At 37.5% G+C, this 72,089-nt stretch overlaps 1 pseudogene; it reads right to left on the bottom strand.

Moving 5' to 3' along the window:
* Positions 1–14,025: 14,025 nt before the first annotated feature.
* On the bottom strand, positions 14,026–50,141 carry LOC114702311 (annotated as a pseudogene).
* Positions 50,142–72,089: the final 21,948 nt, after the last annotated feature.

The raw sequence follows: 72,089 nt of genomic DNA, 5'->3' as shown, positions 1-72,089 counted from the left end.
TATTTCATTCTCTTTTTGACATACTTTATTTTTCTGCCTTCTTAAATACATATTTGGTTTATTGTGAAGGTATATTTTTATACATCAATCTCGAAGGTATTTGGGGATGAGATTAACATCTAAATCACTGAATTTAGAGTAAAACAACTTCTTTCCATACTCAGTGGGTCTTCTTCATACAGCTTCAGGCCTGAATAGAATCAGTCTTCCTTGCACATAGCCTGTAGACCTCATCTATTCTAGAAACTTTTCTGAATCTCCTGATGCATGCCCATACTACAGATTCTGGGATTTCTATATTCCATAATTATAGAAGCCAGTTCCTTGTAATAAATACCTTTCTATGTATGCTTACTCTGTTTCTATGGAGGATCCTGATCAAAACAATCTCTCTGTTGACTGACTCACATTTCCAAAATGCCCACTCTCCCTTAGGAATTCCAAATCATTGCTGCTACTTTCTAAATCTTAATGTCTGAATTCTCTACTTACTATGATTTTCTATTCAACATGGTAGAATGCACAACTGAATATTTACAACCATTTTTTGTGGGGTCATGGTGTCATTGTATGACCATCATAGTGTAGTTACTCAAGCCAAGGTGACCATAGTCACTGGGAGACACAATCTTACAGTTCCTCCTCCAGTCTGTTATTGACTTAAACATTATTATGTAGAAGATGGTTTTATTTAGACATAGCATTTTTTCTAGTTCCCATGGTGCTAAAATCACTCTATACTGTTTTATTGCCCCTCCTGTGGAAATTTAACTTTGGTGTAGAAACAAGATAATGGAATTATGAAAAGGAATTTTGAAATCAGACCCTCATTCCCATCTCAGCATTCTATGCCCTGGGACACATTTCTGGGATCCCTCCATCCTTACTGGTAAGTTCTCTTATAAATTTTCTCCTTGTGGTCCAGATTTTTGCTCAACACAAAAAGAAATTGCACTTTCAGCAAACACAAAGGCTAAATCCAACAAGTTTCACAATGGTCATGGGATTTTCCTCCATTTCCAGGAACACGGAAATTAAATGAGCTTCAGTTTTAAACTTCTGAGTGCTTGTATTTGCTGCTGTGTCTGGTTCTGAGTGCTCACAGCCATAGTGCACTCTCAAAAGCTGGCTTCACTGGGGGCAGTTTTTTTTTTTTTTTAAATGTAGGAACCCTCATTCCATAAACAACTGAATTAATTCAAATTAACCACCATCTACAGCAAAAGTACACAAAACATAAAGAAATCACCTAAAATAATGTGTCTGAACCAGCTGCTAAATTAAGTAATGTATTTGTTTTATTGCACATTTGCATAATAGGGCAAACTAGAAATTCTCTGTACCAGATGTGCTGGTGGCAGGGAGCTCTGATTACTGGCTTCTGTTATTAATCACTGCACAAACCTTAAATGATTTGTTTCCACAGTTTGATCAATTTACATCTCACAATGAACATTTATGCACACAATGTGGAGACAAAGCAGCTGTTTGCACCTTTCACAAGGCCTCAGTATATTTATGGAGATTGAAGTGAGTGCTGTTCACCAAGACACAGGGGAGTTTGGCCAAAGACTTGATGACTTTTCGGAAGATCCCATTGTTCCCCATCAAAATAGTTAATAAAATATAAACCATTTACCATTCCCAGAACAATTATGTTCTGACCTCTCTTGTTTTGCCTATCTTCTGAAAACAAATGAAAGATACAGTGTATGAAATTCACATTTGAGCCATGGACAGTCACCCTCCTTTCAAATTACTTCAGATTTTGAAGAGCTAGAGCATGTCTTAGTCTCTCTGAGAGGTGACTGGATGATTTTACAGCCATCCTCCCCTTTGATTTTACATTTGACATTTCATAATCCTGTATCTATGATTTCTATCAGCATTTTAAACAGGTGTAATATATCTAAAGATGGCATGCCCGATAAAAAAGTAAAAGCATAAGCAATATAAATACTGTTTCATTAATTTCCAATTAAAAATGATAAATGCTTTGGCTCCACGAGTAAATGTTTCTCCAATAAGTCATAACACTAGATAATGTGATTTTTTTCAATTGTGAGCATTGTAGTTATTTTGTATGCAAAAAAAGTCATAAAGCCCATAAAATAAAGTTACCATTTATTTTCGCCTATCGATTCCAAGAGCTTATTTGCATTATGAGGATTGTATAAAATCATTTCTTACTGCAGTGACTTACCATTTGAGTCCTAATGTTTTTGTTAGGATTTTACACATGTGTATGCATATACATTGTATCTGATTAATTCTGATGCCTTGCAAAAGCACAGTAACCAATCACCAGAAAAGAGAAAGCATTAGGGTTTTGTTATTTCTCAGGTTATCTTCATTTTTGTATTTGGCCTTGTGTTTCTTCATTATAGAGAGAGAAGAAAAGAAAGCAGAAATTTGTCTGAAATTAAATGCATCATTTTTGAAACTGGTTGAAATTTCTAATAGAGGCTTTGTTTTTAATGCCTAAGATAGAATTAAAATGTGTATATTTTTTCCCAGTCTGAGCAAGCTGCAAGCCTGCCTTTCCCCAGCTCATCCTGAGAGCTAATGAAGCGCTACATATTGGTTTCAAATTCAAAGCATATGTAGTCACTGGGGCATTTTTTCTTTATATAGTGTGATTTCAGAAGGCGCCTCAAATGTGGTCATCTTAGAAAATGTAATTTGGTCCAGCACTAAAGAACTTTTCTTAGACAACAAAACTGTCACCTATCCGAACACAAAGTGGCTGTGAAGTTCCTTCAACTGTGTGTGAAAAATGTCCAGGAGCTGATGAAAATATATTAAAGGACTGGTGTGTCAAGGCCATGAAGGGCATGGGACAAATTTGGATAAATGTGTCCAGATTTCATAGAAGCTGAATCAGAAGTGAGTTAGAAGATGATGCAAGAAGATGCTGAGGAGGATATTGCAATCGCAACAACAAACTTAACTACATTACACATCGAGAGCCATCTCTGAAGTCATTAACACTGTTGCCGGGGGTGCCTGCCAAAGAGCCAGATGTCACTCTGCCACAACTTGGCATCTGATGGTTGTCATTTATAGGAGTGAATCAAGTGAGGACTGCAATTAGGTTTGTGCTGAATGAACCCTTCCTCCTGATTCCATTGGGTTGCTACCCATATGCAGAACAGAATTTTGGACTGATACAACCTTGAGACTCCTAAGAGCTTATGTATTTTATTCTCTGAAGAAAATACTGGTCTTACAAGTTTGTTTGATTTGTTTTTAGCACATTGGGCATATTTAAAAATCTTTAAGAATGACAGACACCTCCCAAGACCCCCTAGAAACATATGATCTAAGGAAAAAAAATCCAGATATGTAAACATATATGGCACAAACAGACCCTCCTAGTGCTGTGTGAGGGATATAAGTTTAGAAATGGTGTGTGGGAGTGCAAAGAAGAGCTAGGCTTCCCTTTGGAGACTGGAGACAGGCCACACAGAGGAGGAGATATTAAAGAAGCAAGCATTTGGCATGTGGGTGAAGAAGTAAGAGGGTGGGCACCTCCACAGAAGGAATCTCACGGTGACAAGTGGTTATGTAATCTCCCTTGAAAAGGTCTGTTGTGATGCAGAAATGGTGGAGATGTTTTCCATGGCAAGAGCCTAAAGCTGCAAGCATTTTAGGGACAGATAAAGCTGAGCAAAGATGAAGACAAAGGCTGTTTAGGTCTTCATTCTGTGCTTTTGAAGAGCAGAAGTGGGAAGTCATGGCAGCGGTCCTGAGCCCAAGCCACTACAACACTTGCTGTTTATACACTGTTCAAATTAACTTAACACATCTAGTTCTTACCACATTCCTGTGGCAAATTTACAAATTATGAAAAGGAGATTTATAGGTGTTATACAGCAGGTCTCACCTTACACATTAGACAACAAAGGGGGTCTCATGAATTTGGCTAGCCTGTCTGACTAGCAAGTCCCCAGGGTTGTTCTGTCTCTACCCCCTCAGTGCTGAGACAAGAGGTGATGCCGTGTGGGTGCTGGAGATCTGAACTCAGGTTCTCATGCTTGGATGACAAGCATTTCTACACAGTGAACTTTTTCCCAGCCCCCAACTGCTAAATACTTAACATGGTGACTATGAATCAGCAGTGCCTATCCAACATATCCCATCAAGATAAGGAAAAAATTCTCTGAATGCTGAAATTGTGACATGTAAAAAATTTTGCATTTATCTTCCATCAGAAAGTAGAATTTGCAGAGTTAGAAAGCACAGGACACTGGCAAGGGAACAGTGTGAGTCAGAGAACACATTGCCAAGTCAGCAGACCTAGCTCTCACCTTGGGGTGTCAAGACCTCATAGGTATCAGCAAGTAGGGAAGGATCATCTGGTCTCAAGATGCATTAATCTCACAGGGATCTTCCCTCAACTGGTTAATTCTAATGTATTTTAAAACTTCTCGGGCTATTCTGTTAGTCCCTAGGAACCCAAAGCCTTCCAAAACATCCAAGAATCTTCCTTTACCGGTGCCACCAGGTAGCCAACCTACTGCAGAGGAAAGAGAAACCACCTGTACTGCCTTCCACGATAAGGATAATTTCTAACACATGAATAGGCTGAGACCACAGTAGCTACTAGACAGACTCAAAGGCAGCCAGGCCCCTGCTTTGAACTCCCATCTGCTCAGCCACAGCTGGCTCCTCTCAATGAAGAAGCTTCTGGGACTTTCCCAGCATCTGGTTTAGGCAGTGCCAGAGTCAGGGGACTGGGGAAATAGACTAACCTCTTTCTCCTGACCTTACGGATGATCAGGCCACCCACCATGCATAGTGGCTCATGCCTTTAATCCTAGCACTTGGGAGGCAAAAACAAGAAGATCTCTGTGAGTTTGAGGCCAGTCTGGTCTACAAAGAAAGTTCCAGGAGAGCCAGAGCTACATAGAGAAGCCCTGTCTCGAAGCATTGCCCCTGAAAAAGGATGATCAGACCTTTCCTAGAGGACCCTGTAGCTACCATCTCATGAGTCATTTTATCCATCCATGATCCATGACTCTGAAATGGACTGGGTGGTTTTTATTAAAGCCCAGCTTTTACTTGCCTTCCAATGGCTCCCACATTTCATTTTAGGCCTACAGGGAGCCCCATTTGGTACTACCTGCATTCACAACAATTTGCCCAGCATGTTAGAAATAAACAAAAGAGAGCAGAGATTCTCTGATCGATACATAGTGACTGATGTAGTAAAAGCTGAGTGGCTGGTTTTTTCTCTGTGGATTATACCCAGGACTAGTTAGTGATAAGGATGGAATCAACTAACCTCCTCCAGAGAGTTTTATTGGGGTGATTGACTCTTTAGTGTTAAAACATCTGCACACATTGGGGGAGAGTTAACACAAGCTTCTGTTTTAGTAGCATTCATAAGAGGCAATCTGCTGACCTTCTAGCATCAGAAGACTGATAAAACCACAACCCAGACACCAGTGACATAGAATGCATGGCACTTTACAAGCAGTACAGATAGCAGCAGATGAGGAGAAAACTGGGCTCAGCCCTGCCGGTGTTGTTTCCAAGGCAACCTGGGAATATTAGTCTTAATTTCATCTTGAAGAAAAGAGAAAGATAACTTGAATGTGAACCCTTTACCAGTGGGTCAAAATAATTCTAGTTGCAGGGCCTCAGAAAGTATATAGTTTTCTTGCCTCTATTAACTTGTTTTGTGTTATTATAATGGAATATTTGAGTCTAAATAACTTTATAAAGGAAAGAGGTTTGTGTATCTCACAGCTCAGGGAGTTCAAATTTGTACCTTGTGATTATAGTCTTGATGGCTGAAACAGCACAGACATTCTATAGCAAGACAGAAAGTGAGTGTACCTCTTCTAGTGCCTCTCAATCTTATAAATTTCAATCACAAGGGTTTTTCTATGGCATTATTCCATCCTAATCTCCTCCCCAAGGACCTGTCTCTAAACAACACAATCAAGTTAATTTTTTATTCTTTTGAGTCTGCCTTGTGACAAAACTTCAACAGACAGATAGATGAGGGACATGCAAACCACACCAAAACAAAAGCACTATACGTTCAGAATTTTTTCTAGTTAAATACCAACATTATGTTGGGGATAGGGACAATTTTTACAAGCACAGAAACCCTTTTGAATAGTTCTGCATAGATCTATACTTCCCTGCAGCTGAACATGAGGATTCACCACCAAAATTGGCCAAATTTTGAACCTTTGATAACATAGGGGTCTGGACAGCTCTTAATAAAATGGGCATCACCCCAAATTCAATTCTCTAGCAGCTACAATGCCTTGATATTACCAACAGATGGGCCAATTGCCAAGAGAGTAGCAGGAAGCTGTATTAGGAGAGGTATTAGAATGCTACCATTTGTGGAAACTCAGAGCATGTTCAGCATCAACTCTTCTCCAAACCACTATCCATAAACAATATCTAAATATAAGCACATAACAAAAGCTCAAAAGTCTCATTCCTTGGCAAACCTCCTTCATCCTTTGACACAGATTTGAGCCTACAATTGTAAAATTCAGATACTCTCAAAGCTCACAAGACTGTAAACAGGAGGTCGATCAGATTGCAAAATGCAAGACTGTTAGCATCTCCTAAATTCTCAAACCTTGCTCTTCTTTGGTATCAACATTTTTGTGCAGTGCCAGAGGAGGCCCAAAAGAGCATTGTACCCTCTGGAACTAGAGTCACAGATGGTTGTGAACTACAATGTGAGTTCTGGGAACCGAATGTGGGTCCTCTGGAAGAGCAGCAAATGCTCTTAACCAATGAACTATCACTCCATCCCTCATGGAGAAGTGAAGCCTGTGAGCTGGAGAAGCTTACAGTAGTGGGTGGGATGAGAAGAGCTATCTCTTCTCATGATACTGAGAAAGCCTGCAGGCCAGCATGCACTTTATTGGACATCAAATATCTAGGCAATTCCTGCTATATATGATGTGATTCATCATATAGATACATACAAATATGAATACACACATATACACACATAAAGTACACACTTTTTTGTAGGATTCTTCAAAGATCTTTATCTTTGTCCTGCTTTTTACCCACAATTTGAATTGTATTATCTGTATCATACATCTTTAAAAAAACCTTATTTTTGTTTTCACTAAACAGAACTTTCAATTATAGGTCTGGGCCTTATGCTGTTCAATTTTTGATTCTTGGAACTTTTGATGATCCAAATTGTAAAGCACTCTGGTCACCCTTTCACTGTTTCTTCTGCCTGACAATGGTGCTGTTTGTGACATGACTAATAAAAGATTTACTAACATCTTAATAGACTTTTCCAAAATATTTTTGAGACAAATTGTTTCAATAACAAATAGTTTTATGGTAGCAATTCTTAAGTTGCTTTCTCAACTTTCACCACTAATCCTTGTTAAGTCCTATGGACTTAAACAGAACACAGAATTAATCCTTTCCAATCCTTTACACATTCGAAGATAGAATTATTTTTGCTTTTGTCTATTATTCTTTTGTCTAAATATCCATAGTTTTACTAAATATTTCTCACAGTTATTAATACCCATATTAAAATACACATGATTTTTTCAAATCGGTGAATAAGTTTTGTTATAATGTTAGCCTTTCTTGTTTCAGCTACTCTATTGCGAGTGTTTAACAGATAATAAAATACTGATAAATAAATTAATGAATAATTAAGTATAGATACTTTTGCTAATCAGTAAAGCTGTGGAATGACAAAGAAAGAAAGAAATTGTAAAATAATATTTATACACAATATAAAAGAATATTTACTCACTGTGTCAGGAATGTATTGAGTGTCTAAAATGTGCTACAACTACTCAGTGTGTAGGGCTGTTGTATGAGACCAACTATAGAATAAAGTTGTACTAGCAACAAAAATAAGAAATTAAAACTAAAGATGACATTACTAATAACATACAAAGATAAGAGAAATTTAGCCATAAATTTAACTAAAGATTTATAAACTTATAAACTAAAGTTTATGAAAATGTTGCTTAAAAATTAAAGAAAATTTAAATGAAAATATTATATTTATGAGTTAAGAGGCTCACTAATGCTCATTTTTCTTCAAGTGATCTGTAGATTTGCATATCTACCACACAAAGATTTCTCTCTCTCTCTCTCTCTAACTTATTCTTACTCTTACACTCTATTTCTTTAAACTAATGAAGTGATTCTAAAAAGCCTCATAAAACTGTGAATAGGGCTGGAGCAATGGCTCAATAGTTCAAAGCACTGGCTCTTCCTGCAGAGGACAAGGGCTTGATTCCCAGCATTCACAAGACTGCCCCCGACTAGTTCTAAGAGATCTAAGGCCCTCTTTTGGCCTCTTAGGTGTCAGGCACACAATTGGTGCACAGATACATATGCAAGAAAAATACTCAAACACATAAATTAATTTCTTCCCTTAATTTAAAATGTGAAGAGTTAGAGTAACTCAAACAGCTTTGAAGAATTGAAGTTGTGGGGTTAGCTGTAGGAGTTTAAGACTTACATAAAAATACAGCACAAAGGTAGTTGTGATGCCAACATGGAAATGGCCCACATACAGACGAGTGGGTACAAAAGGATAAAACAGAGATTCTAACAGGACCCACACATATGTGAAGAGCAGCCAAGACTCATTCAGTCCAGTGGGTAGTCTTTTCTAATGAGTTGTGTAATGAATACATTTAATTATAAACAAAGATTATTCTCAATGAATTATAAACCTAACATCAAACCTAAACTTGGCAACTAGAATTAAGAGGGAAGCGACCTTTTTTTCAACTTCAGGTGAGACTTATTTGGTGCTTCTATGCCAAAAGCAGGACCCACAGGACAACAAACACAAGTACTAACAAGATAAATTTCATCCTAAATGAAGTATTTTGAAAGATGCTTCTCCAGCCAGATGTGGTGACATATATGTACCAGCACTTTGGAGGCTAAGGCAGGTGGATCATAAGTTCAAAGCCAGCCTTGGCTACAGAGCAAGTTTGAGGCCACCCTGAGGCTACAAGGGACTTTGTCTCAAATAACTAAAATACAAAAGTTAGAAAAACAATAAAAGTTCAAAAATCCTTCTTGGAGACATAATACGGCTCATGGCCTTGATTGTGATGATTATTTCATAAGACTATATATCAAAGCATCACAATGTACATATTAAATGCATATAGTTTATAGCTCAATTCTAGATTTATTTCGCCATGTCCATTGATGTACTACGTAAATTTGCTGTTTTATTTTATTTTTAAATTGTTGTCTTAGGATTTCTCTTGCTGTGAAGAGACACCACGACAACAGAAACTCTTATAAAGAAAAAAACATTTGAGTCCAGCTTACAATTTCAGAGGTTTAGTCCATTGTCAACAAGGTGGAACATAGTGGCATGCAAGCAGACATGTTGTTGGGGAGGAAGCTGAGAGTTCATCATCTTGATCTGCAGGCAGCAGAAAAAGAATGAACCACATTGGGGGAACATGAGTATATGAGACCTCAAATCCTAACCCCAAATGACACACTTCCTCCAACAAGGCCACACCTTCTCCAACAGGGCCACATTTCCTAGTAGTGCCACTTCCTCTGGGCCAAGCATTCAAATACATGAGTATCTGTGGGGGTCATTCCTATCTAAACCACCACAATTATATTAATATCAGTTCAAACGTCATCCAACTAATAAGTACAGTGGAACAAGATATCTTTGAATCACTGATGGCTACAGGATAGAGCTTCCTTTGTGGTCAAGTTGTGCAGTCTATGTCCTCTCCACTGCAGAGGGATTTAAGAACTTTCGCTATAAGGATGGACATCAGGGAAGGATGTAATCTTCTGTGAACTTCAGCTTGGTCATTGCATGTGCCATGAGAGCAAGAAAGAAATGGGTTTTTTTTTTTTTTTTCGAAGAAAATGTGAATCCCCTGAGGTAGGACTATCTCCTAAAGGAAGGTAGTCTAGATGGTAGTACATGAAGGTGTACTGTCTGCTAGCTATGACAACAGAATGTGATGTTGAATCATCTTGATTGGACTCAAACAGCCTTAGAGATTTGTAAAGCACACCTGTGGGATGTCTGTTGTCTGTGAATGTCTTTCCAGAGTGTATTAAGTCACTAATATTTGACCATGAATGGTTTGATCCACCAGTGAATTAAAATTTGAGGGTGTGATGATTTGGCAGGTGATGGTGCTTCCCACCCAATCTGGCTGCCTAAATTCAATCTCTGGAACTCACACGGGGGAAAAGAGAACACTGATTCTTTCAAGGTGTTCTCCGATGTCCATAATGCACTATCACACACACACACACACACACACACACACACACACACACAAACACAAACACACAAACACTTGAGGGGGAGACAGAGACAGACAGAGAGACAGAGATACCAACAAATTTTAATATTAGGAGGTGGTAGCAGTGTGTGGGAACCTGGTGGGAGGGACCTGTCTTTGGGGCTATATTTTCTCCCAGACCCTGCCATTATTCCCTCTTCCGTGTTTTGCATCTGCCAGGAGGCAGGTCAGCCGCCATGTGGTGCCGCTAACTTCCCCATGTTCAGTCAGCTTTATTGTTGCATGTCTCCATCTTTACACATTGGGGCTTGATGACTATTTTTCTTCACAAATGTGTTGCTGCAGTAGCGCTCAGGTCTTCAGGGCTACACTGCAGTTATGCTTCACTGTATCATCATGGTAGATTTGTTTTATCCCTCTCATAGCAGGGAATACCAGTCCTGATTTATAAAGCCCGATGTGCAGCATCCCAAGTAGAAATAAGTTACAACCCTGGGTATAACACTTAACTCCCTTAGTCCATCAGTCCAAAGACCATATGAAATAAGAAAGGAGTTCATTGCATTTAGATTATCCTCAGTGACTCCATCTGTTTCTTATAGCTTCTTAAAACCTCCTCTTTCAAGTCATAGAAATAACTACAGATTTAAGAGCAGTTCTAAAAATTTTTTAGAGAATCAGTGTTTTGATACACTTAAGTATATGGCCTCTTACTTCTTTTATTTTTTCTTTTTATTTTTCTCCTATTTACTATGTCCCTGAAACACTTAGGAATTTTACTTATTTGTACCGTTTTCACAAATTGTGAGTATGTAAAGCCACTTATGTTGGGTTTTGGACTGCGGTATGCTTTTGAAATATTTTCATTCCTCTTTATTACTGCATTTGTAGCTTTGATAAACCTGACCATCCAGGCCTGCAATTTCACTCCCAAAGGTAGTATTACCTTTAGTCAGTGTGGTCACCTGGGAGTGAACCAGGATAAATGGGATTAAACTGAACCAATAGGCAGTTCAGGTTTAACACTAAGAGAAACATGTTCAGAAAAGATCACTTAAATAGGAATGGTTTCCCTTGAGGATGCAGAGATATCTTCATGTAAGTTTCTGAGCACAGCCTGGAGTTCAACAGGGTGACCATTTTACAGTAGATAACCCAGCTCTGCACCCACTCAGCTTAAGGAAGACTTGAAGTCATTGCCACTTGGGCATAAGGTGTAACATGTCACACACAAAAAATATTTTGGGGGCCTTCTCGCATAGAATCTCCCGTGTATATAAGGATCGACATTTGAGTCTGGAGAATAAGGCTGAAGAACCAAAATTAAATTAATTATCAAACTCATATTTTTTTTTTAAATTTTCTGTTAAGTGTTTGTTTTGAAGGAATGAGTTTAATGCTATTAGTCCATGACTATTCTATGGATCCTACTGGAGTCGTTTGCATATCATTAGAAATTAAGTTCTATAGGTAATACTGTTAGCTAGAGCTAGTTGTCTGATGAGTTTAACAACAACAAAGTCAAATCATTTTCACCCACCCCAGGAGGCAAAGGCATGTGTGGAGGTTTCTATTAGTAATCCGAGAGAGAATCACATATATAAGGAGACATAGCTCTAAAGTATTTGTAGAAGGCTAAGAAGTAAGTGGGAAACACAAGTTTATACAGCATTCATGCTCACATACTTCTATTTGTGTGTGTCTGTGTGTGTGTGTGCTAGTCAGATCAATTGACTGAATCCTAAATTTTGTGTGTGTGTGTGTGTGTGTGTGTGTGTGTGTGCATGTGTTGTAAGTCATCAATTCTTAACATCTATTCTATTGACACATGTCACTATTTTTGAGGGCTAATCGTGTTAGCTTTAAGTACTGGTTGCGTCACTCTAACACAAACTAATTAACATGTGTAATGGAATTTAAAACAAGTGGAAATCCTTAGCCTTCTCTGAATCTACCTGTAGAATTGAAATGAAATGTATTGGTGGGGGTAGAATTTTCACATATTTTATGCATGTTGATGTCTCTGAAGTCAAAGTTACAAACTGGTTGCCTGTGAGCAGGACTCGTTCTGCAGATGTACTTTGTGTGGTCTCCATCATACTACCATGGAATTCTGTTGAGAGCTGTTGCTAACAGCTCCTGAGAATATTGAGACAATCTGATAATATCTCTCTAAAAATAGACACTTTAGGGTAGAGGAGAGCTAGAGAGATGGCTTGGCGGTTAAAAGCACTGCCTGCTGTCCCAGAGGACCTTGTTTAAATTCTAAGCACCCACATGACATCTCACAATTGTCTGTGACTATAGTCTTAGGGAACCCAAAATCCCTAGGCCTCCATGGACACCAGGCAGGCACATGGCACACAAATTTCAAGCAAACACCCATACACATAAAAATAAATTAAATTAAGTTAAAATTAGAGGCTGGACTTTACAAAACCTAAATTACAAAATAGTATTATAGATGTTGAGCTGGTTATGCAAAGCACTACCTTGTGTTTTCTGCCACCATCTAATGTTTCTCTCTTTTCAATTACATAGTATACTTCCATCAATTTTTTTTATAATAGTCTCATCTCTCTCTCTTAAAATGTTAATTATAACCCTGAAATTTAGCTATTGGCCTGTCTCCTTTCTTTACTGAGAATGGTGGTGTCCTTAGTGAGTTATGCAACTTTCTTCTCCTCTGCTTAAGATCTGACTCATTTTGTTTTAACTTACATCTATATCCATTCTGCAGTTTTTCTATCAGTTTTGTCATTTTATCTTATCATATCATATTAATTAATGAATTAAATAATTACAAATTGAGTAAATTATATATAAGTATGTTTCATCAGTTTGTGACTAAGAATCAAGGTCTTATTGATAACCAATTCTTAAAGTCATTAATCGATATTCAAAAAGTATTATTTTTTGTTTTTTCTGAAGAACCTTAAACTTTATTAAATAAAATCTGCATAAACACAACTGTAAGATAATGAACAGAAAAGTTAAATACAATTTATCACATGTAAAATGGATTATTGTATAATTAGCAGATCAACCCTAAACCCCCACTTCCACAGGCATGGATGCAGCAATATTAATTTAATGAATTAAGTAAAAAACACAACTTTAAATTCAATCAAACTTTTCAAATAATTCAATATAGCTCTAGTAAATCTGAGGTTTGCATTCAATGAGACCTGTACAAAAATGGATATTTACCATTATAGTTACTTCTAATGAACTTCCAAAATTTAAGGCATGTCTCCTTAATTCTGGGGAAGAATATGTCTTTAAATAAGCATGATGCTTTTCTCAACATTTCTGCATCCTATGCAAGTTTGGTAGAGTGTGATGGGTCAGAATACCATCAGTCTGTGCAATTCATTGTCCTTTTTTTATACTATTTTCAAGCTTTAAAAAATACATTTAAAAAATCACCTCCAGCTTCAATTTCACAGATACAACTCCAGCATTAGAGATGCTAGTCAACACTTCCTGCCTCTTCTTGCTGATGTCCTTCCTGATCTTCATCAGGGAATGACATTGTGATAGTCATTCCTTTCAGGAATAAACAGTTCAAACAAGGAATAGAGTTGGTAATTACAGAATATGGGAAAATGACAACTGCCAAGGTTTGCAAATGAGTTAGTGAAAACATAAACAATCATTGGTGGGGGAAGAAGACAAAAAATTAATTTGTAAATGAAATCCAACATCAAAACAATTCATAAACTAAATCCAACATTAAATCAATTCATAAACTAAATCCAACATTAGAACAATATTTTTTGAGCATGTGTTCTTGTGTGGGTTGAACAGCGGTTTCTAAGCTTGCAGTAGTTACATGCAGCCTATAGATTACATTGGGCAGGACTTCCCAGGTTAGGACTACATTGAAGAGAGTGGGCTTCATCCATGTCAGGCAGCTCAGTATCTGTTTTAAATCTTTCAACCTGTCTTGCTTGAGGTATATAGAAACATTGATGGAAAAGTAGAGAGGTACCATAGCAACCAGGTGGATGTTGTTATACTGACTATGCAGGATTTATCATATCATCCTCTTCCTAAAAATGGGCATGTATTGCTGAGAAAAGGTTACTGGTTGGTCTCTAGAAATGAAATCTGCATATTTACAAGTAAATGTTCCACAGTAATTCCCATTCAGTTGTTGAGGACTCTGCTTTGATGTCATACTGTATCACTTCCACTCCAAAGGGTCCAGCTCAATGTTCTTTTGAGTTTTGCTATTTGAAAATGGTCTCACAAATTATCTGCCCTGTCTGTTGCATTGAATGGAAGTATATGATACTCTGTTTTCTTAGGTAGATTACCATCAGGATCCAATGTATCTTCTGGTGAACAGGCACAAGAATAATTTCTTTTTCAAACAGTTTCATTCCTCAAGTCCATTGTTTAACAGAACTGTATCCACCATGCTTTAGTTTGGGATAAAAGAAAGTGCTGAACACGTGAAGAGCTGTGTAGCCTTTTTTGTTATTTCTCTCATCAGAAAATTCATGTAAAAGTTGATGACCTCATCATTGAGCCATTCACCATTCTCTAGTGTCTAGATATCTTCTCAAGTAATTTTCAATTTGAATGTGTTACTTAGATCTTGTGCATTTTTTTTATTTCCTTTCTCATGTCCTCTGTAACATCAAGGACTTCATCTATTGTAGACAAATTTCTAAATGGTCTTATTAAATAAAAAGCATGGAGCCAAATCTAGGGGTGAAAGCCTTAGAGAGATCAGGGAAATAAAAAAAAAAATATCAGCCAACCTTACCTCACCAACTTTGAAGCTTCCAAATGCCACAACTTCCTGTCTACCGACGCCAATATGCCTTGCTGTTCTGCCCTCTGATTTGCTCTCTCTGCCCAGTTATATCACTTCCTCTTTCTGCTCAGCTTTTTCACTTTCTGTCTATCTATACAGACCTCCAGACTTCCGTGGTTAACTAGTGATGGAAATTAAGGTGTGTGCCACCACCACACCTGGCTCTGTTTCCAGTGTGGCCTTGAACACACAAAGATCCTGCCTGCCAAGTGATAGGATTAAAGGCATGTGCTAACATTGCATGACTTCTGTGTTGTGGCTGGCTTTTTTCTCTAATCTCCAGGCAAGCTTTATTTATTAAAGCACAAATAAAATATCACATTTCCTTTTTTGTCTAATGAAAAATAAAACAGTTGTAAGAAAAATTATATACAATAAATACAATAACTATAAACAATATATACAAGCAAAAATTACATCAACAATGTCTATTCCATTTGCATTTGACAAATTCAGTGAAAATATTCCATTAACTATCCTATTTTGGTGAGTCCAAAATGTACCTAATACACTTTCTATCCTATCTTCTATTACTAACAAAAAACTATCTTGATGTCTTTCAAACTTATACACCTAAGACCTCTTGGTGAATTTATTTTCCAAATTTCTTAACAACGAAAACTGTAATTATCTAATCTTCAACTCCCTCAGAGACCCGAGTAAAATAGGAAGTGTAAACAAGTGACTTTCAAAAAATGTGAGTTATAACAGCTTCCTGGAAAGTCACCTGAGGTTTCTCTGCACGTTGAGGCACCATCTTTGGCCTATAGGCTTAGTGTATTTGACAGATTCATTTGTGAAGTAGGATGTACACAAGGCATACAGCTCAACTTCATATTTGGTGCGAGTATTCCATGTACCAGATAAACTTGAATTTCACCAGTGTCCTATCATGATTCAGGATATCAAATTCTGGAAATTGCTGGTGTTTTTGGAATTCAGCTTCCCATTCTTCTCAGCTTATGGGTTGCTGTGGATATCGCTCTATATAAATAAAACACTGATGGCCAGTGACCAGATAGGAAGTATAGGCAGGACAAGGAGAGAGGAGAATTGGGGAAACAGGAAGAAGGAAGGGAGACACTGAAAGCCACTGCCAGGACAAGCAGCATGTAAAGACGCCGGTAAGCCACAAGCGACATGGCAAGGTATAGATTTATAGAAATGGGTTAATTTAAGATATAAGAACAGTTAGCAAGAAGCTTGCCACGGCTATACAGATTATAAGCAATATAAGCGTCTGAGTGATTATTTTATACTTGGATTGTGGGACTGTGGGGCTTGGGGAACCTGGAGAGAAGCCCTCCAGCAACAATGGGTGGCTTCATCTCCTTTATTAAATGCCAGTCTACTATTGAGAGACCAGACTCTGTCAGCCTAGTTACTCCTTCAAGAATAACTGTTCCAGTTATTGTTCCCTGCACACCAGGAGTCATCAGCCTACTGCTGCCTGCTCAGCTGCCTTAGAAGGAAGGGATACTGTACCTTTTCTGGATTTCAAAGCCACTTAAGCAATGGTGCCATATTGTCCTGGCCTCAGGGATGCCTGTTGCCAAAGCTGCAACCACACTTTTCTTGGCAAGGATTGGTGGTCCTTTGTTTTGTGTCCTGCTTGTCCATTTTGGACAGCATATTATCAGCAGTCAATGCTAGGGCACTTTCTCGTTCAGTGGCTAACTTTTGCCACAGTGAAAATTATCTTCAATGCCCATATCTTTTCTGAAGTAGATTGGTGCTACCAGGAGCATATATGTCTCATAGTTATAAAAATGAAAAAAAACCTGTTATTAAAATATCTCAGATGCCATTTCTGTAGATCTCTGAAGGGTTTAAAGATGACCTATCTGTCTAAAATATATCTCTGCCTGACCTTGAAAATGTATCTACTATGACTACAAGTTTGATTGTAATGTCTAACTACTAACTTTCATGTCTTTGTATCCTAATTAGTTGGTAATAATAACTTTCAAGGAAGAGCAAATTGCATTACATTGTTAAATGAACTGTATAGGTATAATATCTGTAACAAGATTAGAAATATACATACAGTATTTTCTATCAAAATCAATATATCACAATCAAATTTGTATCAATGTACTTAATTTGCATACAATATACATAAATCAAATCCAATGTAAAATATTTAAAACTAGTAGTTGCCTTTTAAAAGTAGATTCAATAATCTACATTTTTATCTATACATATCTATATCCTTTCTTTTTTCTTTTCAGAGTAAATTTAATAATCTACCCTTTATTCTATCATTTCTATATTTTTCCAGAGTAGATTCAATAATCTACTTCTTATCTATATCCTCTTTTTTCTTTTTCTCTTTTCTTTTTCAAACAAGATCCTTAAATCTAATCTCCTTTGTTTTACCTTTTCCTGGCCATTAAGAATAATAATTTGTAAGCAACCATCCTAAACAATGACAGTTATCCCAAACCCTAAGCCCATGAAAAGACCATAAATCACCTGTCCCACCTCTTGGGAATGTAGGCATCATGTTCTTAAAATTGCTTCCTGCTGTTTGTGGGCAAAGGCATCTTTAGGGGATCCTGAAAAGAAAAAAAAAAATTTAATAGTCAAGTCCTGGGAGAGGTAACTTTATCATTTGTGGTTCAATCTCTACATACTGTGAAAGTGCAGTACTTATCTCAAGTCTTAGCTCAAATAGTCTGTGAAGCTGGATATTCTCAGCTAGCCATCTTGAAATTGTCCTGAGCAGTTTGTAGTCCAAAGCTGATCTTCAGATGGTGTTTGTCAGCTTAGTGTTATTATTATTATCCATGTGGAATCATCATTGTGGAGCCACATCATCTTTCTGGAGATTTCAAATTTGCTGTTAGGCTTGGTCATGATTCCCTGCAGAAAACTCATAGAGACTCCAACACAAAAACATGTATAGGTAGCTAAATGAAGCCTTTTTTTTCTAGAATTAGTTAGTCCTCTATATGGCCATTAATATCATAATTAAAGTTTAATATATATATAGAGATAGATAGATAGATATATATATAGAGATAGATAGATAGATAGATAGATTTTATAAATTTTGATATAAAATTCATACCTTAAAAAAAGTTTAAAGAATCAAAATAGAACCAAAGAATTGACACTAGTGGCAATAGAATAGTCCCTTAATTTTGGTTTTCTTCTGTCCCATATCAGATGGCTCTTCTGATATGATACAGAGATTTTGCATTTTCCTTTTAACAAGCATGTTTGGATTTAGAGAAGGAGAGAGCCATTCTCCAACTCCAAAGCCAGCTTTAATTTTTAATTGAACTGGGATTACAAAAAGACCATTTTTGTTAATTGTCCATAGAGAATAGCAGAAAAAAATTGTATATGTGATAATAAACATTTAGGAAGACTTATGAAATTTTATATGTGATATGCCAGTAGGCCAATTTACTCTTTTTCTTGGGAATTTTTTTTCTGGATTATTTGTCCTTTTACTTCAGATGTCCCATATGGGATTGGATGTGAGTTATATATAAAGGATGCTTCTGATTCCTTTTGTCTTGTAACTAAATAAAAAACAGAGTTAATTCTGCCTCATCTTGGATAAATTCTGCAGTCTCAATATGTAAGGCTACACTTTCAGCATACTGAGAGTCAATAATAATATTGAGGAGTTCAGAAAAATACATAAATATCAACAGAATAGCATACAATTCCAATTTTTGAACTAAATTATAAGGACTTTTAACAACTTTGCTTAAATTTTCTTATTTGTAACCTGCCTTTCCTTGTTTGTTTGCATCTGTATAAAATGTACAGGCTTCAGATATGGGTGCTTCTGAAACAATTCAGGGCAGAATCCAATCAGTCCTCTTTATAAGTTAAATTCTATCACTTTTGGGATATTTGCTGTTAATCTCTCCCAAAAAATTACTTCAAGCTCTTTTCCAAGGTTCACTTTCTGCCCATAATTTGTCAATGTCTTCCTGAGTTAAAGGTACTACAATTTCTCCTGGATCTATTTCTACTAATTGATGAAGTCTCAGTTTTCTTTTTAAAATCAAGTCAGAGGCTTTTTCCTCATAAATTTTTAATTTTTTACTCTATTTATTTGGTAGAAATAACCATTCAATATAATATATTCCCTCTGCATTAAAATTCCTGTAGGAGAATGCTTAGAGGAAAAAAATAACCAAAATGCAATCAAGCTTTGGATCCACATGATCCACATGTCCTTCCTGTACTTTTTTTTCCCCCACCAAGGCCAATTCTCTCTCAGCTTCAGATGATAATTCTCTGGGACTATTTAAGTCCTTTTCACCTTCTAAGGTTGTAGATGAATTTCTAAACAGTCTTATTAAATAAGAAACGACCAAATACAGAGTTAAAAGCCCAAGAGAGTTTCTTCCTGTCTGACATGTCTTTTTATTGCATTTCTGTTCTGCCTTCTCATTGGCTCTAAACCCAACCACATGACTTCCTTGCCACTGCCTGTCTATACAGACCTCCAGGTCTCTATGGCTGGTACTGAGATTAAAGGTTTTTGTCACCACACTTGGCTGTGTCCTTGACCACACAGAGAATCTGCCTGCCATGTTATCAGATTAAGGGCATGGGCTACCATCACCTGTCTTCTTCTGTTCCTGGCTTGCTAATGACCTCTTGTCTTCAGGCAAACTTTATTTATTAACATACAAATAAAATTATATTTAGCACAATTAAAATATCCCCACATAAGGTTTTGAACAAATTACTCAGTTCATCACTTTTTACCCCAACAATAGTTTGCAGTTGGGAAATGTCTCCAAATAATCTTTAAAAGTCATCAAGAGTCTGTAATCTATCTCTACTAATTTGCACTTTTTTGGAGTCTAACTTTTTATAGACCTATTTATACCCTAAATAATTAATAGAATCTCCTCTTTGAATCTTTTCAGGAGCAATTTATAATCCACAGCAAGGCAAAATTTCCTTTACTTCTTCAAACATTCTTTCTAAGGTATCTGGATTTGAATCAGCTAGTAAAATATAGTCCATGTAATGATAAATTATAGATTTAGGAAATTGTTTACATATTTTTTCCAATGATTGTCATACAAAATATTGGCACAGGGTTGGGCTAATTAACATTCCCTGTGGGAGAATCCTCCATTGATATCTCTTAACTGGCTGAGAATTATTATAAGTAGATACTGTGAAGGCAAATCTTTCTCTGTCTTTTTCTTCTGAAGGTATTGAGAAGAAAGGTTTTTAAGTTGACAATTATAAGAGGCCATCCTTTATGTAATCAAGTAGGCAAAGGACTGCCAGATTATAGAGAGCCCATTGGCTGAATTACCTTTTTAATTGCTCTTATGTCTGTTACCATTCTCCATTTACCAGATTTCTTTTTAATAACAAATACAGGAGAATTCCAAGGGCTGGTTGATTCTTCAGTTTGCTGAGCATTTAAGCCTGCAGTTTCTCTATTGTTAAAGGTCATTGCTGAACCCATACAGGCTTGTCTGTTAATTATTTTAAAGGTAGAGCTGTTGGTGTCTTTGAAAGATTAGCAGTTGTTGTGCTCTGTTCTTGTACAATCTGGATGGCCAGTGACTGTTCCTTATAATAATACCTCCTAATATTTCTCTCAGAAACAATAGTTAGTTAGTGTTGGTTTATGGTTTGTTTCTGAAGTTGGAAGATTGTTAATCGGAGTATTCTATTGTTGTTATAGATCATGGCCCCATAAATTCATAGTTATATTAGCCACATATGGCTTTAATTTTCCTCTCTGTCCTTCTGTCCCTATACATTCGAGCCATCTTGTGCTCTGTTTCACTTGAGATAATGTTCCAGTCCCTAACAGCTGAACACTAACCTCCTAAAGAGGTCAATTTGGATGCCAAAATTCTGGTGCAATTATTGTAACATCTGCACCTGTGTCTACAAAATCTTCCAAGAGAAATGTCATTTATTCATATTTTTAATTTTGGTCTTTCTTCATTTATAGAAGTTTGCCAGAAACTTTGCTTTATGATTTCTCCTGAATTTCCTGCTCTCTCTGCCACGGCTGTTCTATCACCCTGAGCAGCCTGGTTAATTCCAATAGGCACTTGATTATTTAATTGCTCTGAGAAGGGGTTTCTTCTCTGATGACAGGAAATGTTGGAACTGAATTTGCCATGGAAGCCTGTGTGAGGCCCTTCGGGGAGTTTCCCGAGGGAGAGGCAAAGGATTACCTTGTCTGTACCTTCTTTTGTCCAATGTTTACCCTTACCACACCTTCTGCATAATCCAGAGGGGAGGGTCATTCTTTTGGCATTGTTCCTTGAATAAACATTGTTTCTAGGAATACTCTGTTTATACTCCCTTTCCAAATGACCTTGTTTACAGCAATTAAAACATCTGACATTATTTTTCATCAAAACTTTTGATATCACCTCTCCTATCCACATATCATCATGGCCATGAAACTCAATATTAATTGTGTCCCCAATTCAATCCTCCAAAGGTGCTGATCTTGCCTTTAACAGCCTGATTAATCCTTTGCATGCTGCATTCACTTTCTCAAAAGCCAAAGATTCATTTTTTATCTGTTTAGCTTCTGAATTTGGTATCATACTATTTACTGCTAAAGACAGTCTTTGTAAGAAATCTGTGAAGGATTCTCTGGCACCATGTATAACTTTTTTTAAATGACTCAAATTTTTCCCCTGCTTCCTCAATTTTGTCCCACACATTCATGGCTGCCATGTGGCCTAGAACTAGGATTTGGTTATCATATAAACATTATCTTTGTATATCAGCATAATTGCCCCCTCCAAGAAGCTGAATCCTGGGAAATCACCACACCTCTAGTCCTACATTGTTGTTCTATCATTTTAGCCTCCTCTTTAAACCAGGCTCTCCATTGAAACTGTGGAGTGGCCTCTAGGACAGCTGTAATTAATTTTTTCTAGTTCTGAGGGATAATTCTACTACAAGTTGACCATGAGTTTAATATCTCCTTTACAAATGGAGAATGCATGCCATATAATGCTATAGCTTCTTTAAATCTCCTTAAATCTAACATTTACACTGGAGTCCAATTAGCTTGTACATTCCCTTGAGCAGGTAGTTCCTGTAAGGTTACCAGATGGATTAAGTTTGGTTGTTTGAAAACAAGCTGTCTCTCTGTAACCATATAATTCAATCCTGATATAATTTCACCTTTAAATTCTCCTGTCTGGGTCTGAATTTCTCTATAATTCATTTTATCAGGTTTTTCTAAAGCTTTTATCTTGGCACTCAAATTGACCAACCTTTTAAATGCTAAAATAAGAATGATCAAGCAAATAATATTTATAATTGATGTTATAGATATCCCATGAATATTAATTATCCTCTCATTTAATTGTTCCATTTTCAGACTGCCTAATGTGTTATCAAACAGAGACCAAATTCCTTCTATTATAAAAATATTTCCTATTTTTTAATGTGGGAAAAAATTCTCTTTCAACGTATTTTGCCCTTTAAGATATCTTAATTGACTTACCAAGTCTGTCAACTGCATAGAACAGTAGAAGTCTGAGGGAATTTCAAAGCAACTACCTAGTGTGGTGGCAGTCTGAGATGGAAATCCAGAGAGAGAGAGAGAGAGAGACCACCACCCATCAGGAGAAAGAAAAAGAGTCAGGTCATGTGCTCCAGCCTGAGCCATGCCATTCAGCCTCTGCCAGAGACCCTGTAAGTCCATAAATGGCTTTTTAATGAATTCTTGCCACATTTATTGAGCACCAATTGTAGATGAATTTCTAAATGGTCTTATTAAATAAAAATCATGGAGCCAAATATAGGGGTGAAAGCCTTAGAGAGATCAGGAAAAAAAAAAAAAAAAAAAAAAAAAACAAAACAAAACAAAAAAAAAATCCAGCCAACCTTACCTCACCAGCTCTGAAGCTTCCAAATGCCACAATTTCCTGTCTACCCACACCAATATGCCTTCTTGTTCTGCCCTCTGATTTGCTCTCTCTGCCCAGTTATATCACTTCCTCTTTCTGCTCAGCTTTTTCACTTTCTGTCTATCTATACAGACCTCCAGACTTCCATGGTTAACTAGTGATGGAAATTAAGGTGTGTGCCACCACCACACCTGGCTCTGTTTCCAGTGTGGCCTTGAACACACAAAGATCCTGCCTGCCAAGTGATAGGATTAAAGGCATGTGCTAACACTGCATGACTTCTGTGTTGTGGCTGGCTTTTTTTTCTAATCTCCAGGCAAGCTTTATTTATTAAAGCACAAATAAAACATCACCACATTTCAGCACAAAATGTTGCCACAATACATTCCTTTGCCCTTTTCTTGTTTTGCAACAGGCTTTTTCTCTACTATAACTACTGACATCTTGTTGGGGAGTGACCTACTGCTACCACAGTGCAGGAAGACTTGAGTCTCTGCTCCTAGCAAGTCAGGCTCCAAGTGGTGTCTGCTTCTTTTTAAAGGTTTACTGTATCTTTCTTCTGTGTATCAATCAGAAGATTTCTCTGTACATGTCTTCATTCTTTTGTCTGGTGCGTGACATTTTCTTGTGGCAACAACAGTAGATTGTTTAGGATCACACTGAATTGTTTTGAATCCATAACTGTAGTTGAAAAGTGACTGAGAGACTCTAGGCCTGTGGGCTAAAGTCAGATGCCCCAACTTTACAGAGAAACTTTGAATGACTGTCCAGGCTGCCAGCTGTCTCTGTCTACTCTTACAAGACTCTCAAAAGTTGCTTATGTCCTTCTCCCATTTCTCAGGTAATATTATATCCTTCTGAGGTCTTTGATGTAGCTAAAGACTAGATAATTATAATTTCCCTAGTTACAATAAAAGATAAATTATATACAAAACCTTAGACTCACAAATATAGAATAAATAGGATATCTTCTTTAAATTTTACCAAATACAAATAAACTAGATATTATAAGTAGACTAAATATTATAACTGTAATTCTTGCTTGATAATTGTTTTGTTATATGTAATTTTACTATGTAAGAGTTAAAACCTTCCTTTTTAAAAAAAAGTACTTGGACATCACTCTATATAAATAAAATGCTGATAGACCAGTAGCCAGACAAAAAGTATAGGCAGGACAAACAAACAAAAGATCTAAAAACAAAAAGACTGAGTCAAAAAAAACACTACCAGCTGCCACCATGAGTACCAACATGTAAGATACTGATAAGCCACGAGCCATGTGATAAGGTATAGATTTATAAAAATCAGTTAATTTAAGATATAAAAACAAATAACAAAAACCCTGCCATGGCCATACAGTTTATAAGTAATATAAATCTCTATGTGTTTACTTGGTTGTTTCTGAGCAGCTGCAGGACTGCCAGGTGAGAGACATTTGTCTTAACTGTGGGCAAGAATGAACTTAAAAAAAAAAAAAAAAAAAATCCCAGCTACCCCATGACTGTGCCTTTCCACACAGCCCTTGATCTTCAGGATACCCACAAGGGTTGTGTGAGCCCTGTGTGGGTCAGAGTTTATATGATCACTGGGTGGAAGGTGCTGCAGTAACCTTTGTTACTTTTTCCTTTGGTGGTCTTTGGCATAGTTCTCCATGATGCAACAGGGGTGCTTGTGACCCTTGCCACCATCTCCAGACTTTCTCTCAGTTACAGCCTGCTCCTGTGGTCCTTTGGCCCACTCTACGGGCTTTAGTTGTCTTAAACTTTCTTTCTGGGTTTCCCATCCCACAGCTGATCCTTGCCTAGTTGTTGGCTTTGAAGTTCTAGGTTTTTCTGTTCCTGAGGTATCCTCTTCTGACTTTTGCTGGACTTTTCAAACTCCAAATGCATTCCACCCTCATCCTGGCATTTTTGTTTTTGACCTTGTCCCAAAGCTTCAGACTCTATCTCCCTCCCACCTTCATCCTGGTATTTCTGTTTTTGACCTTGTCCAGAAGCTTCAGGCTTCATCTCCATTCCACACTGTTTCCATATAGACTTCTTGATTTGCCTTTGCTGGGTGCTGGCTTGCCAGTATGGTATAGCCTTCCTATTTCCAAATGAATGCAACCATCTGCCTGACTCTGGCTGGGTATTCTTGGGCTACTGTCACCCTGATATCCAAAGAATTACTTATTCCAGTAAATGTATAATCCACAAATTGGTTCAACGTTGGAAACCTCTCAGGCCACAGGACGAAGAGCTCAGAATAGCTTTTCTTTATAAACAGAGGTGAGTTTGGGCATCAGGGTCAGTCAGAGTATGAAGACATTTGAGCTAGCAAAGGGAACCAAATGGTGAATTATCATATGTTGGCAGTTCACCGGGTTCCACTGTGGGAAACCCATTCTAGGATTTCTTCCTCAGAAGAGTCCCACAAGGGCTCAGTAACTGGCTAAAGACTCAGACTTCAAAACAGAATGGATTGTCCTAGCCACTGTAAGACACCATGCCTTAACCATGCAGCTAACACATTGGAGGCAAAGCCTCACAAGTGATGCCTGACTCAGAGGTTGCCCTACCCACAGCTTTCAAGGTTCAATAGCTGATTGTAATGTGATCTCTTGAAAGAATGTAAATCAACATTCTTTGGAGGGTGGCTGCCCTGCTCACCCCCAATTGGGTCCTGGAGTTGGAAGACAGGGTTAGAGTGTTGCGAACTAATCATACACATCTCAGTTCCCTTCTGTAGAGCACAAGGTTAACTAGATCATGTCAACATGATCTAGCTTGTCCTGCTTAGTATATTTGTCTTTTAAGAAATTGCCCATTATGGTCAATAATAAAAAACAAACTATAATTGCCATTCAAAATGGCTCCTCAGGGGTTAGGGATTTAGCTTAGTGGTAGAGTGCTTGCACAAGGCCCTGGGTTCGGTCCTCAGCTCCAACAAAAAAAAAAATAGCTCCTTAAGATATGCTTACTAATTACAAAGAAAAAAAAAACAATTTTATAGTTATAAAACCCAGTAGGTACTGTTGTGTGACAAAACTGTTCATGGGGAAATAAAACACACATGTCTACTCTTCCCAGATAGAGAACCCAGGATAGATCAAAGTATAGATACCATCAAAGTTCAACTTGGTGATCTAGTAAGTTTTATTGGAGTTACTTATATTAATATGGGTGAGGGGTTATTTACAGTAACAGAAATGACTCAAAGATAGGTGCATCATCATAGCCCACCCTCAGCATGAGTGACAGCTCACAAACTCTGGGAACCTGGAAACACTGTACACCCTGGAGGTAACTCAACAGACCAGAGAGTGTCCTTTCCAAGTGACTCAGTTGATCTAAACCTCTTTTAAGCAGCTGGCTGGTTTCTGCTTCTTCCAGGTAGCTGGTCTGAGGACAGCTCTTCTGAGAATCTACCTTCCTGCTCAGCTTCCTTCCACCTGAGAGGGACTCTCAGCTTTTATTTCTCATTCTGGCAAGGAGGTGTCTAGTGAATCTTGTCAGTTTCAGGGACTTTCTGAGCTCTTTTGAGTTGTCTGTCTTCCCACTTAAGGAGCTTCCCATCATAGTGGAATGTTTCAATCTTGGATGAAATTGTTGCACAATAGGTACCAACACACCAAGTACATTGCCATAAGAGAGTAAATAAAATCTCAGTACTGTCAATAGGATTCACTGAGAAAAAGATACATCACTACCTTGGGGACAGTCCTGGCAAGAACACAAAACCTGAACTCATCCCTAGAAAACAGTAGGAAGAATTAAATTGGAGCTGGAGTTCAGATGTGTGGTTTTTCAGTGGGTGCAGGGACCTGAATGCAGTTGCCATCATTATACAACAAATACTTTAACTACTGATTATCTCTGGCTCCTTGAACAGCTCTTTAATCGACTTTCAAAAGTACAGAGATTTTTTTACAAAAATGTGAGCAAAGAAGTAGAGACAAATATTGTTTGTTGTTTACCATTGAAATGTAACCACTTAACAAACCATGTAAGTATATTTATACCAGTGTTTTACTGTAAAGAAAATGTACTTTTTCTCTGTAAAAGATTTGACTTTCTTACAATTGTTATTTCCCCAGGTGTCATTTTATTCTTACCAGGCTTTTTTCTCTCCTTTCTAATTACACCTTGGAGAGATTTGTGCACACACAGAAAAAAAGTTCAAATTCCCACACTGATCTTTACATTGCTGAATAACCTAATGCCTGGGCTCCCTTTGTAATGGTGAACATTATGTTTAGAGGATAAATTTACTGTACTAGGCTTGTTAAAAAAAAAAAAAAAAAAAACAAACAGGTGATTTTAGCTTGTGTAAGCCATGAGGAAGTTGCCTCTACCATGAATATACCCTGTCAGCTGGCCCAAGATGATCTACTTCTTCATCCAACTGGGTGTAGTAAGCTTTCCAGTTGAAACCACCAGCCTTCAAATAACAACACAGAGACTTATTATTAATTATGAAAGCTTGGCCTTAACTTAGGCTCTTTTCTAACTAGCTCTTATAACTTAATTAACCTGTTTCTATTAATCTATGTTATAGATTATAGAAATCTATAAAATCATGTGGCTTGATTACATTTCCTCTGTCCTATATGCCTGACTTGTTCTGCCTCCTGTTGGCATTTCCTGAGCACACAGATTCATCCCTTTACTTTTTCTTCTCTCTCTCTGCAGGAAATCCTGCCTATCCTTGCCTGCCTAGCTATTAGCCATTCAGATCTTTATTACACCAATCACAACAATACATCTTCACTCAGTGTACAAATATCCCACATTTCTACCTTTTTATTTAAATAAAAAGGAAAGATTTTAATTCTAACATAGTAAAACTATACACAATAAGAAAAATTATCAGATAAGAATTACATTCACAGTTTTCAGTCCATTTGTATTTGGCAAATTTGGAGAAAGTGCCATAATATTTATATTTATGAGTCCAAAGTTTTATACACAACTTGCATTACCATCCTAAAAATATCTTTTTAGATCTTAAAACATTTTTAAGATAAACAACTTAAACTTTTATACTTCTCAACTTTCTAAACTTTACAACTCTTATGTAATTTCTTTTCTGAATTTGGTAACAAGGAAAACTATAACTATAACTATTAATCTTCAATCACATCAAAGATCAGAAAACTATTGGTTCACAGTTCATGCCTTTCCACTAGTTTGTCTGGCTGTCTCTGTATGTTTTTCCATCATGATCTTGATGTCCATTGATCACTGAGTCCCTCCTCTCTCTTATCAATTGGACTCCTGAAGCTCGGCTTGGTGCCCACCTGTGGATCTCTGCATCTGCATCAATTACTGGATGAAGGATCTATGGTGACAGTTAGGGGATTCACTAATCTCATTACCAGAGTAGGCCAGTTCAGGTACCCTCTTGACTATTGATAGTAGTCTAAGGTGGGGTCATCCTTATGGATTCCTGGGAAGTTCCCTAGCACCCTGTTTCACCCTATTCCCATGATGTCTTTATTTATCATGGTATCTCTTTCATTGTTCTACCTTTCTATCCCTGTTCCAGCTTGAACCTCCCATTCCCTTATGTTCTCATCACCCATCCCTTGCCCTCCATTACCCCACCTTACCCCCAGTTTGCTCATGTATATCTCATCTATTTCTCCTTTGCTAGATAATCTGTGTGTGTCTCTTAGTGTCTGCCTTGTTAGCTAGCTTCCCTGGAACTGTGGGTTATAGTCCAGTTATCCTTTTCTTTATGTCTAGTATCCAATTATGAGTGAGCAGATACCATGTTTGTTCTTCTGAGTCTGGGTTACCTCAGGCTGATATTTTCTTTTTCCATCCACTTGTCACCAAATTCATGATATCATTGTTTTTTACTGCTGAGTAGTACTCCATTGTGAATATGTACCACATTTTCTTTATCCATTCTTTGGTTGAGGGGCATCTAGGTTGTTTCCAGGTTGTGGCTATTATGAATAATGCTGCTATGAACATAGTTTAGCATGTGTCCTTGTGATATAATTGAGCATTCCTTGGGTGTATGACCAAGAGTGGAATTGCTGGGTCTTGAAGTAGATTGATTCCCAATTTTCTGAAAAACCTCCATACTGATTTCCAAAGTGGCTGTACAAGTTTGCACTCACACCGACAGTGGAGGAGTGCTCTCCTTGCTCCACATCCTCTCCAACATAAGCTGTCATCAGTTTTTTTAATCATAGCCTTTCTGATATATGTAAGATGGTAACTCAGAGTTGTTTTGATTTGTATTTACCTGATTACTAAGGATAGAAAGTGTTATTTGTAAACAAGAATCTTCAGAGTCATATGAGACTCCAGAGAAGACAGGGTTTAATTCTGCTTCCAATGTGCAGAATATGAAAAATTAAGACCAGAGACACAAAGCAAGCAGCAAGTGCCAGATAACTAGAATAAACCTGGGACTTGACATGGGAGCATTACACTTGTATGGTTTCCTTCCAATGCATCAATGGATGATTATAAGTTTTGTATGTTTTATTAAAGTATATAATTCCAACTAATGTTTTTTTTACATCCCCTTTGATATATTTTCTGCTAGCTCAGATGTCCCTGGAGACACTGTGAGGTTTCATGGTATAGAATTAAGAAAAAATAATGAAGCGAGACAGTTTTAAGTCAGAGAAACATAGAGCATAAATTAGCATTGTGGAAATTTACTTGTTTCTAACAGTGCATCCAGAAGCCAGTTAGCAGCCTAGGATCCCCACCTATATCAAGCAGCATGCACATGGCACTATAAACAATGAAATAAATTTGTTCTTCTCTTAATGACCTTAAAACATAGAACATGTCTTTTGGACAAGATGGGACATGTGCACTCATGAATTTACAGCAGTTGTGCTTGCTTGCACAATGTCAAGCCAGTCAACATTCCAGTGTTGATGGAGAAAAAACACACATAAGCCCCAAGCCTAGCTGAGGAGCTATTGAGAGTTGATGGCTACTAAGAGGAAAAGAGTTGGTTTTATGTAGAAATGTGATTTCTGGTAGATCAACCATCCTCTGGTAGATGGTCACACATACATGCTTTGGGTAGCACCAATTAGACTCAGTGGGTTATTTTATAAGAAAAAGACTTGCATATGGGAGTGTGTTGGGAGAGAATCCAGAGGAGGTATTAAAGCCATAAAGCAGAGAGTAAATGAATAAAAATGGGCTAATTTAAGTTATAAAAGCTGCTTAGAAACAAGTGTAAGCTAAGGCTGAGCTTTCATTAATATGTCTTCACTGTTGTTGTTGGGTTTTTTATTTGCTTGTTTGTTTTTGTTTTAGTTTTAGTTTTTTTACTTTTGGGCTCTTTGGGGGTCAGCAACCCAGCTCCCAAATAAATACACACTCAGAGTCTTTTTCTTTCTTATGAATGCCTTGTCTTAGCTTGGCTTATTTCTAGCCAGCTTTTCTTAACTTAGATTATACCATCTACTTTTTGCCTCTAGGCATTTATCTTTATTTTATATGCCTTTCTTTAATTCTTATTCCATGGCTTGTTGTGTAGACCCTTGAGTTCTCTTCCTTCTCTGGCTCCTAGAACTCTCTGTCCTCAGATGTCACCTCCTATTTATTATTTCTGCCTGCTGGCCCTGCCTATCTGTTATCCTGTCTTGCTATTGGCTGTTCAGCTATTTATTAGAACAATTAGGCATTTTAGACAGGCTAAGTAACACTGATTCACAGAGTTAAACAAATGCACCATAAAAGCATGTGACACATCTTTGCATCATCAAACAAATGTTCCATGGCAGAAACAAATGTAACACATCTAAAAATCATACTCTACAACCCTCCTTGTCATTTTTTTTTTTGTTTTGTGTGTGAGCTGGTGGCTCAAAGTAAGGCCCGACTACAAATTGCATTCAACATAGGAGCATGTATTTCCACATGAGATCTAAAAAAGCTTAAAAAAGATTCCAAACACATAAAAAATGGAGCAAAAAGTGGCTTCCTAGTACCACAGTTTCTCATACTGTCCAGATACAGAGACACATCTCTCTGCCTCTGCCTGAGACACCAGTATGTGATGAGCTAAGCTGTGAAGTAGATTTAAGGTTTGGCTCGTGCAGAGAATGCTACAGGCACATCATAAAACAAGGTGCAGACAGGAAAAGAAAATATATAGATCAGAGCACTAGCCTTTAGTTTACCACTTGCTGCCATCCTTCCCCTGAGAAAAAGACCTTCTTCTGTGTGACTTGTGTTTTTATTGCCTTTCTGTTCTACCTTCTCATTGGCTCTAAACCCAACCACATGGTTTCCTCATCACTGCCTGTCTATACAATCCTCCAGGTCTCTGTGGTTCATACTGAGATTAAAGGTTCGGGTCACTGCTTGGCTGTGTCCTTGAAAACACAGAGACTCTGCTTGCCATGTGATCAGATTAAGGGCGTGTGCCGCCACCATCAGACTTCTGCTAAATGGCTTGCTTTTAGCTCTGATCCCCAGGCAACTTTGTTTATTAACATATAACAAAGTCACATTTCAGCACAAATAAAATATTACCATATATACAGTCATAAAATAGTTTAAAAATAATACAGTCACGTCTTTAAAGAAAGAGTAAATAATTATTAAAAAAAAACAATAAGCCACCTAAGGATGAAAAATGTTACAATACTGGGAGCTTGGACCTTAAATGGTGCTTTGTTAATTTTGAATTTTTTAAAAAATTATTTTATTTTCTGGAACTGAGGACTGAACCCAGGGCCCTGTGCTTGCTAGGCAAGTGCTCTACCACTAAGCTAAATCCCCAACCCCTAATTTTGAATTTTTTAAATGCTAGTGAACAGAGAATAAGAGCTATCGAGAGACATTTTATTCTGGAAGAGACTGCTGAATTAAACCAGTCTATATACTTCAGGGACATTTTGGCTTCAGAATGGAAGTTCAGAATGAAAACATGTGTTGCGTTGTCGAAGAGGTTATGCTTTTGTTAGCACAAGACTTTAAAGCTGTGGATTCCTTTAAAGGTAATAGATATCAAATTTGACCATGGGTGACCCGTTGAGGATCTTGGCTACAGACATAAGATAGGAATTCAAGAAAGACTACAGGATAGGTGTCATGTAAGCAGATACCTCTGCATGGGAGCAACTCAGAGACAAGATGAGACATGATAAGTCTTGCTGACTGCAGAGTCCTCATGACTTACTATTATTACATGTCATCCTTTCATATGACATGGATAGAAATTTATATTATAGTTTGGCTATATGGTCCAAATGGACTTATAAATTTCACAGATGCTTTTTACCTGCTCAAACATAGAACAAAGAACATCCTGAACTGACTTGTGCACACTACACATTCTATACATGTGTTAATGCAGATATTTATGCTACCTTTGAAAGTTTGTATGCTTTCAGAGCAAGGGGACCAAACAGCAAGGAAAACTGGTGGCCCAGGTGATCCAGCCTCTTGGAGTGCCTCTGTTGCAATTTCCTCAAAGTTCTACATCCAGAGCAGCTTCTAGGTTGCTGGCCATGATGGTCCTGGCTCACAGACTGCTCCAGCCAGAACTACAGATAAGCCTGACACTTTCCCATTGCACCGAGATGGGACAGAAAATGTTATGGCTAATTTTTCCAGGACTTTTTCCATTATCCCAATTTTCTCTGGGTGCCTCAAAGATGTCATCACCCTCAGACAACAAGTAAGCAATGTAGAGAACATGGCATCCACATGCTTAAGAGTAGGGTAGGTAGTTTTGGGTTATTAGATGGGTTATCGATGTTTGTCATCACTTAGAGTGGTAAGTTACAAATTGTTACTGGTAATGGTCAGGGAGAAAGATAGACAAAGGAGATTATAGAAATGATGGGATAAAAGGGTAGATTTTTTACTCTACTTTTAAACAATTATTAGTCTTAAATATTTTGCATTGGTGTCAATTTTTTAGTATTATTCAAGTTTAAGGTTATTTTTGTTATATTGTATATATATTTCTACTCTTCTTTAAGTTATTATACTTATGCAGCTCATTTTAAAAGGTTAAGTGAAGTTTTAGTCTTTGAAATATAGGTTAATGGTCATCCATAACAACAAAACTTATAGTTATGTTAGGTATGTTTTTAAGGTCAAACAATGATATATTTTAGATAGACAGGTGATCTTCAAATACTTCAAAGATCTACAGAATATGACATTTAAAATATTTGAATAGGACTTTTTATGACATGAGACAGGTCTGCTTCTGGCAGTACCAATTTACTTTAAAAAAAAAAAAAGATGGACATCAAAGAACCTCCATATAGAGTTTGATTTCACTGTGGCAAAGCTAGCCATTTGGGCAAGACAATGCACTTGTCTCAAGTCCTGACAGTATGCTGTACAAATGCAACAACAGGACACAAAGGAATAAGACTGGCAAACTTCACCAGGATACGGTGGGACCGTACTTCAAAATTCCTGCTTCACAGAAAATTTTGTCAGATATTCTAGGCCTATAGGCCAAAGATGGATGCTCCAATATTACAGAGGAACATTGGGGAGATTGTCCATGCAGCCAGATGTCTCTGCCATTTCTATAGTTTTGAAAGTTGCTTTCTCTGCATTTCCTGCTTACTCAAGTAATATTTTATCTTTCTTGGGTCTCTGATGGGGATTGAAGACTAGATAGTTATAGTTTTACATTTTTCCTTGTTACCAAATGCAGAAAGGAAAGTTACATAAGAGATGCAAAGTTTATAATGTTGAGAAACATAAAGATTTAAGTTGTTTATCTAAAAAGATGTTTTGAGTTCTAAAAAGATATTTTAAGAATGGTAATATGTTATGACAAAAAATGGTTTACATATAAAACTTAGGACAAAGACAGGATAAATAATAGAGTATTTTATCTAAATTTGCAAATGCAAATGGACTTTGTAAATGTAAGTCTTACTTGATAATTGTTTTTATTGTATATATTGTACTGTATTAGAGTTAAAAACCTTGCTTTTTCATTTAGACAAAAAGGGAGAAATATTGTGGAATAATCTTTTTGTACACTGTGAAGATGTGTCACTCTGATTGGTTTCACAAAAAGCTGAATGGCCAATAGCTAGGCAGGATTTCCAGGAAAAGAGAATGCTGAGAAGAATAAGATGGAGATGTCAGGATACAGAGCAAGCAGGAGGAGGAGTATGGAGATAAGGTAATAGAGACATAAGGCAGAAAGTAAAATAATAGAAATTGGTTAATTTAAGCTATAAGAGTTATAAATTATAAATTTATAACTTATTTATATTTATATAATATGTAATTTAAATATAAATTAAGTTATAAGAGTTAGAAACAAGCATAAGCTAAGCCCAAGCTTTCAAAATTAATGTCTCCAAGTCATTTTTTTGTGTGTGTGAGCTGGAGGCCTCCAAAAAAAGCCCAACTAGAAAAATACATTATATACATGTATGGAATTCTTAAAGAATAAATTTTAAAATGTTTTATTTTTAAAAGCAAGACAGTTAAAATATAAAAAAAATAAAATTGGGTCCATGTATTATTGAGAGTCCTTCCAAAACTAAGGGAACTCAAATTTCAAAAATATTAATAAGAGTTCAATAAAAGCACGGATTTTCAGGTTTGGGGATCCACAAATGTAAAGTATATGGGAGCCAAACAAAGGACAGTTTTATTTACTACTTACACCTGTTACAGATACACATGGATATTTCTGTATTTGGAAGTTTTCCTCTGTCCCACCTGGTCTGCAGCTGCTCTGTAAATGTACAGAGGCTTATATTAATAAACACTGCTTGGCCATTAGCTCAGGCTTACAGCTGACTAGCTCTTACACTTAAACTCAGTCTATTTCTGTTCATCTATATGTCACTATATGTTCTGTGGCTTTACCTGTGTGCCATTACATGCTGCACCCTGGATGGCAGGCTGGCATCTCCTCACTCAGCCTTCCTATTCCAAGAATTCTCCTTGTCTACTTATCCTACCTATACTTCCTGCCTGACTGCATTTTATTAAAATGCCAATCAGAATTTTATTAAACCGGTGTACAAAAGTATTATTCCACAGCGTTTCTCCCTATACAAATAGACTAGATATTATAGCTATAATTCTTGCTTGATAACTGGTTTATTATATGTAAGTTTTGTTTTGATAGGAGATAAGGTAGATATGAAACCTTGGACTCACAAATATAGAATAGATAGGATATCTTCTTTGATTTTGCCAAATACAAATAGACTAGATATTATAAATATAATTCTTGCTTGATAACTGGTTTGTTATATGTAATTTTACTATATTGAAGTTAAAACCTTCCTTTTAAATAGAAACAAAAGGGGAAATGATGGATGATGTTGTTCTATATGCTATGAATGTGTTGCTCTGATGGGATGATAAATAGATTACTGATTGTCCAGTAGCCAGGCAGGAAGTATAGCCAGGATAAGCAGACAAGGAGAATTCTGGAAAGAGGAAGGCTGAGTCAGGAGTTGTCAGCCAGACACAGAGGAAGCAAGATGTGAAGGCAGATCTGAGAAAAGGTACCAAGCAACATGGCTAAACATAAATAAGAATTATGGGTTAATTTAAGTGTAAGAGCTAGTCAGTAATAAGCTTGAGCTAATGGCCATACAGTTAGTAAACAATATAAGCTTCTATGTGTTTACTTGGGTCCGAGTAGCTGCAGGACCAGCGGGTGAGAGATTTGTCTTGACCACCGGCCAGCCAGGACACAGGAAAACTTTCAGCTATATATTTCCATATTTGTTTAGATTATTTCTGATGTTTCAGTACTGTATAATAACCATTTTGTTTTTAATTGTGTGTCTATGTGCAGATATGTGCAAGGTTCGTGCAGGTAGCTACAGAGGTGAGAAGTGTTGAATCCCTTAATGCTTGCATTAAAAGTGACTGTGAATGGCCTAATGTGGGTATGGAGAATGGAACTCAGGCCCTCTGAAAGAGCAGTCCATTCTCTTTACTGCTGGACCATCTCTCAAACACCTGTGGGTATTTAAACGAAGAAAATGTGTCAGGACAGCAGAAGTATGAACTTCAAGTTCTCACTCAAGAGTGCTTTCCAAAAAGACAGTGCCAGTTGATCCAGCCCATTTACATAACAATGCTTATTTCACTCACATTCTCACCATGTACCACTGAAAAAATATCTTGAAAGACCATCTATGAGTCCACTTCCCCACTATTTCTTATCCCTGAGTTTTGGTAATCTGAAACTCTGTTCTTGGCAAAGCCCAATGACCTCCCAACTTTGAATGTCAATGGCTATTTATCATTCTTATCATTGGCTGTACAGAATTTGATATTAGTGACCTTGGGCTCTCTTTTGAAAAGTCTGTTTTCTTTGGTCCTGTGATACACTCGGTACTCAGCTGAATCCTCCTCTCTGATTCCATTCTTTCTCTGTCTTCCTTTCTAGTTCATCCTCCTCTTGATACCTTTCTCACCTGGCCTTCCGGTCAGACTCAGAATGCTTTAATTTGTGTGCTACTGGCAGAGTCTGGTGAGCTCGCTGTGCCTCTCATCCTTTTGTGGCCTTTTCCATGCTCTTGCACTCTCTTCATCGAGTCATTCTTTTCACTGAAATCAACAGTCTCCCAACTAGTCCCTCTGTTTCTTCCTTAAGCAATGTATGCTCGGGAAGTCTCTTCATCTACAGCATGTCTTCCTGTTTTGTAGCAGATGAAATCCAAGCTGGCATTTGATGGACACCCTTCTTCCAAGACCCTGGAACACACAGTCTACATTTTCTTTTCTTTTCTAACTTTGTATAATTTATTTCCTAATCTTGGTGATGCAAAATTATACCTTTTACTAAGTTATGACTCAACATACCTCTTGCAGGAATTTCTCTAATCACCCCCATTAAACATGACCTCTGTCTTTTAGGTTCTATAATTCAGACTTGTTATTTTTGATATTGTAGCCAGCACAGGAAGCTGTAACGTCTACTAGATTATAAAATGATTAAAAACAGAATCAGATATTGTTCATCTTGCTCCAAGCACCCAGCATAGAGTTTGAGTGTCTGCAGATGAGTAATAAATATTAATTAAGTAGATGAGCCAGCCTGTGAACAATTCTGAATCTTTGGGCTTAAGAACAGTCAGGAAGTCAGATGTGATGGTACATGCCTGTATTTCCAACACTGAAGAGGTGGAAGCAGGAGACTTGTGAATTCTAACTAGATAATAAGATCTTGTTTCAGAAACCCAAATTCCAAGATAGCTCAGAAACAGCTCTCCTCTGGCAACAGCATCTTTCTGGCTCACTCCTGCTCCTCCCCGCTTTTGTTTATGTATTTTTATGTATTGGGTCAAGCACTAAATGCATCTTAGAGAAACTTTGTTCAAAGATGCCTGAGGGCTCTAAAAATTGTAAAAAGAAGTATATTTCATTTTCCAAAGTGAAATAAGTACTCATGTTCTGGCCTCTGAACAATTCCAAAGTTGTTTTTAATGCCACAGAGTACCAGGTACCACTGGCACGTCTGAGGTGGACAGCTAACATCTTTGTCTCCACTGACTCTGTGTTGTTCTCACTCAAAGAGAGTACATTTTAGTTTTCTTTTTGCTTCAGTGATGTTTCATATGGGGCACCTTAAAATTGTGTAAACATTATCTTAGGCTCAAAAAGGGGAGGAGGAAAAAAAACCCTTCTGTCCATCATCAATGTCCTAGGGACATTTCACCAGAGTCGCAGAAGGAGAAGAGGACAGTGGTGCAATGTGGAAAAAAGAGGACTCTGTGCATGGTTTTCCCTTCACTTGATGTTCTCCCTTTCCCACATGACTTTACATTAGTTGGCTCACCCATTCATCTCAAATGGAGTGCCCCAATTCTAGGCTACCTGCTTTCAGAACTTCCAAAGGACAAAGCTGCCCTCACTGATTCTGTGCAATTTTCCTTCACCTTCTCCCAGGCTTCCATACAGTGTGCTACTCTGCAATTTCCCCAGCACCTGCTCTAAGTGTGGAGGAGCTGCACCAGCCAGGAGTGAACAGTACAGCAGCAGGAGGGAGCACCAGTCGGGGAGCACCAGTGGGGGACATCTAACATGTTGTAGGAAAAACAGAGCTAAGCCACAAAACTCTGTAGAGAAACAGAGGTTTTGAAAAAGAGTTCTTCTAGGTAATATAAGCATCTGTTTTCCCAGCCCTCTCTGAAGTGCATGCCATGGGCCAAAGGAACAATTCCTTCATTTCCTAGAGAAGGAGTTGAGCTTCAACAGGGACTAAATCCATTTGCTTTCATGTCTGAATGAAAATACTGTGTAGTTTGTAAATGACACATGTAGTAATCACATCCCTTTAAGAATACACAATGTCTTTTCTATTCTGGGCATAGACAATTTATTCACAGAGGGGAGATGTTTAATCAACTTCCCTGCACAAGGATTCATGTAAAGATTCTTACATGGATGTGGCTGCTGGTCTTCTTACTAAATTAGATGCTGTGGAAAAATTGTGACCAGAAAGAGGGTTCTGGGAAGGTACAGGGATTACCAGGTGGAAAATGTGTCCTGTGTCCTACAAGGACCATCCAGGTGAGAATTGACATTCATGTTTAGTCAGTTTTAATTTGCTAACACAGTTTATAATCTCCAGTTCAGCCATATGTTGACCTCCAATTAAATCACCCCGTGTAAGTCCACAACAGCGCAAAAACAGACAAATCTCATTCTCCACAGTGCAGCTCAGAGGACGGAATAGCAGTTTCAAATTTGCCTGCAGCTTAATCCATTTTCTAATATGACTACCCGATCCATGCCAAAGTCACATTGTTCTTCCTGATAAGTCTGGTCGAAAAGTTCCTCTAAGATGTCATTGAAAAGAGACTTCTCCTCCCAAGTGGTTCTGAGTGGGGAGTATAGGGTAGAATTTGCATTTTAAGAATATAAATACTGGAGTAGCTGGAACTGATGTGTTTCTCAGAGAAAGTGTAAAATTTGACCCACACCTGATAGTGTATTCTTAACACTGATAACTGCGTCCTCAAGTCATTGTTTCAAAATGGTTGACAGCACAGTACACATGCTCTGTCTTACGTAAAGATGGCACTGTTAGTGTTCCACATTAGGATAAAAAGGACTAGAATTTTCTTAACTTTCTCTTTTAAACTACTGAGAAAGTTTTTAACTGAACACTTCTGCAGAAACTTAGATAATTTTGGGATTAAGTGTACAGGCTTGACAAAAAGAAGTTGTCTTGATGTAGGGTGAGGACTACACTTTCTGTGTTTATAAGGACAAATATTTTGATGGTCATTAAGGATTAGGCTGGTTTAGTAAAGTGCTAGTTGTAGGTTCTCCTCCAAGATCTATGACTTCATTAGCTCTTGGCTAGGTTTCCAGTACCAGGAATGATTTCTCTTGGTGATCATGTCTTAGGTCTGATTAGAAAAGGAAGGAAACATGATGTAAATACATCAAAATAATTATGCAATTGTCTAATTACCTCAAAAAAATAAATAGTTCTTTTTTTAAAAAAATCATAACCTTTATAGAAAGTAAGCATGTTCATATCTGGCTGTGTTTCTTGGGTAGATTGATAACAGCTTTCCAGTTTCAGGTTCTACCTGTTAAATGACATGATAGTAACCCCCATAAGACTGATGTGAACAATGAATCCTGAGTCATTTTAAGTGTTCAGCACTGAACCTTAAATTAGCAGTACACACACTCTTATATGTTTTAATAATTAGGTTTCAGATTAACAAGTTAAGTGCCTGATAACTGCTTGCAACGTGCCAACCCCTACCTGTGTTTGAGAATGAGGAGTAGCACATTGTTTATTGAGTTCACTTATACAGATTTTGCTAGTGGAATTTCTTCAGCCCTTTATAACACTTTGCAGACTGTCTTTTTCCTAATTTCTTTTCTGCATGCAGCTTCCTCCAGTCAGGTGTTGCTGTTCCTTTGTAAGATCTATAACTATAGCATCTGCAGTCCTTAATGCTTGGGACTTTGTCTCCCTATTTACTCTTACTTCTGAGTCTGTTTCCAATAGAGTATAAGCTTGTTGCAAGCAGGCACCAATCTGCATGGTTGACTTACAGAAGGTAGGAGTTAGGTCTTAGAAAATATCTTCCCAAGCTAAAGAAACAAATGTAATGTCATATATACCTTTCACACATGCAACCCAGCATCAGCATTCACAAAGCCCTAGCCATTGTGAAGAGATTCCCAGGACAAGAGCCTATAAGAGATAAGAGGAATAGAAGATTAGAAAATACATTTTTAGCTCTTTCCAGTTGTAGTTTAAGCTTCTCAATAGAACATCTCTTTGTCAGTGCATGTAAGGAAAAGTAGGATCGAAATATTAATTGGGTAGAGAGGGCTAAGGATATTGCTCGGTGAGTAAACACTTACCACACACGCACAAGAACTGGAGTTCTAATTACCATAACACTTGTAAAGCTAGGCCCCATAGATTGGAATCTCAGTGCCCCAGTACTGAGATAAGAGGCAAGATGAGGGCATTTTTGGGAACATCCAGGCCAGTTAGCCTTTTACACAATTACAATCAACAAGAGATCCTATCTCAAACCAGGTACCAGGTTAGAACTAACACCTGAGGTTCTCTGCCTTCCACAAGTTCACCCACAGGAGTGCACGCGCACGCACACACACACACACACACACACACACACACAACACGCTCACACGCACGCATGCACGCACACACACACAGATGCACACACAGAAACACACATGTGCCCACACACCCACACAAAATAAAATATATCATGTGAATAAGGATACATATAAACATATGTAAATAATGTGGGAAATCCAGGAAATGTCACTGTGAACTGATAAAGTTCAATTTACCATCTACCTATGTATGTATTCATGTCTGCATGTATCTATTTTTTGTTCTTTCCATCTATCTATCTATCTATCTATCTATCTATCTATCTATCTATCTATCTATCATCTATCTATCTATCTATCTATCTATCATTTACCTACCTATCATCTGTCTATCTATCTATCTATCTATCTATCTATCTATCTATCTATCTATCTATCTACCTACCTATCTCTTCATCTACCTACCTATCTACCTACTTACCTACCTACTTGTCTTGCCATCTATCATCAGTCAGGACCTCCTTTTGGAGTACATGCAAAAATACAGCCAGTCAATGGGGATTCTCTTTTTTTATGATACTCTGGTCAACTTAATGAGAAATCCAGTTGGCCAAACACACAACAGGGCTCTGGTTAACACAGTGTGGTGTTGTTGTCAGCACTGACATATGAATGTTCGATCTTGCTTTCCTTGCTGTGCTGCTTCCTCACCAACCACAGGCCTATGGGTGGTGGCACAAGTGCCAGGGGTGAGCAGTACATTTCCAGTGTGCCAGTTTTTGCTTCTTTAATGATTTCAAGAAGGAATATGGCACCTGTCCTTCTGTATTTTATGAATGTATACATTGAACTTTGATGACATCAAAGCTAACAGTAAAATATGCACTATGGGGAGCCACTCTGTCGAGCTTTGAGTCATTATTTGTCCTCTTCTTTGGGTTAAATGGCTGAAGTTTCAGAAACAAAAGATTTATACTCCGTTTTCTTTGCACTATCCATCCACGCCTCCTGTAATAGGAGCCGGTTGAGAAGCCCTTCATCTGCCTTGTCATTTCTCTTGCACAGTACATATTAGAGTCCGAATGACCTCTACACTATCAAGTTTCCACAAACCTTAAATTTAAGCTACCTGCTCCACCAAAGTACCTAAAACAATAACTTTTTTATGTTGCAACAAACATTACCTTTAATGAGTACAGTGCACATGTAATGATACAGTGAATCAGTGTGAAGCCTCAAATAATGATTTCTGTTGGCACTATAAAAGGAATGTAATTTTTCTTGTTGAAATACCATTTTTCAGTTACTGCATGAGTGATGTGGTAATTATCCCCTACACCTGGGATTTAAATCCAATCCTACAAGCCCATTTTCTGTTTGCAAGCTGTCAGGCTGATGCATAGGCTTTGTTCTTATCTGGCAGTAGGCAAGGAATCGGTAATTCAGAAACAACAAAGCCACTGATGGGTCATCATGTAATCTGCACTGAAAATTGCAATCTGTAATGAGATTGGAAACGCAGATGAGGTGACTAAAATTGATTACCTACCATATCTGAAATTTTCAATTTTATTGCACAAATATGATCAAACTAGTCTATAAGTTTGGGGATTAGTTGAGAAAGAATAAAGATTACTTTTAAATTAGGTGAATGCAGATAAGTTATTTAAATGTAAATTATTTGCTTTACAGCAATATAGTTGGTCTGCTGGGTGACTCATATGGCCACAAATTTTAAGCTCCCTGATGGCATCATTTCTGCCTGGGAGTTCCAATTAGAGATGACATATACACTTTCCAGTGTTTAAAAGCAGTGCAGCAAAGCCAACCATGAATGAAAGTCATACGAATCCCAAGGCCATACAAATTCACCTTTTATATGATTATTATGGAAAGAAATCATCTAAACGTCTTGGAAGCATTGAAACCAAACAGAAAATTGTGCTTAGACTATTTCAACATATCTTCCCAAGCCCTCCATACCCACTGTCTCCTAAAGAATCAGAGATTGTGGGTTTTGCTCGGGAGTCAAGGTGATAGGCTCACAGCCCTTTGTCCAGTGGGATCCGTGGGTAGGATCTCATGTAATTTTAGAACCATAAGAGACATTAATGAGTCATTGATCTAACTTCCCACACACTCTAAGTGTCCCATCTTTCTTCTGTTTGTCAGTAACACATAATGATAACTCTGGCCACTGGAAACATAGTAGCAAGTGGTGCTTTAAAAAATAAACAATGGGGCTGGGGAGATGGCTCAGTTGTTAAGAGTACTGATTGCTCTTCCAGATGGACCTGGGTTCAATTCCCAGCACCCACATGGCAGCTCACAACTGTCTGTAACTCCAGTTCTAGGAGACATATGGTAAAACACCAATACACATAAGAATAAATAAATTTAAAAATAAATAAATAGAAATAAACAAAAAATATAGTAAGGAATAGGTCCCTGGATGCTTTTAAAAGTAAATGACAATATTCTCATATAATAATGACACACATGAGTATTTACCTCACATTGTAAGACCCTGAAAATATCCTTAAGGATGGTGAGAGGAAGACTTGGAAGACTAAGGAAAATGCATACTACCAAGTTTCAGCTGATCAGGCATGCTAAGGCAACAGTTATTTCTACCCAGGAGCCAACAGCTACTGTTGCAATGTTTCTCTTCTGGTAAGTTGCATGGATGCTCTACTGCTCACACAAGCACAGCTGAGGTATTGGAGAACATGGTGTAGCATTGTGGTGTTTGTTTCTAATAACTCTCCAGTGTGGATTTCACATTCTAAAACACCTGTGGAGTTTCATTGGTCTCTTGGCCAGTGTACAGTGTTTTTAGGCCAGTTTTGCAAACTGTTTTTGTTCAGAAGCAAAGTACTTAGGAAAAATACTCACCATAATTATTATCATTGTTTTGCTATTTGCTTTGGCCTTGCTACTTTCTGACTTTCCCTTCAGTCCCTCTGAAGTTCAGAGAGGGTTTGATGGTAGCCAACACATGTAGTAGTCATTGACATTGACCTGTAAGTTCAGAAGAAAGATGGAATCACCTCTGGCACTAATTACTGTTTGCTAGGCTTTATGTATCTTGGAAAAATGGAAAGTGAGAAAGGAGTGCCTTGCCCACTCACTAAACCATGCAAACCTTCCCATCCTAAGTATCATTTACATTTATTGAACATCTGTATTTTCTTCATGCTTGATATTTTTCTCTATTAAAGTTTGCTTCTGTAACAAAAGGAAATCAAGGGGATACAAATTGAAAAAGAAGTTAAACTGTTGCTATTTGCCGATGATATGATAATATACATAAATGACTGCAAAAAATCTGCCAGGAAACATCTTCAGTAATGTGGGGAATACAAGATTAACTCAAAAAAAGTAGCCCTCCTATATAAAAATGATGAACTTGGATAAGTAGGATTAACATAGTAAAAATGGCAATCTTACCAAAAGCAATCTACAGATGCAATGCAATCCCCATCAAAATCCCAACACAAGTCTTCACTGACCTCAAAAGAACAATACTCAACTTCATATGGGAAAAAAAAGGCTTAGGGTAGCCAAAACAATCCTATACAATAAAGGAACTTCCAGAGGCATTACCACCCCTGATTTCAAGCTCGACTACAGAGCTATAGCAATAAAAACAGATTGGTATTGACATAAAAACAGACTCATGGATAAATGGGATTAAATTGAAGACCCTGACATTAATGCACACACGAACGAACACCTGATTTTTTACAAAGAAGCCAAAACTGTACAATGGAAAAAAGAAAGCATCTTCAACAAATGGTGCTGACATAACTTGATGTCAGCATGCAGAAGATTGCAAATAGATCCATATCTATCACCGTGTATAAAACTCAAGCCCAAGTGGATCAAAGACTTCAAAGTTAATCTAGTTACACTGAACTTCATAGAAGAGAAAGTGGGAAGTAGCCTTGAATGTATTGGCACAGGAGACCACTTCCTAAATATAAAACCAGTAGCACAGACACTGACAGCAACAATTAACAAATGGGACCACCTGAAACTGAGAAGCTTTTGTAGGGCAAAGGACACAGTAAAGAAGACAAAATGACAGCCTACAGAATGGGAAAAGATCTTCACCAACCCAATATCTGACAGAGGGCGGATCTCCAAAACATATAAAGAACTCAAGAAACTAGACATCAAAATACCAAATAATTCAATTTAAAAATGGGGTATAGATTTAAACAGAGAATTCTCAACAGAAGAATATCAAATGGCTGAAAGGCATTTAAGAAATTGCCATCAGGGAAATGCAAATCAAAATGACTCTGATAAAGATCAAAAACACTGATGACAGCTTATGTTGGAGATGATGTGGAGTAAGGGGAATATTCCTCTGCTGCTGGTGGGAGTGCAAACTTGTATAGCCATTTTGGAAATCAATATGGTGATTTCTCAGAAAACTGAGAATCAATCTACCTCAAGACCCAGCAGTTCCACTCTTGGGCATATACCCAATGGATGCTCAATCATGCCACAAGTATACTTGCCCATAGCAGCATTATTTGTAATAGCCAGAACCTGGAATCAACCTAGATGTCCCTTAACCAAAGAATGGATAAAGAAAATGTGGTACATATACACAATGGAGTACTACTCAGAAGAGAAAAACAATGACATCATAAAAATTTGCAGGCAAATGGATGGAACTAAAAAGAATCATCCTGAGTGAGGTAACCCAGACTCAGAAGGACAAACATGGCATGTACTCACTCATAAGTGGTTATTGGATATAAAGCAAAGATTAACCAGGCTACAATCCACAACCTCAGAGAAACTAGAACCTTCATCTAGTGACTGATGGAAGCAGATACAGAGATCCACAGCTAGGCACTAGGCCGAGCTCCTGGAGTCCAGTAGAAGAAAAGGAAGGGATTGTATGAGTGGAGGGGTGTGGAGTGGGGGGTGTCAAGATCATGATAGGTAAACCCACAGAGACAGTGGACCTGAGCTATGGGAGCTCAGGACTCTAGACTGACAACTGGGGAATCTGCAGGGGACCAGACTAGGCCCTCTGAATGTGGGTGACAGTTGTGTGACTTGGTCTTTTGTGGGGCCCCTGGCAGTGGGACCAGGATTTATCCCTTGTGCATGAACTGGCTTTTTGGAGCCCATTCCCTATGGAGGGGTACCTTGCTCAGCCTTGATGCAGGAAGGAGGGGCTTGTGCCTACCTCAACTTGATGTACCAGACTTTGCTGACTCCCCATGGAAAGCCAGTCTCTGGGGAGTGGATGGGGGGTAAGTGTGGGGGGGGTGTGGAGGTGGAGAATGAGAAGAGGGGAGGGGGAATTATGATTGGTAAGTAAAATGAAAAAAATTTAAATAAAATTTTTAAAAAGTTTGCCTTTGAAGTGAGATTATCTTCTTCATATTCTTTCTTTTTTTTCTGAAACTCTCAGAATGACTTTCTATGGAGAAGAGGACTTTTACTGCTCCCATTCCTGGCCTGTATACCTCACACTCAAGTGCCCAAACAAAGAAGGCACCTGCTCCTGCTGCCAATGAACCCATCCCCACCTGCTCTCACACAAATCTAATGCCCAACCTCCATTTTTAAAACAGAAATTTCTTTTTTTTTTTTTTTTTTTTTTTTTTTTGGTTTTTTTGAGACAGGGTTTCTCTATGTAGCTTTGCGCCTTTCCTGAAACTCACTTGGTAGCCCAGGCTGGCCTCGAACTCACAAAGATTCACCTGGCTCTGCCTCCCGAGTGCTAGGACTAAAGGCGTGCGCCACCACCGACCGGCCAGAAATTTCTTTCTTTAAAAACCCTGATCTGAGCCACACTAGTCTCTCACTGAAAGAATTGAAGAGATGCTGTTTCCCATCAGACATAGCTAAAATTTCTTCCCTATAAAGCTGTCAGTGATCTTTTTAAGGCACACACCTGATACCACTCTTATTCTTAAATACTTACAGTGATTTCTTGTCACACTGAAAATAAAAAAAAAAATCTGAGCATCTTATGCTGGCCTACAATGTTAGGGACACTAGTGCCCTCATTTCATGTAATTCTCAGCCTCACATTCTGCACTAGAGCTAAGGTTGATATTGATCATAAAATATAATATTGAAAGTTCTGGTCATTTGATCACAGCTAAATTTTGTCTTCCTCACAAAGGCCTTTCTTTCTTCCATCTCAACCCATTCTACAATATCTACTTAGTCACTTCATTTTTAGTCATTGTCTTTTAATTCCTTAATCGCATCCTGTTGGAGAATATTATTTTAAAGTATTTTTTTCCTACTGCTTTTGTTAACAATTCAAAGATGTGTTTGATTTAAAAAAATAAAATTTAGGAGGCTGAGTCAGCAAGTAGCTGACAGGAAGTGGTAAGGAGAAACCACGTGTAGCAAGAGATTTTTAAGTGGGGACTGAGAATAGGATGCTGGGTTTTTTGGAAGACACCAGCAAAGGGAAAAGGTTAGCTACTTAATATTCAGCCTCTCTGAGCGAGCAGAATTCCACCTGAACTGTTGAATCCTGAGTTCTTTAGATTTAGAAAAAGTTTTCCTTAGTAGCTTTGAAAGAGTTGGTGCCTGAAAGAACAGAATCCTCACGGGCTGCAGCCTTTGTGGCCAAACCACTGCTGGTTGCAGCTGAGCTGCAGTCTCTGACTAGGGTAGCCATTGCTTAAGGGGCAGCCACTGTAGATAATAAAAAAACAGATAACAACAACATCTAGCATGTTATTATTATTATTCCCGTTATTATTATTTTATGCCTTCAACTCAGTAGATGTTGTGTGCACTCTGGAACCTCAACTGTCTTACTCATTTCTGAAACTCAAGCTTTGAAAACTCCATAGTATCTACCTTTAGATGTTAGAATAAATATCATGTCTGACCACCTGAACATTTTGTTCAGTTGCTTGTTTTTGAGGTCACACTGTGTAACCCACACTGACTTGAACTTACAGTCCTCCTGCTTGAGTCTTCAGAGTGCAGGGATTGCAGATAGGTTACCATGCCTTTTTTACTGCAATGACTTTTTCTTACAGTATATACTCATTTTCTCACATAGAACTGATGCTTCTCATAGCTCAGGGTTATCTTGGCCATTAAATTCTATGTTTTAAAGAAAATAATTTTGCTCTATTTCCCCATTACTTTTGCAAGCGTTTAATAAAAGTACTGACTTTCTCCTCTGACCCTAGGTGGATAATGGATAAATGATGTTTTGAATCACAGTGAAGGTCATAATATTGTGTCTAGCATAGGTTTTCTGGTAAAAAGCAAGGATCAAGAACATATTATTGTCTTTTCCCAAGAGTCAACCCAAATGGGCTTGACAATCTTTACAGGGTAAACTGTATGTTCTAGAAACTTTAGAAATAATTCGAAGCCTATTTGAGATACAGGTGGGTTTATGTTCACCCTCACTTTGGGGCATTGTTCACTCTCATCTCCTGAGACTGCTTCACTTTATATTGTAATAAACCCTAAGTATCATCTACTTCATGTTTCTCAACTATCCTAATGCTGTGACCTTTTAATACAGTTCCTCAGGTTGTGATGAACCCAACCATAAAATTATCCTTGGTGCTACTTCATCACTAACTTTGCTGCTACTATGAATTATAATGTAAATATCTGTATTTTCCAATGGTCTTAGGTGACCCCTGTGAAAGGGTCATTCACTCCACAGAGAAGTCATGACCCACAGGCTGAGAACCACTGTTCTACAGGGTCCTTTTTATATTTCCAATCAATTCTTTCAACAGATATCGCAAAGACAAAGGAACTGAAGGGAATCCAGAGTAACAGTCTGGCGACAGTTGCACAGAGGAAAAATTTACTGGACAAGTCCAATAAGAAATAAAAATTTGCCGGGCGGTGGTGGCACACGCCTTTAATCCCAGCACTCAGGAGGCAGAGGCAGGCGGATCTCTGTGAGTTCGAGGCCAGCCTGGGCTACCAAGTGAGTCCCAGAAAAGGCGCAAAGCTACGCAGAGAAACCCTGTCTCGAAAAACCAAAGGAAAAAAAAAAAAAGAAATGAAAATTTTATTAAAAACTAACGCTAAAGGGAGGAAAGATTTAATTCAACTCTACCAAAAGAGTTTTAAGCCCCCAAGATGAGCTGGAGTGTGTGTGTGTGTGTGTGTGTGTGTGTGTGTGTGTGTGTGTGTGTTTGTGTGTGTGTGTGTGTTTGTGATGGGGGTGGGAGTAAGGGAATACTAAAAGACAATATTAGTATTAGGAGACCATGAAGATTGGGCAGTGTGGTTAGATCATTGAGATTTAACAATCAGTACTTATTGAAACAACCACTTACTCTATGACTCCCCCCCCCGCCCCCCAGCGCAAAGACTGGGGTAAAAGTTTCCGAGTTTTCTGAATATTATATTTCAGATGAGTTCTGGTATATTTAAGGTGGTATGGCCATCAACTGATGATTGCATTTCAAAAGATGACTCTGAGATATTTCAGATCTTTGAAAAACATTTTTTTGGGTTATCAAGCTGGCAAGAGGCTGGAGAAAGATTTACATTTTAGAAAGGAAAAAAAATTTTATAATAGTAAGCCTTCGAACATAAGTTGGTGACTCTCTTTCTCCACTGGTATTGTGCAGAGAATCTGCCAGTACCGTGGATGATTTTCAGTAGGGGTGAAGCTTCTAGTTAGGCATCAGCTCAATTTTTCCATGTTCTATGAGATATGTAAAAGTTGTAAACCTTGACAATAGCTTGTACTGTTTGGGCATTCCCAAGGGGCCCTTTGGCAAATAATTCAACATGATATAATCCTTTTTTTGGCTTTGGAGATTTTATTTGATGGTATAAGATGTTGAGTTCAGGACATTGCCTTCCCTATTATTTCATGATTCTATTTATATTCCTTTCAAATATGTATACGATTTAGCAAGTTTCCATACTGTTTTTGAAATGTTCTTTAGTGTTAGTTGTCTTTCCCCACATTCCCTTTTACCCTGCTCCTCCATCTTCTTCCATATTTAACCTCCTATTCTAGTTTCTTTGTTTTTCTATAGTAATATATTCTATTTTCCCCTCATTTTCTTTTCCCATAGTCATTTATTAGATACTTAACCTCTGTAATTATTGGGCTATAGCCCATATATCAAAAGTTATCATTAATATATAGGAGAAAATGTACAATATTTGTCTTTTGGAGTTGTGGTTCCCTCAATCATGACCATTTTTTTCTAGTGACATCCACTTACCTGTGAATTTAATATTTAACAGATGAATAATAATCCATTCTCTAAATGTATCATAATTTTCACTATCCATTCATCCATTGACCGACATCTATGTTGTTTGCATTTTCTGACTATTAAAAACAAAGCAGCAATGAGCATAGATAAGGAAAGATCTCTGTAGTAGGACGTAGAGTACTTTCAGTATACATCCAAGAGTGCTTGTTCTTGATGTAGATCTATTCTAAGCTTGCTGAGCATCCACTATACTGATTTCTGTAGTGGCTGGATAAGTTGTGCAAACTTACCCCACCATCAGTGAACAAGTATTTGCCTTTGTCTGCATCCTCACCACCATGACCATCAGTTGTTTCATTGATCTTTGCCATTCTGACTGGTGTTAAGATGAACTCTCAAAGTAGTTTTAATTTGCATTTATCTGATGACTAAGGATGCTGAACATTTCTTTAACTGTTTCTCAGCCAATTGTGTTTCATCTTTTGAGATCACTCTACTTGGTTCTGTACTCCATTTTTAAAGATGTATTATTCAATTTCTTGCTGTTTAGTTTTTCTTAGATTTTTCTATATTGTAGATACTAACCTTGTGCCAGATGTATGATTGATAAAGATTTTTTTTTCATTCTCTAGATTGCTGCTTTGCCTAAATGTTGCTCTCCTTTTCCATACAGAAACTCTTCAGCTTCATGGAGTTCCATTTATTAACTGTTTTTTAATAATATCTGTGCTATTGGTGTTCTGTTTAGGGGGCCTTTTCCTGTGCCAGTGAGTTCAGACCTACTCCCTAGTTTCTCTTCAATCAGGTTCAGGGTGTCTAGCCTTATCTTGAGGCCCTTGATCTACTTGGAGTTCAGTTTTGTGCATGGTGCTAAGTCACTTTTCTATCTTCCTTTTTTTTCTGCTCAGAAATGACCTTTAAAATTTTTCTCAGAATACTACTTTGAGCACAACACTTTTCTACAAACCCTTAGTCATTTACCAATGTCTGTAGTGACATTACAGAATCTCACCATTCTAGAATTGAGAATACTCCTCAACACTCAAATTAATAGGACTTTCTAATTTTTTTTTAAAAGACTCTTTTGGTTTTAACTACTTAGGCTTTATTCAGAATTTTTAATGTCAAAATAAGAAAAAAAATATAATAGGAGGAGAAGACAACCCAGCCCTATTTGCCCAGTAAGTGATGTGAACAAAAACAGAGGAAATTTAAAAACCAGCAAAGTGTCTATGCTCATGGACTTGGGCATTCCTGGAGGCAACTTGCAGAATTTAGATCTTCTCCTTTCCTTGGTCCTCATGTCTTTGTCCCCATTCCCGAGATTAAACACAGATGCTCAAATTTCTTTTAGTCTGATATTTTTGACAACACTGTTAGTCTACATTGCAAAATCACTCCTAAAATGATAAAGCACAGCAAAAGCAGATACTCTAGTCTAAAGAAAATTGGAGGATTGCTAATATCCCTTGCAATATCATCTCATGTCACACATAGTCATGGCAGAAGCCCTGTAATTCGTAGAGAAATAGATTCCTCCTCTTTTTTTGTGCTGTTGCCTCAGAGGTTTTTCTGATGTAATGAAAGAACTTTCTTTTCGACAAATACTAATTTGTAGGGCAAAAAGTAGAATAAGCATGCTATTTTAGGTGCTTACACCTTAGATGTCAAGCTTTTATATGATGTGTTAACACACATGGGTTAAATGTTCAAGCTAGGTTTTATAGATTGTTAATAGTGAACAGAGGAAAATGGATTCCTATAAGTTGAGCTGTGAAAGTATCTGATCCTGTTTAAGAAAAAGAAGACAGCTAGATTTGGGAACACTTTTAGTCTATCAGTATAAAAAATTTACTTATTCTGAATAGTGATATTTTATTCAACTCACAAATATATATATGTATATATATACACACATATGTATTATATATCTGTTATCTCTAAACCATTCTACATTCTTTAAGGGATGATATTATATGCTTAAATACACTAACACATTTTCTAATAATATTAATTATGTCTGAACATAAAATTATATACTATTCAGTTTTCCTAATCTCTGTACTTGTTTCTCACAGGTCTTGAATGTAAAACTCATTATGACATAAAATCTATTCTTCTATACTCTGCATCATTTACTAGTATATAATGCTATATATTAGCATGTTATATATAAAATATAATAATGAAGGAATTATGTAGAAGAACAAATACTGTGAAGGCTGTTCATGGTAATGTTAATTTCTAAGATTTTAGTATTTCATATAAAATCTGATAAATATCAAATATAATCTCAAATGTAAATACTAACTGCTAGTAGTTTTAAATGCAAAGACATTGTTGGAAGGCTTTGCTGCCTGGTCAAAGTTTGCAGTCTATCATGGCCTGGCAGTTTTTTTCCAAAGCTTAACAACATGCAGACTTCTTCCCCCCCAGCTCTCTAACTGCCCTTACTGGAGAATGTCCCTGGGCCTGGAGGACTGACTTTATCTGAAAGCTGTGTCTAAGCCTGGATGCCTGATTTATCTATAGGGTGAACCTTGGCACAGTTTCCTTCTGGAAGCATCACCTGCTGCACATAAGGTAACTATGACTTATCTAGGAGCTTTGCTGTAGGACCCTGCTGCCACATATGAAACCCTATGATAGGAGCATGCCACTTAATGCAAATGAGGGTTTGCCCCCAGGCTCCCCAATCCTATGTATTCCTCATACTCTGAAATAACGTTGAGCAGAGTCACCAAAGCTGTCTCCAAGAGTGCTGTCTCCATCGTACCCGCAGCCTTTTGAACTCTGTTCCCAGCTTCTGCTCCCTCCACCCTCATGAACCAATGCAGCCAATGATCCTAAGGAAGAAGCAGAACCACGAGACATCCTAATATTCCACCAGAAACATCAATAATTTGTATAACTTAATGTTTGTTACTTTATATAATACCATCAATGCCAAATATTAAAATCTTGAATTTAATTCAAGTAATTAAGTAAATGTAAGTTTACTGCTTACATTGCATGTGTACATATAGATGTGTGTGCATGTGTGTGTATATTCTTTTATTTTTCTCTTTTAAACAAAAATAGATGATAGCATTTATCCTGGGAACTTTTTATGTTTTTCTTTTTGCTTAAGATTATACCTCTAAAACAAATAAAAATTTATTTGATAATCAAGAAAAACCCATTTGATAAATTGGTATGTCAAGAAGGGGAGAAAAATGTGTCAGTGTTTTCAATGTTCTTTCTAAGAACAGGCAAAGAGCAAGGAGAACTCGTCACTTTCTGGGACCTGGAAAGCTTAGTTCTGTCCTGACAACTGCTTCGCCAGAGCAATTCTATACCTTGAAGCCAATCACAGATTCTCATGATCAACTAGCTCCTTCTGCCACAAAAATACCCTGTATATGTTCAAATAATATCTGAAACTTCAATTATTTAACACCTTAAAATCAAGATCAATTATTCACTCGAATTTTGTAACACACATTTGCATAGATTACAAGTTTGCATTAGTCTGTTTCTATATAGTGTTACTACTAAAATCAAGAAGGAGGTGGAGGAGGAGAAAGAAGCCTTCTCTTGGAACAATAATTCTTTGCTGAATCGGAAGGTATTTAAAAAAGTATCGAATACTGGAGATACATCTCAGTTGGTAGAGTGCTAGGTTTGACTCTCAGTACTGCATAAGCCAGTCATGGTGTTTCATATCAGTCCTTGAAATGTGGAAGCTAGAGATCTGAAGTATATGCTCATCCTCAGCTAGGTCACCTTCAGCTAAAACACACAGATACACACATACAACACACACACACTCTACACCCCCACGGTATAAAACATAATACAAGTCATCTACAATAGAATTTACAAGTATAAGATATAAATCTAAAGAAAGCTGCATTTTTTCTTTCAATAAGTAAAAGTACAGTATAAATTTTTTTCAAGAACTATTTAAGTTATAAAATAAGAAATGAATTATTTAAATATTAACTCAAAAGAAAATATTTGGAACTAAATAAGGAGTTGGAAGACTATAGCCAACAGGGTCAATCTTACAGGTTGTGGTGTCAATAAAGTTTTCTCGGAGAACAAGAAGAGACCTATTGCTTCCCTACTGCCATGGCTGCCTTTACATATTGCCTCAAATAATATGTGCTCTAAAAAGACTGAAATTATATGCTATTTGATTCCTTATAGAAAATTTCTGCCAAACCCCATCTGCAGTAATTACCATCTCCTTGCCACTTCTGACTTTGTAATGTCAGGAAGAATTTAGTTACAACTAGAATATTTACCGGCAAATAATCTTATACTTGAATAGTGGTATGTTTAATTCATTTTGTTTTTCACACTTCTTTTAAAATATCCAATATTATATCTTTAATTGAAAAAGAAATTTACTTCCTTTCATAATGCTAAGCTTGCTATATTAAGATTATATTATTTTACCAGCCAGTGATTTATATTAGAAAAGAAATGTGATTTAATATAAATTATACATTTACATTTAAAAATTCAAATATTGTGATATATGTATCCACTTGTATCTAAATTTTATTAAATATTTATCTCAATAAAATATAAATTCCAGTCAGGATATGCTATTAAGTGTCAATCTTTTAATTCCATTATGGTATGTTCTAGAACAATAATTTTACATTTAGATGGAACTGTACTGGAAACATGTTCCTAATTAGGGTGCCAGTATAAGTAGGATACTAAGCTAGAAACAGAGCAACTCTATAATGTAGCCTGTTTTCTGCATGCCTATTGAAAACAGAAGAGGATCACTAAATGTAGTGACTATTTGCAATTTGAAAACAGATGCAGAAAAATGTGCATGAATTTATGTGTTGTATTTCAAAAGATAAATCATGTTGATGCCAGAAAGGAAAAAGTGAACTTCAGTCTCAAGGTGAACCCAGCTGAGGTGCATCAATACCAGAACACTGTGGAAAGTCTTCCAAGTAGTTATAGCTCTTATTCATGCATTACTGTCAGGAAAAACAAAGAATGGCATATTTCAGCCTTTGAAATCTTTCTACTGACTGAACTGTATATTCTATAGTCATTTTTCAAAAGTCATAAAATCACCTGAAGTATTAAGAACAAAATGTCTCATTTTGTTCCTCCAGAAATATTTGTAGAAACCTACACATTAAAATCAACTATTGTCCTTATGCGAAGTTTATGTCAATGTCTGCTCAATAGTGTGGGCACTCTGCATTCTATTTCCGTGGTGAAGATAGAGGACCCGTCCACATCACCTCACAGGCTGTCTCTCATCATGACAGCCTTTATTTATGATGGGCATTTGTGGAAAAAACTCTAATCATTGGCCAGAGAACAGGATAAAGCTACCAGAATCTTGTGATGATAAAAGGGAACTTGTCTACATTAAAAGATTAAATTCTTACAGTAAAGGGCTTATACTTCTCCCTATGATGGATTACAGCATAAAGACCATCCTCTGCTCCTTTAAGAACTTGAAAGGCTGGATCAAACAATGAGAGATATACTGGGGAAAATGCAAAGTCAGCAAGGACAAGAGGGCCCAGATCTTGAAGAATTCCTGAAAAGAGTTCCTGAAAGAGCTGTTTAGCCCTAGTTCTCCCTATTTGTAAGTGCTAGCCCCAGAAAGTTGAGAGCTAAGCTGATCTTCAGACTCTTAAAGTTTGAGAGAAAAGAAAAATATTGTGAAAGTGAGGTACACTAACTTCTCATTGCAGTATTACCGAGGGGGGGGGGAGGGGGAGAGGGAGAGGGACAGGGCAGGGAGAGGGAGAGAGAATACCTCACAAAGACCAGGCAGAAAGTTTAGCAGCCTCCTTAACCTGAACCCTGACTTTTAGCAGTTCTTTACTCGGAATATGTCCATCTCTTTTAGTGTTATCCTAAATGTCTGTTGGTAACAACAATAAAGTAAAATCCTCAGTGTAGAACAAAATGCCTACAAATTCTCAGTGATGGTCATTTAGTTAAAAGGTACCAAGAATACCAAAAGATATTACCAAATGGCAAAAATTACGTATATAGAAATGAAAACAGATACGACAAAGTCTTAGGAAATCTAGATTCCATATTTACCAAATTCAGACTTCTAAATAATAGTATTAAATATGCCCAATAATATCAGTTATAAGGACTCTACTAGAGAGATTCAAATGAAAAGGAGGATGTTGAAAATTATAATAACTCTAACCATAAATTTGATTTAAGAATCCAATATTTTTTCCCTGATAATTCTACATCTAATTTTTGACTATAGCTAACAAATAATAGATTCTTTATAAATAATCACTAAAGGAACAAATTAATGATAGCTTGCCAAAAGGCAAGGAAAGTTTCCTTCTAAGGTATAAGGACCAGAAAAAAAGATGAAAATGAAAAAATAAAGAGACAGAGCAGAAACATTCATTGGCAGAAGAGTAACAATAAATGAAGACAGAAAGGAGACACAGGGATCCTGCAGACTTCACCATGGGCACTCAAAGAAGGACCTCCTACTCTGCCAGCTACTCAGCCATTTCCAGAACACTTAGACTTCAAGTTGGATACAAGAAACCATAGCCAGGGTCACCTGTGGATGTATACCTTGCTGAACAATTCTGGGCTTCCCCACCCGAAGATTAACTTGCAAAGTTGTTTGTAACTTCCATAAGAGACAGATCTGCCAGAGAGAAAAGCCAAAGCTTTCACATTTAGACTGTTCATTTCCTTCTCTGAGTCCCTCCACTGGGATGAGGTGTCAAGGAAATCCTGTCTTCGAGTACCTTGCAGCTCTGCAGTGGCCTGTTCAAGGAAGGCACTTGGAGTCTTCACCTGAGGCAGCAGGCACTGCCAAGCTGTAATGCTTGTGCTTTCAGAGCCATTATTGAAAAGGAACACACTAGTTAGAAAAGGAGGTGCTGTGGGATGTTCTGTATGGCAAATGTGTTGCTCTGATTGGTTACTAAATAAAACACTGATTGGCCAGTAGTCAGGCAGGAGGAAGTATAGGCAGGACAAGGAGGAGAAGAATTCTGGGAAATGGAAGGCTGAGTCAGAGACACTGCCAGCTGCTACCATGACAAGCTGCATGTGAAGATGCCGGTAAGCCACGAGCCACGTGGCAAGGTATAGATTTATAGAAATGGGTTAATTTAAGATATAAGAACAGTTAGCAAGAAGCCTGCCACAGCCATACAGTTTGTAAGCAATATAAGTCTCTGTGTTTACTTGGTTGGGTCTGAGCAGCTGTGGGACTGGCCGGTGAGAGAGATTTGTCCTGACTGTTGGCCAGGCAAGAAAACTCTAGCTACAAGGAGGCAAACACGAAAGGAGAAATAGGTTGCCCAAAGAGTTTACAGGTGATGGTGACGTTGAGGACTTCAGAACCTCTGCTTCAGCTCACTTAAATATTGAAACTTTGAAAAGTAACAGTAAGAAGGAAAGAAAAGTATTAGCTTAAGTTACAAGGCACACCATGAGAAAATTCTAAAAGCCAAATATGAGGCTGCCAAAGTCAAATATCTTCAGTGAGTTTTTCTTAATCCAGGCATACACAGGCTTCATCTACCCACTCTCCTGCTACAGCTAAGAGTTTTCTTCATTGAAATGCAGTGACTATTTTTACCTGGGCCTACTATCATAGCCTGCTTCTTGGCTTCTTGGCTCTATCTAATCTAGGTTATTTCTGTCCATATGAGGTCAGTACAATCCATCACTTCAGTCAAGTCAGACAAAGGGGTCTGAAAGAGTTTGACCAAACAACAAATACTGGCCAGTGGAATGAAGGAAGTTGGAAACCATGAAGAGGAAGCCATTCCTAGAACAGATATCATATGATCATCACATGTTAGACACTCTCCATTGGGTTTTCTTGGGTAAAGGATAACTAGACCGAAAACCAGGTCTGGGACAGAAGCTCAGGCCACACAAAGGTGACTTAGAGTCTTCTTTTAATTTATGAGCGGCACTCTCTGCAAAATCACAGAGTAACCACACATTCTTGTCAAATCAGCCCCTGCGTATAGTAGAGAAATCATGTTGGAAAGTTATATTCCTCTCAGTCAGTACAATTTCCAATTCAATGTAAAGCAAATAGGAGACTTGAAAGCTTCTGGAAATCTTACTACTGCCTAGAGGTCAACTGTTTTTCTTTAGCTTACCTGGAATTATATATAGTTCCAATTTTATAAGCATCGCTGTCCTAATTACAGAAAAGTAAATGGCTCTTTTCACTGAAGTTTGACAGGTAAGAAGGTGGATGTTTGTGACTTGAAGGATTGTAAATAACTGTCAAAATTATGCAAAAGAATATATATGTGTATGTATATATGTGACATACACATAGAAATAGACATACGGTAAAGTGGAATTGATTCTCTGGGGGCCATTAGCTATTTATTTTATTCCTTTAAAGCAGTGCCATGCAATTCAATAACACACTGTGAAACTAGGTAAGGGGGATGTTTTTTGTCACTCAGTGTGTCACGGTATAATTTTACCTATCATTATTTCAGCTGAAGGTGGCATTTAGGAGTTCATTAGTGATTAATAGAGCCCTCCATTGCTCAAAGATTATCTTAGATATTTAAAGAAAGCATTTAGTTTAGATTGATGGCTTTTCCCTCCTCACAATGAGTCTAAAACAAACAAACCAAAAAAGTTAAGGGGTCTTCTATTGAGAAGAGCACGTTCTTTGTGAGTTTGCCACCAAACTACAAGCAGAAATGATGGTAAGGCATAGGTAGCTCTCCCAACAAGCTTCACTCCTCTATCAAATGAGAACAGCACCAGCAAGGCTTGAGTGGAGTCCTCTTACCTCTCATTGTGGGGAGTGTGCCCTGATGATTGGGTTTGGTGTTTTCACCTGCTTGGTGCCATTCAGTTGTTTAAAAAAATAGAATAAAAAATGCACAGTTTGTTAGGAGGGCATTAGCATGACCCATCTTGCCATATTTTATGGTACTCCCCACTAGACCTTGATTATTTTGTGAGGTTGGCATTCAAGTAATACTGGTTGGCTTTAGATAGCTCTTGCCAACTTCCTTTGAGCAAATGATTAATCAGTACAATAAAAATGGGGCACTCTAAAATGCAGGACTGATGCCCGGGAAGGATCTTAAAAGTTTCATTCCTTTATCAGTCATTCAAGACAGTTTTAGTGGCTTGTTACTGAAATGTATTTTAGGAAATCTCCCATCTAATCAGTGTGCTGCCATCTCTGGAGAGAGATGCATCTTTTGATTTTTATAAAGTTTCTCTTTTTCAAAATGAGGATGCAGTGTTTTCTTCTTAGTAATATTGTTAGGTGACTTTTAATAGTGATAGAGAGAATCCAGTAATGGCTGAGAAATCTTAAGCCAAATTAACTTTAAAAGCCTCTTGATAATGAAATCTGAATTAATGTGGACAAGGTTACTCTATATGCCCCTGCAGTGGGGATATTGGGGAAGTGCATACTAAAAAGTTGGAGGTCTTCAACTGTTTTTATTAATTCACTCATTTAATTCAGCTCGATGTACCAGGTACTGCAATAAATAAATTTAAAAGGGGGGGGGTAGTCCTTAAAATAGTCACAGTTTAGTTGTGGGAAAATGTCTATAGAAAGAATGCAATAATAGAACAATTTCATTTAACACCGAGCTTAAAGGGATAGAAGAAATGCATGCCCAGAAACTTAACTACTCAGCCCTTTAAACCCCATTTTGGCAAAGACCTCAGTAAAGATCGTAGATCAGTGTAAATGAAGAAATGGCAATGCAGGCCAGCTGATACTGGAATAAAAAGGCATTGCCATAGAGCAGAGGATCTGGGTCAGGCTATTGTTCTCCCAGTCATACCCATTAAAGGTTACCATTATGTCCTTCCACAGAACTTGAGACCATCTTAATATGAAACTATACATCCTTAAAATTGCTTTCTGTAACTGTGTCTGTGGAGGCTAGGCATTTCTCTTTTTTTATTTTATTAAAATACAAGGGTATCACTTCTCCCTTTCCTCTATCCCCTCCCACCCCTCTCATGACTCCCCCAAATCCATTGCCTCCTCTTCTTTAATCATGATTGTTACATATCCATATAAATGAATCAACATGTAAATAAAACCTACTGAATTCCTTCAGTGTTACCTCTATATTTTATCCCTAGGGGGAGATCAATTTTCTTTCTCTCAGTAGTGGTTAATTGCCTGGAGCTTTTCATCTAGGGCTGAGCCCCACGGGAATTTCTCCCATTTTAAGATGTCAACTGGTGTTTTCCTTGTTTAGGTCTTGTGAAGGAAGCCATGTTTTTGAGATTTCAGAGTGCAGCTTCTCTGTCACATCTCTAAGACAGTATCTTGTCATACATTACCTGGTCCTTTGGCTCTGAGACTCTCCTCACCCCCCTTGTCTGTGATGTTCCCTGAGCGGTGGGTGGTTGGGTGGGTGGAGACTGGAGTTGTGTTGTAGATGTGTCCATTGGGGCTGGGCACCCCATAGTAAGTTGTTCTCTGTATTTTCACACATGGCTTTCTTTAATGGCCCCTACTGTTGCAGAGGGAGCTTCTTCGATACGGCGTGAATGTAGACAAACTTCTAAATGGTCTTATTAAATAAAAAACACAGAGCCAGGTAGGGGGGTAAAAACCTGAGAGATCAGGGAAGTAGGGAACGCCACAGCTAACCTCTCCTTACCAACTTCGCAGCTTCCAAAGAGTGAGCTACTTCCTGTTTACACACGCCTATAGCCTTGCTTGCTGTTCTGTCATTTGATTTGCTCTCTCTATCCAGCTATATCACTTTCTCTTCCTGCCCAGCTCTGTCTCTTCCTGTCTGTCTGTACACACCTCCAGACCGCCATAGTTAATAAATGTTGGAATTAAGGCATGTGCCACCACACCTGGCTTTGTTCCCAGTGTGACCTTGAACTCACATAGATCCAGATAGATCCCTGCCTCCCAAGTGATAGAATTAAAGGTGTGTGCTACCATTGCCTGACTTCTGTGTTTACTTATAGTGACTGGCTTTTTCCTCTGATCTCCAGGAAAGCTTTATTTGTTAAAGAATAAATAAAATATCACCACATTTCAGCACAAATAAAATAATCACCACAGGTGAAAGCTACACTGATTGGTAGGTATAAAGGAATATTTAAAATGTGGTTAAATGGTTTATTTAGTGATAGTTCAACACCTCCCCTTTTGTTACAAAATTGGATTTTTTTTTTTTTTTAAATAGTGCCACATTCATGTGTCCATTAGCTGTTTTTCTCTCTTCATACAGGGACTAAGTATACTATCCTTACAAGTAAAATCAGATTCTGGTTCCTAATGACACCTTTTACAGAATTCCATGAAGTGTGATGAAGGTGCTTGTTACTACCAAGGCAAAACCAGAACCACCCTGGGTGTCTATTCCTAATGAAACCTCTCAGAGGTAAGAAGAACCAAGATGGCATGAGCTGGGAAAAAGGACTTAGAAGTAGCTGGAGTTTGGGAAAAGCATTAACTGGTTTATTGTTAAATGTAGCCATGTGTCCCTTAAAAAGATCTCTTTATAGTTATCTTCATTCTTGTGTTTGCCTGTACCAATGGGTGATTAAGCTGGGAGAATTTTTTTTTTTTTTTAGTGTCCACATATTTCTGCATTTCTCATAGTTACCTCTAATAAACACAATCTTCATGGAAAATGTGCTTATATGCAGCATTTTAGCATAATTAAATCAGTTGCCTTTTTTCGCCAAGCATTCTTATGCAGAAACCTTGGAGACATCCCCGAGGTACACACAAACACATACTTTCTCAGCAAAGGCAAAATTAGGACTGGATAGAACAAAATACAAAAGGTAGAAACTCAGCTTGCGTCCCCAACCTTCATTGGCTATTGTAGGATGACATGGACATAGATAGCCACCCTAGAGTGAAAACTACCTGTCAACAGATAACCTATGTGAATGACAATGGTGGTTTATGCTTGATCAACACTGCACACTAGTTACATTTCTCTGTTTCAGCATATTTTGAAGTACTAATTTATAATTTAAGTCACAGTTGCCCTTAGTAAGTGTAGGGGCAAAGATATGAGGGGGTGGTCAGGATCCTGGTTATAATGACATATTTGGAGAGAAAGATCATCCAGAAACAAAAAAAGAATTGTTGAGAATTGTTGAGATAGTCCTTATTTGCGGTACTTTAGCGGAAGCTTCTGCTTTGGGAAAAGGGGTATTTGGGTTCCCTTCTACAAAAATCCCTTAATTTATCATTTGTTGTTTAAGTGGAAGGCTGAGCCACATGTGGTGGATTTTTTCCTGTAATCTTAGCAATGAAATAGGAAGACAGAAGCAGGGGGATTGTTAAGAGTCTAGGACAGCTGGTCTAGGCTACATAGTAGGTTTGGATCCAGCCTGCAACACAGAATGAGAAACTTTCTCGACAAAAGAAAGAAAAATAGAGAAGAGAAAAGGTGAATATATGGCTGAGTCTTGCTGACTCCAGTGTCCAAGGGCTTCAAAACTTTCTATTTTCTTGATGTTCTGTAGACTGGACTGCTGTTAAAACTGTGTGATGGCAAATGTTATATAAGCAGAGAATTTCTAGGAGGTCAGTTTTGAAAGTTGGAAACCCAGTGATAAGTATGGAGTAATTGAAAAACATGGAACGAAGGCTAGGGAGGTGGCTGTACTGGTGAAATGTTACAGGCACAATGTGAGGAGTGGAGTTCAATTCATAACACACATAACAGTGGGGCACATGTGGAGGCCCGCCTGGATTCCTGAAACACTGGAGGTGGATGCATGCGGTCCCCAGAAGAAAGACTAACCTGGATAGTCTAAATGATGAGTTCCAGATTCAGCAAGAAATAAGCAAGACATCTGACATTAAGCTCAGATGCACTCCTACACACGTGAAGACATGGAAGTAGAGGTATACATGCTATCTACAGACACATTTTTTAAATAAACATGCATGAAGAATATGTACAGCTGCCTCTTTGTCCTCTACCTGCAATTGACTTAGATGAAGATGTCCTCACTGACAGGTTCTTTCCCTGTCCATTCACACCCAGTTATTAATAAGAAATGAATAGCTCCTGTGTCTGCTGTATTTGTAGGAAGTATTAAAAAAGCAGGTAATTTTCTCAAAGAGATATATAGGCTTTCAAAGGAAAGATGCAAGGGTCTTGAGCTACACACACATGCACACTCACAAGTGCGAGCATACACACACACACACACACACACACACACACACGCACACGCACACGCGCGCATACACACACGCGCCTAAGACTAATACACAAGGTTCAGAGACAAGCCTGGAGAAATCACAGTTCAGCCAAGGCTGCCTTTTTAAAAGCAAGTCACCACTCTGAACAAAGCCCAGGAGCAAAATCCTGGCTTTTGTGCCTGGTTAAATTATTACATTTTAAAAGCAACATTTGGTAAAATTATAAGGAAAGCATCTACTACTAACTATCATCAACTCTCTGCTCTTTTGAGTCCATTTTCCAAAACTATATAATAAGACAGCCAAGAATATAGTAGGAATGTAACCAGGAAAGAAATGAATGCATGCAGGAATTGAATAGAAATGATAAATGTCACTCATACTGCTTTATTGAAATAACTAAATGTGAAATAGAATGGAGAACGGCAGATGGATTCGAATAGCAATTGGATTGGCACTTAGGCACATTAGTTACCTTATCTGCTTTGCCACAATTCAAAACTCTCTACAGTGTTTTCTCTCAATCCATATCATATTAATTATGCCTCTCCTCCACCATCTTGCTTGTGAGCAAGGAAGTTATTATAGAAGGAAACACTGAGCTATCCTAACAAGGTTCAGAAAGTCACTATCGATCCCTTGTGAAAATGATATCCCTGTCCCGTCTCTATCACACAAGAAACCGCTAACATACATGCCAGCTGCCAAGGGGCTTTCACCTCTACGTCATGGTAGAATGGAGACTTCTGTTAATATCTTTCATTCTACTTTCTCTGTTTGGAGGGAAAACTTTAGAGCCTGATTTTTGTTATCTTCACCTTTAAAAAGTGTTTGACAGTGCACAAGTCCGTTTGCATGTGTGTGTGGGGGGGAGGTGTAGGAAAGGTGGTGTGCATTCTTCTCCATAGGTTGCACTGGGTACAGGTTATATGGAACCCCTGCAGATATGATGAGTAAAGTGGATTTTTGTTATATAAATTTTTCTACTAAAGTATTCTTATTTCACTTCATTGCTTCAAATTACAGAGAATAGAAAATTATTGATCTAGATTTTCCAACCAAGCAAATTCTTCTGTCTCTAATTGTCATTCTATCTCTGAATGGTGAAATAAAATGGCAGACACTTCGTATTATAGATAGATCCCTTTCAACCATGAACTAGTGTTTTGTTTAGTTTAGTTTTAATATTAGCCATTGAATTTGAGGAGTGAGGATTTTTGCTAGGTGGGATTCCATTTCTCTCATTCTGCTTGAGTAGCTCTAGAAAGAAAGGGGCTTATAACTGGGCTTAACCTATGTCATATTAGTAAATTAATCACAAGGGAGGTAAGAAAAAAAACAGCTTAGATAATAGGAGTTGATGGTAGGTTCGCTGAGCCACTGTCTATATGTATTTCATTCCCTCCTGGTATTAGTTTTATTCATTGCCCCAATGACTTCATAGGCTAGTGTGCATGATGAAGACTTTGGCCTCAGGATCAAGGTGCTAATCTCTCTAGTCTACAAAATGATTCCTGTAAGAGAGAATGTGAAGTCATTCTCAACCATTTAAGTTGTAGCTCTGAATACCCATCAACTTTTCTCTCTAGTTATATAGCAGGTGGTCAAGTAATACTCAGCTTGCTGTGGGAGGTCTGATGAAGAAATATATTTCAGGAGACACTGCCTTGGATAGCAGTACCGACCATCACAGGTGTTGGAGAAATGACAGATAGGAACGTGTGAGTTGATTTTTTTTTCATGACAAATTTCAATCTGTTTCTACAACTCCTTTACTATACAGGTATAATGGCCCATGCTATGGAATGACTTCTAAGTTTTGCTATTTCATCCATTATTTTCATATTATTTTTAGTTAGCTTCAGTCAAGGGGAGAGTTTCAGATGGAATTGAGACCATAGATTTTGATTTCTAGATTATTATGCATCAAGACACAGATCCAACTGTGAGGCTGTATATACTCTGCTAATAAAATAAAAGAGTCATATTAACCAAACAAGTCTTTTTTAGAACAAAAGGCAATCATTTCAGGACTCAATTTATTTCTGCTGTCTTCACAATGTCTCCGAGCATTTTAGGATGACTTCAGATATAAAGTATTACTTTTAGTGCTGCTTTGATGAAGGTCTGATCCTCCCTAAAGAGAAAATATGATCCTGAATTACCTAATTTGATCATCTGTGTTTATTAAATTAATATATTAATAATATTAGCTAAATCTACATTCTTACTCAGTCTTGTTGGGCATGGCAGCGATTTCACAGGCTTCAAAGAGAATGAAACTGTTAATGTATGGAATGAGCGGTTTAACACTAGCCGTGTGATTTAACTAATGGGGTGACACTGTAAATGGCAGCAAAACAGGAAAAATCCTTGCATTACTATAAAAAAAAAGAGTTAAGATGGATAAAATATATTAAGTCCTACAAAAGGGAAAGAAAAAAGTTGTAAGAAAAATCTTAAATTCTAGTGCAGAAAAATCAGCTTAGTGAAAATTGAAAATGCATGTAATAAAACTAATTCAGGCAGGATATTAATCTTGTGTTAAAAAAAGATAAAAGCATGTTAAAGCCTGATTGTAAAATATTAATGTGCTAAACCATCATAAAACTTCACATATGCCCTTTAGCGATAGGATTGTTAATGATGATAAAAACTTATTTGCAAATTCTTCTTTTATGAAGTCTAGAAACAGAAAATCTGAAAAATGAAGACTAATGTAGTCATCGACTGCATGTAAGAGACAGGGAATTATGGGGTAATGAGGTCTAAGGTGCTTGCTCTCTTGAAATTTAATTGTGGTGCAGATCAAGGGCCTGGTTCAGTCTCTGGGAGGACTCAAGGTGATTTGGGTTTGCACCATGGTAATGTTGACGTCTTCCTAGTTCCACTCATGTGCTTTCTCAAGTATAGAGGGCTTCTGTACTACTTACATTGGCTCACTCAATACCTATGGAAACTTATTTTTCTGCTTTCCTTTTCCTCAGAATCCCTGATAAACAACAGTAAAGAAGGAATGTATATTGAGCCTATCTCTATATTTGCATTATTATGCTACAGATTCTGAATTTTAAGGGGTGGACACATTGAAATTACACGACAGCTCAGAAAACATTTTGCATAAATGGAGGAAACAAAATGGTATAGCAGGCATAGCAAAGGATGGATGCAAATCACTTTGGCTATACATACATTTTCATTGTGACACTTAGAAACCTGATGTTGGTTAGTGTTACTATTATTATCATTATTATTATTATTATTATCATCATCATCATCATCATCATCATCATTCTCATTAATGGTGGTGGTGGTGGTGGTTGAGATGCGGTCTCACTCTGCACTCCTGGCTGGCCTGGAACTCACTATGTAGCTCAGGCCTGTGTCAAATTTGTAGACATCTATCTGCCTGCCTTTGCCTTCTGAGTGCTGAGATTAAAGGCATCTGCCACCATGTCCAGAATCTTTGAAGAATTTTGAACAGATACAGCTCATATTTTAATATAACTTGAGGATTCTCCTGCTATGTTGCATGGCTTTGTATAATTTATTTTATTTTGTACATATCAGTGTTTTGCCTGTATATCTGTATATGTACTATGTGTGTGCCTGGTGCATTTGGAGGTCAAAAGAAGGTATCAGGTCCCCTGGAACTGGAGTTATGGAGGGCTGTGAGTTCCATGTAGGTGCTGAGGAAACTGGATCCAGTTCCTCTGCAAGAGCAGAAAGCACTCTTAATCCCTGAGCTATCTCTTCAACCTGCATATCTTTATTTGAATTATAGTATAGATAGAAATAGGCTAATGACTATACCCTTTGTTACTGACTTCACAGATTCACCATTTAGGCCTAGGTCAGTGCCAGAGTGTTTACTTAGCATGGATGAAGGACTGGGTACAATCTCATATCCATCATCAACATGATAATGACATATGAAATGATCTTTCTCAGACCCATTGCTATGCACACTTATCTATGATTTCCTTCAATTTTATTGAATTTTTTCCACTGTTATCTTTGAATCCTCCTTTTATCTCTCTTAATGTCATCATCCTGTCAGTCTAAGAGACATGATGAGGAAAAAGGTAAAAGGGCTGTGCTCTCATCATGACCTCCACCTTCTGCTTTCCTGCCCTAGTGAGTTTTGTTCTTGACGATCCAGAGAGACCTTAAACAGCACAGGGGACCTAGAATCCAGAACTAAAACACATAAGTGAAGACAGAATACATAGTGCGAACATTTCTGAGAATTAATGTCTGGCACTGTGCTAGATCCTTTTCTCATCATTGTAAACGAATACAAGACAATAGGCAACTTAAAGGAGGAAAGGTTTGCCCAAGTCTGGTTTGAGAGGGAAGAGGTCTCGGTGACCGGAAGGTATAGTGGGGCTTATGGTATCAGGCACGTGTAACATGGAATGCTCACAATCCTGGCAGACCAGAAAGCAGAGAGAGCAGAACACCGGTGTTAAGGCCATCTTTTCTTTTGTTGCATTTTACTTAGCTCAGGACCTCGACACATCACATCGCTGGAGTCATTCACGTTTGAGGTCGGTCCTCCCTTGTCAGTTAAGCTTCTCTGGAAACCTCTTTGGATGCACACCCACAGATTTGTTTAAGAGATGAGTCCCAAACTAATCATTCTGATGATGGAGATGAACCACCATGGGTGGATTACTGGATTTGTTGTTCAGAACCAGATACCCTATCAACAGACACTTGCCAGGGAGTATGGCACCCTTAAGAGGAACAGAAGTCAACATGGTAGCCTTTCATTAATTTAAACTGCTACAACAAAAAGGCAGAGGGAGCTCAAAACAAATATTTTGTATCACTGGGTTCACTGTCTTTAGTTCTGTGTTCTTATTTGTAGTATAACTGTTTGGGACTGAATTGTCTACTAAGTGATGTTTGAAATTCTAGTGCATGGGTATACCAAATCACGCACTACCATAGTCTGTAATTGTTTAATTAGAGATAAGCCTCAATAAAACATGGTTTGCATGAACAAGCTTTAGACATGATCTTGTGGTCATGCCACTCTCAATGCTCTTTGGATTAAAACATCAATAAATGTAAGTCTTCTTAATGTGATGACATGTTTCTCGATTAGATCAGGAAGTATCTTGGATATGACAGATTAGATTTAAATGGCAAAGCAACTGGTGAAGTCTATTCATTTATTTTGTGTGTTTAGACTTTCAAACTTGTGGGTTTAGAGAACACACACAGACATTAACACTAGTTTTCCGTTTGACAGCCTAGGGTTAGTGTTATTTTGCTCTTTTTGCAGGATTTAGGAGGAAAGGAGCTGTAAGACTGGACTAATTTGATTACAACCCTAAATTTCTTCTTTGGATTGGGTTTTAGAGTGTCTATTGTGGAAGGAGTCAGGGGCTGCTCTGCTAATGCACCACTGATGATGGGACCTTACACTGGTGTGGGACAGTTTAGAGCAGAGTTTTGAAAACTGAAGACCACTTAATACTGAATTGTGAACTGTCTTGTGGGAGTCTCTAATGCTTCACTTGGCAGGACTTCCCAATACAGTTTCATATACCTCCTTTCTAGTTTCTTTTTTAAATGCTTCCAAACAATCAGAGAAGTTGGGCAAAATACACAATCACCTTGCACTTGAGTTTCCTTTTCTGTGAGAAAACAATAATTATTCTTGCCTTGACTAAGTCATAGGATCACTCTAAGGCTTATGTGAGATATGTGTCTAAATTCTTCATAAGTTACTAAGCTCCACACAGATATCAAATACCATTATTGTGAAAACTGACATCCCAAAGTATCTTTTGTTTTATACAGCATTAATATAATGAAGTCAAATGTCAAACATTCTCTGAAGCAATATTTTATTGTGGTTTGAAAAAGTAAGTTATATGGGAGATCTTTCATTAAATTTTAGTTGTAGCTTATAGACCATGAAAATCAAAAATTTTATTTTGTATTTTTCTTCATATTGCTGAGATGGCACACATTCTATCGTATGAAGAAAAATAGATTACTTTTCCATTAAGCATCATATTTCTCCTTATTCGATATGAAGGCTCAAAGATGTGATTATGATCAGGAGCACATTGCTGTTTTCTAAGATTTCTTTTAATACAAATGTTTAAAAACTGAAAACACATATTAAAATATTATCATTTTCATCATAAAATTTGTATTATTTATGCTTATTTTCTGAATTTCGTTGAATGTTTTTGCTCCTTCATCTGGAAAACTTGTTAAGAAATTAAGTTGTTGAATAAAATACATGCAGCCTAATGTGAATTGCTAGATTTTCATAAGGTAACAAAGAGAAAGTAGACAGGCAAATTTTAAGTTTTGTTGATTAACTCTCAGAAGGACACACAAGGGCAAATGTTAAAGACTTTTCATTTTGACACTGAGTTCCTACTGTGAAGTCTCAGAAATAGAATCATATCAAAGAACATATCAGTGACACACCACTTTGTTAAGAAGTTCTCATTTACCAGAAAAAGCTAACCCATTGCCCTATCAGTGAACCAATAAGCAAAAGAAGAGAGAAAATGTTGCAAACATAGAAAGGAAGAGCATTTTAACAATTATTATTTGTGCCCATCACAGTCAAACTTCCTCATTATATGTATTCTAGTGAATGAAATATAATTATCCGAGAGAACATCAATTCTGGACTTATCACAGCTTTAACAATGTCTTCCTTGTTGAAAGGCTAATGGAAGCTTTGAAGAGCGTCACCAGTTCAGAATCTCACCATTATTTATAGTGTTGTTGCCTCTTCCTTCCTTGTTCTCTTGCTCTCAGTGACACCTTGTTCTCTGCCTCCCAGTTTGTCCTTTGAGGAGTGAGTGTCCTTCCTTTGCCTGAAGATCAAATGTTTGTTTGACTGGGGGCTCCTGTCTTTCTCTTTGGTTACAAGATTCTCCTATGGGAAATCTAAGTCAATGTTTATGCTGATTACTCAAGATCTAGCAGAAACTTCTTGCTGAGTTTAGGACTCCAAAAAGCTGATTGCCCGAGGACATGTGTGTTTTCCTTCCCTGTTACAAATTTAATATGCTCAAAGGTGAATTTGAAATCCTTTTATCAGCTCCAAACTCTTCTTATACTTCTCATCTTCAGTTCAATAAATAAAACTTGATGGATTCTTAGGCTTTATTTGTTACTCTATTCTATTATAAATAGCAATTCTACAGTTGAAGATATGTCTACAATGACAGTAGCCATATGTACATATATGTACACATATATTCATGTTTATTATTATTAAGACTGTTTTGTAGTTCTTCTACTAACAATGTTATAGTGATACCATCTAATCTCTCCAGAAGTCTTCATGATACTCTGTTTTCCTTCAGTTCAACAAAGGACACACTTGTCATAAAATGTTTTCAGCTCCCTTTGGTACAGTCAACTTTGCAGCCTTTCTGGTTTACTTACTATTCCATGCTCCCTGTGGTTGGAATGATATAGGCTGAAATAAAGGCAGAGCTATCAATACCTCTAATGCCCCCAAGAAATAGAGCACACGATTTCCTAGATCTAGTGTATTTTCACAGGTTTTAACACTATCTAAATCGTGGACTTCCCGAACTATATTAATTGAACTTTAGGTTCTATTAGATTTCCTATCTGATCATAAGTAAGAAACTATAATCAAAATATGTATAATATATAAATATGCATAATGATTCCCCCATTAGAAACTTAAAAAACAAAACTGGCATATTTCTTGGCATTGCTCCTAAGGGTTATTAGAGACTTGAAATTCCATCAACATGGATATTATCCAAAATTCTGCTATAATAAAATAGATGTGCAATTGGGGTATAAAGATAATTGCCAGTAAACTGTTTGCGTATCAAAATTGTATGGACACAAAGATGATAAATAAAGCAAAAATAATGATCACATTCTTAATCATCACCAGAAAGCAAATGATACACACAGAGTGCACACATCTATAGTTCAAAATAGAGTCTAAAATTAGGATTACTACTCACCGTTTTGGTGTATGATAGAAGCTGAACAGAAGTATCAATGTGATGACTACTGATCCCTGAAAAAAGCATGCAGTGGTTTTCTAGACAGGAAAATAGATGTCTGGAAATTTCATAATTTACCTGTTTGATTGGGACAAGAAATAATTTTTTATGTGTTCAAAATTAGTTCACTGAATCCTTTTTTTTTGGCTCCACAAAGGAATGCTTATAATGAAGAAGCTATTTGTATTTATGTTCAAAGAGTTTTATAGAGTAGGGTTCAGGAAATGATGCAGGTCAGTACTCTTGGCACAAAGAATTGCAAGATAGCCATCAAAATGGGAAGAGAACCAGCACATACAGAAAGTAGGAGCTTTCGTGTTTTTAATGCATGTTAAGTCAAGGATGAACATTGTGGCCAGTTTATAAAGAGAGCAAACTTGAACTTAATCCAATCTCATACAGGGAGCCATGCCGATGTTTGGAGAAGCATAATTACTGACATGTAATTGTATTCTAGAACAACTAACCTGACATTAAAATATAAAGTGAATAGATGTGTGGGAGAGGCATTTGAAAAAGATCACTGTAAAGAGTTATTGAAGTATGTGGATAGTGACCTGAGACAGATTGGTGAGAACAACAAAGGGTAGGACTGAGCATACGCCTTCAGTCTCCTAGCCCTCCTGAAGCTTAAGAACTAATCATGGGTGATCCTCAAAAAGTAAATGGTAGCTTGTATTGTTTGAACAACCTGTTGTCCTAGCACTCAGGAAGGAGGAACAAGAGAATTCAGGAGTTCAGCCATCCTTGGTTACAAAACAAATCTGACATTGGCATGGGCTACATGAGACCATGTCTCTCCGAAGAAAACAACAACAAAACAGATGGTGGTTTGAAATGTGGTTGTTCTGAAGCCTGCCACTTTGGAACAATTTAGATTTAAGCTACCTCGCCCCCTCTTTTTTTTTTTCTCCTTTTTCCTAAGGTAGGATCTCACTCTAATCCAAATGACCTGAAGTTTCCTAGGTATCCTAGGCTGGCCTCAAACTCACAATAAACCTTTTATCTTAACCTCCTGGATGTTAAGATTGCAGGCATGAGCCACTACTTTTACTTTTAATACAAAACATCCATTGACTCTTTGTCTTGTGCAT

This window comes from Peromyscus leucopus, chromosome 14 (genome assembly GCF_004664715.2).
Source record: "Peromyscus leucopus breed LL Stock chromosome 14, UCI_PerLeu_2.1, whole genome shotgun sequence".
NCBI lineage: Eukaryota > Metazoa > Chordata > Mammalia > Rodentia > Cricetidae > Peromyscus > Peromyscus leucopus.
Note: the sequence above shows the minus strand (reverse complement) of the source record. Positions and strands in the feature narration are given on the sequence as shown.